The 53777-nt window shown below is 39.9% G+C and overlaps 5 protein-coding genes across 8 annotated transcripts; all 5 read right to left on the bottom strand.

The window, feature by feature from the left end:
- Positions 1-12625: 12625 nt before the first annotated feature.
- On the bottom strand, positions 12626-15306 carry LOC131024191 (uncharacterized). Its single transcript, XM_057953704.1, has 3 exons — positions 14215-15306; positions 13255-13483; positions 12626-13154 (listed from the first exon to the last, which is right to left on the bottom strand). Exons 1-3 carry the CDS (start codon positions 15102-15104, stop codon positions 12990-12992), a joined length of 1284 nt encoding a protein of 427 aa, XP_057809687.1. The 5' UTR covers positions 15105-15306; the 3' UTR covers positions 12626-12989.
- Positions 15307-18848: 3542 nt separating this feature from the next.
- On the bottom strand, positions 18849-21658 carry LOC131024202 (uncharacterized). Its single transcript, XM_057953712.1, has 2 exons — positions 21249-21658; positions 18849-20182 (listed from the first exon to the last, which is right to left on the bottom strand). Exons 1-2 carry the CDS (start codon positions 21492-21494, stop codon positions 19028-19030), a joined length of 1401 nt encoding a protein of 466 aa, XP_057809695.1. The 5' UTR covers positions 21495-21658; the 3' UTR covers positions 18849-19027.
- A 438-nt stretch (positions 21659-22096) lies between these two features.
- Positions 22097-27980, bottom strand: LOC131024211 (DIS3-like exonuclease 2). The gene is made up of 7 exons (XM_057953724.1): positions 27545-27980; positions 26718-27133; positions 26576-26629; positions 26394-26462; positions 23449-25677; positions 22963-23034; positions 22097-22846 (listed from the first exon to the last, which is right to left on the bottom strand). Exons 1-7 carry the CDS (start codon positions 27669-27671, stop codon positions 22493-22495), a joined length of 3321 nt encoding a protein of 1106 aa, XP_057809707.1. The 5' UTR covers positions 27672-27980; the 3' UTR covers positions 22097-22492.
- Positions 27981-33289: 5309 nt separating this feature from the next.
- On the bottom strand, positions 33290-33775 carry LOC131007778 (uncharacterized protein At4g04775). Its single transcript, XM_057934698.1, has one exon. It carries the CDS (start codon positions 33773-33775, stop codon positions 33290-33292), a length of 486 nt encoding a protein of 161 aa, XP_057790681.1.
- Positions 33776-34222: 447 nt separating this feature from the next.
- On the bottom strand, positions 34223-38355 carry LOC131024221 (uncharacterized). Of its 4 annotated transcripts, XM_057953747.1 has the most exons (7): positions 38155-38310; positions 37973-38080; positions 37131-37444; positions 36142-36237; positions 34882-34941; positions 34589-34790; positions 34223-34468 (listed from the first exon to the last, which is right to left on the bottom strand). In XM_057953747.1, the coding sequence occupies exons 2-6, from the start codon at positions 38073-38075 to the stop codon at positions 34596-34598; spliced, it is 768 nt and encodes a 255-aa protein (XP_057809730.1). In that variant the 5' UTR covers positions 38076-38080; positions 38155-38310; the 3' UTR covers positions 34223-34468; positions 34589-34595. The 4 variants fall into 4 exon arrangements, with proteins under 4 accessions (XP_057809730.1, XP_057809738.1, XP_057809716.1 ...); XM_057953755.1 differs by having other exon boundaries at positions 34223-34790; positions 38155-38355; XM_057953733.1 differs by having other exon boundaries at positions 34223-34790; positions 37973-38085; positions 38155-38323.
- Positions 38356-53777: the final 15422 nt, after the last annotated feature.

A 53777-nucleotide genomic window follows, 5' to 3' on the forward strand; every position in this document is an offset into this window, starting at 1 on the left:
GTAATTGAATCAATAGGTTAAATGCATGTAGTTAATTAGTAAAAGTACATCCTTAGGGCCAGAGTCTTTTATTATTTGAATTTCCTAAGTGTTTTTATTTGTTATTCGCGTTTTAGTAAATCAATCTTTATTTTCGTTTGCCTGTCTACTATTTTAGTTTGTTTAGGAGATAGCTAGAGTGATTTCGATTTTTCAGTCCCTGTGGATACGATACTCGGTTACTTTTTACTTGCTACAATTGCCTGTGTTAGTTGCAGTATTTGTTGCTAAGAAATTAGTGATCAACTTTTTGGCGCCGTTGCCGGGGACTGTGTAGAATTTACTTTAATATTCCTGATAGGACTTAGGCATTATTTCAGGCTTTTCTTTTCTTTAATTTTTTTTTCATGGCTCCTGATGTTTGACTGATGTGTCCCTTAGAGTATAGGCGTATAGTGGAAGATCTGGAAAGACTGCTCGAAGAATCGGACAGGCGTGCACAACATCAGTCTTATTCAAAGCTGCAGGATGCCGAGGAGAAAGATGAGGAGATTGAGAAAATAGCAGCTGATGAGCCCCCTACTCCTAAGGAGGATTTTAGCATCCCTCATATTTCTGCTGCTATAGAGCATGTTTCTATTCCTGCTCCTCCCAGGCCCGAGTACAAGCTTGCTGCTCCAATCCCCCGCTGCTTGGCCAAGCCAAATTCAGATGAAAAGATAGTCAAGTTCTTGGAGATATCTTTGAAGCATAATGATCTCGATTGCTTTATCGTTGCTTGTGTGATTGCTTGGCTTACCTTTTTGGAGGTGTTATGGGATTTAGACGTTTATATTCTTTTGATGCCTCTATTTGTTTTCCACCGTGTGGGGATAGGATGAGTCATGAGGTATCGTCGAGCTCTAGACGTTAAATTAAGCACTTGTTGGGAGGTAACCCAACCGTTTTCTTTGTTTTATTTTCTTTCTTTTAGTTTCTTTGTTTTCTTCGTTTTGGGGTTTTAGTGCTGTGTTGAGCTTGGAAGATGTTGAACTCGCGCCTTGTCCATACTACCACCATGGAGCATGTTTTTCTGTGAGTAGTGACACACATATCATCATCCCTCCAAACTTATTTTTGAACTTATGTTCTGTAATAAGTTTGGGGGAGGGGGGTGAGAGTAGATATGTGTATCACTTTTATTACTTTTGTTGGCTTTATTGCTTTTTCCTGCTTGATTGGTGGTGTGTGATTGTTAGCTCCATTAGATTTCTGGTAAGATGACAATGATGATTTATGTGAAAAAAAATTGGAATTTGTTTTTCTTTGATGATTTGAGCATAATTGGAACTAATTTGCATAATTCTAAAGTAATTTTAACCTTGACTTTTGGACGTTGAATAAACCTGTGAGATTTTGAGCCATAATTGTTTATCATACACAGTTTATTCTTTATTGTGAGTTTTGTCATGCATGTGGTGATCTTCTAGAACTTGCCATGGTTTCTGTGTTGAGGTCGCTGTTGTGCCCAGGATTAGGAGATGATTTTAGGCCATCTTTTGTTAGCCACATTTTTTTTCCCAAACACTGTCCTTGAAAATTTTATCATTTGTTATCCACTTTGAGCATTTTTAGCTTTTATTCTTTAGCCGGATGATAGGGGGTGATGTAGTATATGGGGATCTCTGTGTGGTGAATATCATAGTGGGTTGTGAAAAAGAAGGGATGATATTGTGCTACTATTTACTCTTATAAGCTCTAGAAAGTTGTGAAAAGAGAAAAAAAAATTGTTGAAAAAAAAAGAAGAAAAAAAAGAAAAAGAAAAAGAAAAAAGTGTGAAGTCGAGTGTATATTGAGAAATTTGTTAGAAAATCGACTTTGTGTTTGTTGGAAATAAATGGAGAGTATAAAAGAGTATTTAGTTCTGTTTTGTGATGATTAAAACCCTTGAGTTGTGTTGATTATGGTGATATAGTTGGGTGGAAGATGGAATTTATTCCATGCTTGATTAGTGAAGTCATAAGGTTGGTGTTCTTGATTTATTTGAGTCACTTAGCCTATATTTCCCTACCTTAACCAATGTCCCTACATTATAACCCAAAGAAAAGACCTTTTTGATCTTAGTCCTGGCACACTTTTAGCGATGGAGATTGTAGACGATTGGCAAGCCTATGGCAAGTGATCTACATTGTATTGAATTCGATGAGAGCATACACGTCCTATATATTCCATCAAATTGAGAGTTGAGTGATACACATGCCTTGTGAGATTCAATTGTTTGGAATGTCAAGGTTGATTTTGCTATAGATTGTGTTTATTGGTGAATTTTATGCTTAATTATTGAGGATTTGAGAATTCCATTATCATTCTTTATCTTTCGAAGGCATCGATGAGCTAGATTTCCTACCCATTCGTGTTATTGATTGTCTTCTTCTCATTATTCGAGGACGAACAATGGCTTAAGTTTGGGGGAGTTGATAACACTCATTTTTCCATGGTTTTTAGTGTTCATATAATGTCATTTTTATAAGGAATTGAGTGTTGGATGATTGTTTTGTGCTTTTATTGCTTTATCTTGTGAACTATGTTACTTGCTCGAACTTTGATGGATTTTACAGGATTTTCGAGATGGAATTTGGAAATATTTTCAGAAATCGAAGTTGTAGTTCGTCTCGAGAGGAGTTCGTGAGCACAAACGGATCGTAAATCGGAGTTCGGACGAGAAAGTTATGGCCAAAACAAGAAAGCCGCGCGCAGCAGTAAATAGTGTTGACGGAAATTTCCGAATTTTCGGGAATTTTCGGGTTTTTTTATATTTTCTCAGTATTTTCGAGTTCTACACTGTATTTATCTCCTGTGCCTATATATAGGTCCTTTCCCTGACCTATTAGACACATCTTTTCACATCTTTTTACCTCTTTTCATATTTTTCAGTTTTAGACTTAGGATTTTAATGCTTTGATAGATTAGATTTCTTTTCCTGCAAGATTCAAGATTCAAGCTGTTCATCCAGAATTTCTTCCGGGTTTTATCTATTTTATTTATTTCAATTGCTTTCTTTTATTTATGCTTTTATTTTATTTTATGATGTCCAGCTAGTTCTTTCATCTGAACCTAGGGTTTGTACATAACTGATTAATTATGTGTGTATGATTTATTGATATCAATTTGCCTTCCAACTTGTGATTCATGATTCCTGGTGCTTAATTTCTTGTGATTTATTTGGCCAATAATTTACATGTCTAGCTGTTCAGTTTGAGTCTTGAATGCGATAATTGTTCAGCCGATTCAGGAATGCATGTTATAGAAGTAGCCTTGACACTTGAATGAGATAGGTGAAACTATAGGGAGCTATTCTTTGTGTACGCTTGGGAGTTAATTTATTGCTTGGAGTCTTGAATGTGAAGGGGGTAAATTAATCTACTTTCATAGGTGTTCGTTAGAGAAGCTTGTGAATAGTTTTGTGATCTCTCATCAGGGTTTGATTAAATTGGTAATTGAATCAATAGGTTAAATGCATGTAGTTAATTAGTAAAAGTACATCCTTAGGGTCAGAGTCTTTTATTATTTGAATTTCCTAAGTGTTTTTATTTGTTATTTGCGTTTTAGTAAATCAATCTTTTTTTTCGTTTGCCTGTCTACTATTTTAGTTTGTTTAGGAGATAGCTAGAGTGATTTCGATTTTTCAGTCCCTGTGGATACAATACTCGGTTACTTTTTACTTGCTACAATTACATGTGTTAGTTGCAGTATTTGTTGCTAAGAAATTAGTGATCAAGGCGGAAGACAAGTAATTTTATTACTCAATGCCTTTTTGTACAATGTCCCTAAGCCATCGAGAAAATGTGTGAGTCCACATCATTGGATGCTCAACATTGCGCGCAAATTACGCAAGACTATGGGCGGCATTATTAGTCGAACGATACATATGATAAACTCCTGTAAGAATACTATCTCGAGCTGTCGCAAGAATGTCACGAATATCTTGAGGTAAGAAGTCAGCTTCCTTGGATGGATTCGCCATCACCCATGCCACTAACATGGAATCCGTATAAATGCTGATAGGTTGAAGCTTACGTTCCACGCTCAAGACAATCCCATCCACCACCGCCATGACCTCTGCTACCATCGTATTTGACGTGGGCCGCGTTCGCTTAGCCAGTGCCACACAGATGTCGCCGCGCTCATCCCATGCACTTACTCCAACGCCAAAAGTACGTGTAACTTCATCATATAATATATCCACGTCCACCCGATACTCCCCTCATTTCGACCTCTTCCAATTCTTATCCCCAAACTCCAAGCCCATAATACTATTCAATGAGAAGGTAGGTTTGGCTTGTTGGAAACTCTCCCACAGCAGCATGCACGTGTACTTAGTCACTACATTATAATTTCTCACTTCATCATGCTTGCTTCTACCGGAACATGACGCCCACGTAAGTTCAGGCTTGTGGGAATAATATTTAGAAATGCCCGCCAGAGGAAGACATGTGCCTTCGGCGGAATAGACAAATTCCACACAAGTTTGCTCCACCATTTCATATCACGGGAGCTAGTAGATTGGTGTTGCTCATAGAAACCAATAGCCAACAAATATGCTGACTTGATCGAGAAATGAATAGGGTCGAACCTCCATCCAATCTCATCTACAGTACCGTGTTCAACAATAAGTGTTATGAGGACCCTATCTCGATCATGAGGCCAAAGAAGCCGATCAAGACCCTCTCGATCCCATTGACCATCGGCTGTAATAAGCTCCATCACCCTTGGGGTTGTACCCCTGCTGGAATCCTTTCCCAAAAGTCAGCCCCCATGCAAGTTCTTGACCCAAGAATCCTCAAACACCCTAATATGTTATCCATTCCCCACCTTCCAGTATTTACCTTTCTCGATCAGCTCCCGACTCCAGGCTAGAGAGCGCCAAATATAAGAAGCTCTCGGCTTCACCAGAGCTTGCATAATATCCATATTGTGATAATACCGGGCCTGAAAAACACGAGTCACAAGTGACGCGGGGTTCTTGATCATACGCCACACTTGCTTAGCAAGGAAGGCTTGATTAAGTTTTTTCAAGCTCCAAAACCCCATTCTACCCTATTCCTTCGGTCGGCACAAATCGCTTCCAATGGATTTTGCGCTTATCAACCTTGTCTCCCCACCAAAACCCCGCACATAGCTTGTATATATCATCACAAATCGAGTCCGGCAATTTAAAGCATTACATAGCATGCATACGTAGGGATAGATTGGATTGCCGCTTTAATCAATACTTCTTTCTCACCTCCTGAGAACTCCCTCTGCCCCCAACTCAACAGCTTCTTCTGTGCCTTCTTCACCAAATAACCAAACTGGAACCTCTTTTGGCGAAGTAAGAACGCAGGTAAACCCAAGTAGCGTTGTATACCTTCGCTTGTTTTTACTCCGAGTACCCCTAGCACCGCTTCCTAGCAATCTCTCTGTGTATTGGGGCTAACACTAACCAACGATTTTTCAAAGTTAATACGTTGTCCCGACGTCAGCTCGTAGGCGTGCAAAATATCTTTGATAGCCATAGCCTCATCTTGTTTCGCCTTAAAGAATACCAACGAATCATCCGCGAAAAAAGAGGTGGGTAATCTCTAGCTCCCGGGGAATAATGGGAACCCCATGAAGCTGCCTCATCCTCAGAGCTTGGTGAAATAATGATGATAGGCCCTGCGCACAAAAAACAAATAGAAAAGGTAACAGAGGGTCACCTTGGTGGAGACCCCGATTCGGTCTCAACTCCCCATAGACACTCCTGTTCAGCAAGAAATTAAAGGATATTGAGCGAACACATTTCATAATTAAGCGGCGCAATCTGTTCGGAAAACCAAGCCTCTGAAGAACAGCATCCAAATAATCCCATTCAACCCGATCATAGGCCTTGCTCATGTCGAGCTTAAGCGCCACAGTCCCCTCGTGCCCTTATCTCTTATTCCGAATCCAGTGCTGGCACTCGAAACTAATGAGAATATTATCAGTAATTTGTCTCCCCTTAATAAAAAGCACTTTGGTTCTGATCCACCAATCGACCCAATACATTGCGCAATCTGTTCATGACTGCCTTAGAGATGGTCTTGTAGCCCGTGTTACACATGCTGATGGGCCTAAGATCAGCAACCCCTTTAGGATTATCCTTCTTCGGGATAAGGCTAATAAGAGTTTGGTTCCACAGTTGGAAGTCCATATCTCCATTAAGCACCTGAAGCACTTCACGGGTGATGAAAGGCCCCATAGTCGGCCAAAACCGTTGGAAGAATCGAGCGTTGAACTCGTCTGGTCCTAGGGCTTTGGACATGTGCATGTCAAAAACAACACGTTTAACTTCATCAGCTTCAAAAGGCCTGTTCAGAAAATCCACATCTTCACTCGAGAGCCTCTCTTCAATAGTATCAACAACCCTCGCTATGTCATCACGTAAGGGCTTGCTCGAAGTAAAAAGATTATCAAAGTAGCTGTGAATCACTCTTGCTTTGTCATGTTCCTCTTCATGCCATATTCCCTGATCATCTATAAGTTTTTTAATAGTATATTTCTTCCGACGTTTAGACGCTTGGGTATGGAATGCCCATGTATTTCTATCCCCATTCGCCATCCAGTTAACACAAGCCCTCTACTTCTAGTGGCAGGCTTTCGCCTCAACCGCCTGCTCAATCTGTCGTGACGGCTCCAGAATTTCCGCATCAGAATTTTTGGATCCCACAACCTTCAAAAGTATATTCCTTTCCTCACGAAGCTACTTCACTTTTTTAGCCAAACTATCAATTTTTTTACCAGACTACTTTTTAAGGAACACCTCACATCTACGTAGCTTCGACGACAGGTTAGTTTCGAATTGGAGTGATGACCACTCGCATATAAAATCTGGAACGAACTCACGCTCCATGAACCACTTATCCTCGCAATGAAATCGGCCTTTGCCTTTACACGCAATCTGCATCTCCTCAACACCAAAGCTACAAAGAACATGCCTGTGATTCGACCCAAAAAAGTCAAGAACCTTAGTCTCGGTTCTTGGGTAGGCGAGTTTCCAATCTTTATTCGCAACAAAACGGTCCAAACGTTCAAATATAATGCTCTTCTTTCGCTTATTACACTATATGAATTCTTTGTTGGGGGGCTCGAACTCATCCAACCTGCTGTAAATAAGTGCATCACGAAACGCTTGTATTTATCTTGGGGGTCTACCACGGCCTTCTAGCTTTTCCGACTCAGCCACAATCTCATTATAGTTACCCGCCACTAGCCATGGTACACTCTCCATAGTCACATTATCACTCAGACATTTGAGAAATGTCTAAGAGAAATGCCTCTGTTCAGTTATTGGGTTCCCGTAGAACCCAGTAAAGTGGAACTAGGATCCATCGCCAGTTACCACTCCGTCAATATGGCACATGGAGAAGGATAGTATTTGTACCACCACCGGTTGCCTCCACAGTAAGATCAACCCTCCGCTCTTTCCTCTCGCATCCACAACAAGCATTCCGTCAAAACCAAGAATCGCTTTCCAGTACGTGCATTTAGCATTAACAAACCTTGTCTCGCACAGAAAAATAAGGCTCGAGGAAGATGCGATGATAAGACACCGGAGCTCATGGGATGCGTAGGGGCTTCCCATCCCCCGCGCATTCCAAACGGGGCAATTCATTGAGCTCGGCGGGGCTGCTCCGCAGCCTCCACCATTAGAATCTTGGTATTGCTCTCATCACCTTCGAGACGTGGAACCTTTTAACTCGGAACCTCCTCCACCGTCTCAAGAATAAGGTCCCCTTTCATTTTCTTACTCGAAACCACAACACCAACTGCACCCGTCGTCTTCTCTTGTTCTCCAATCGAACTCCCTCGTTTACCCCCTACCACTTCCTATTCCCTCCATATTTGGGCAGATGCCCCTTCCTCCCCGACCTCCCATCCCAGCAGAGATGGGATTCTTCTCCCGAGCCCTTCTTTTCCATCCACTCCCTTGCTTCTTCAAAACTCTCTCGTTTCCCCACTAACCCCTCCGACAACCACTTCCTTCCCCTTAACTCCCATACTCTCTTGTCTACCATTACCCTTCTCTTGTATAACCCCTCTTTCTCTACCCTTTGTCCAGCTCTCTCTCCTCTCCACTTGACACCCCTAATTCTCTTATTGGGATCCCAGTAGTGACACCTTCTTTCCCTCCCTTCAAACTACTATTAAAGGTAGTAGTCTCCTTCGTGGCCATTGGACTTGAGCTATCCTTACCAGCGAGGCCAGTAGGACATGCGGAGTTGACAATGTGCGTGATAGTCTCCCTCTCCTTAGTCTGCTTGATCCCACCTACAATACGGCCTGGAGTAATTCTAGATGATCCACCACTCTCCTCCTGGACCAGTGTCGAATAAGAAGAATCTCCCGTGGAATGAGCATATATATGGGGGGAGTAGTTCTTCTTCTGGGTTGAAAATCTTTTGGGGCCATAAGCCACAGGCCATACTTAAGCTCTTTATCTCCTTCACTTGGCACTTCACATAAACGCATAAGATGTTCTATTTTTTCACACCGAAAATAAAAATTCGGTAACTTCTCATACAATATAAGTATTATTGCTCCCTCCATCTTGCCATCCAGGAGCAAATCTCACACATCTCTTAAGAAGACAATTAATATTCCATCGAACCCTAACGCGAACGAAGTGACCCATGCAAAAACCTCTGACTCCCATGTCAATTTCGATGACGGTCCCAATCTGCTCGCCTATCTTTCTCACCACATCAGGATGCATACAAGTCAAGGGTGAGCTATGGCACTGGATCCAGCCAGTAAATTCATCGAAGATGATCTCAGAAGGGTTTTGAAAACCCTTAATTTCAGCAAACAATAGTAGGTTTTGAAAGAAATGGCATGGTCCATCATGTAGTGCGTGTTTTTTATCCATTGTTGACGTAAAGTGAGCAATAAATAGATTTGGCCACATCACTTCTACGTCAACGCGTTGATGCGTTTGAAGAATGATTGGGAGTTGTGAAAGCAATAACTCCCGATTAATTTGTTTACAAGCAAAAGCCTTGCCCGCCAAGCAAAGCTTCATGTTGCGGCGTAGATTGTCAGTTAGCGACACGGCAAGCGCCACCGTCGAGTCATCTGCCTCCTCAGTTAACTTCATCTGGTCCACCAAGCGCTGTATTTCATCGGGATCCATGGTCGAAACCCAACAAAACAGACTTCTCTCCCTTTGGAACAAGGGAAAACTCTCGCTCAAAGAGGCGAAAAACTCTTTTCTCATAATCCTAAATTGAAAACCCTAGTGGCGGCTGGAAAAATTGATAAATTTTTATGGTTGAATTATTTTATTTTTATTTTTTTGAGTTGCCATTTTATATGAGAATTTATTAGCTAGATTCTTAGTATGCCAACCTAAATATTAACATAATTATAACATGAAGAATAAATATTCCACGTCATGGATAAGATAGGAAGCGCTTGAACTATCAGAAAATGATAAGGAAAGAATTAATGTGCAGCAGCAATCCATTGCATTAATAATGTCCTCTCAAATTGAAGGATTTGGATTTATTTAAATCTGTAAATGTCAATGAATTGCGTAGATAATGATACAATATTAATCCCAAAAAAATGTGTTTATTATTACGCTGAAAACGACACTTCCTTAAATTATTAGAGATGAATCATTAACATGAAAATTTTCGAATATAATAAAGGGAACTGAATTATTCTTTCGCTTTATATAATTATTTCAGTCAGATATGTAGTGTAGCCACATAATTTGACTATTTCTATGATAGCGATTTGATTATTAATTTTCGATGCGTTGATTCATGTATAATTACTTTAAGACAAAGTTGAAGCTATTGTTTTTGGATGTGTTGACGCAGTTGAAAAACTTCAGTTTTTCGAGAGTTCAAATTCTAATAAGGCAATTCAGAAAATAATAATCAAATTAAAGCCCTCAATTAATTTTAATTTCAAACTCGTGCACATAAATAACTAACAAAAATTACTATTAATTGAAAAGTTGAGATGTTATTGAAATACTTGATATGAATTTAATTTATAATAATAAAGTTCAAAATTTAAATTTTAAATTATAATTATCTCTAAATAAAAGAATTACTATCATAAAAAGATCGAGTTAACCTCTAAAGTAAATCGAGCACATTCAAGAAATTATTAAAGAGAGGGAAAAAAATGTCCTCAGACATGGAACCAGATCAGGGATCAAGAAATGCATCAAACTTCAATAAATTTAAAATAATACTATATGAGAAAGGCAGCTAGGGTAATGTGATTTTTCAGAATTTGAACCCCCAACGGGTAACCAAAGGTAGCACTATTCTTTTATTTTAATCCTATGATTTCATTAATTTCAGAACCAGATATATTTAATAGTGCCGAAATGGAGGGAACGTGCTACACGACATTGCACTCAATCATCCAGACCCTAAATATAATAATACACGATATTAATATATATTAAATTTGATTGAATAATTTTTTTATATTAGAGATTAGATAATTTGTTGTTTTACAAGGTTTAAATGTTTCAAGGATAAAAATGACAAGTTCAAGTACAATTGCATGTACATCAGATGTCATTAAAATATAATTTTCTTAATCTATTTTACAATTTGAATTATACTTATAAAAGCAAAAGGTATCCAATTTTCAATTTTTTTGCAATTAATTTTTCTCAATTTTTTGGAGATCCCAAATTTCAAAATTTCCATCATTTGAGACTTCAATGAGCTCCACGAGAGGATATCATGATACATGAGATAACGTTTAATACTTGCTGGCGATTGTAAACTTTTTTTTGTAATAATTTAATAATTTCTGTTAAATATATTGTACATTGAAATTTATTATCGTTGAAAGTAATGAACGCTAACTCACGTCAAAATGTTCCTCCCCTCAAGTTCATTTGTCAACAATCAAAGGAACATTTTTTTTTTTTTTTTTTTTTTTTGTGGTTGAACAACCAAAATTTGATAGTTTTAAAACTTTGGAGATTTGTACGAGGAGGGTAGATACTTGTTTGTTAGGGTTTCAAAGAGAAGTGAAATTTATAAATGAAGTCAAATTTTGTGACCTGAATGATAATAAGGTCTAAAAGAGACCATTTTGACCGAAAGGTTATATTCAAACTAACAACATATATTTATCTATTTTTGAATTAAGTAATAAAGGATTGAGATTGGTAATGATCCTCAGCCACCATTCCTTACAAAAACAAGAAAAGCCGCTATGCTACATCTCAAAGACTATGGAAATTATGTAGGTAGGCTCTCAATTTGCAATATCAATTCGGACAATACATAATACTATAAGAGAGTAATCTAACAAAATTATATTGTCACCTCGTCATAAAAAGAATGGTGCAATTAATGGATATATACAACGAATTTTTTCCTCTAAAAGGACTTCGGTTTAGTGTTGAAAAAAATAGGATGTCTTTTGCTCAAATAGAATTGTGGCGATATTATTGAAATAATTTTAAAATCGTATCTGCGAATTGAAATGTAACTGTACACAATTTAATTTAGAGAAATTAAAAAGGAAAAAACAGTCAAAAGAAGAGTAATGACTACTCAATAAGAAAAAGATTTGTAAACAATAATAATCCAATGGATAAACTTTATTTGCATGTGGGGAGTGGTTGAGTAAATTTGAAAGAAAATAAAAAAGAAAGAAAAGAATTGCAAGAGATTTGAATGAGGGGTGGTGAGTAAAGCAAAGAAGAATCTAAACAGGCTTTGATTTCAAAAATTGGAAAGAGGCAAAAGTAGTTGCCTTTTTCCTACTAAAATATTACACAAAAACACAGATTGCGGATCAAGCATGCATCAAACTACAAAAAGTTACACATTTTTCACCAAAATACCCCACTCTACCACTTCTATACCATGTGCCTCTCTCTCTCTCTATATATATATATACAAAAATCACAATATATATATCATGTGTGTGTCTATTTGATCAAGTTGATGTAATGAGTAGCGAGTTCATGAATGATATGTCATTGATTTGAGTTTTGATTTAGACAAGTGCTTTAATTGTTTAGTTTAATGGTGATGCCACATTAAATTATGGGTTTTTTTTGTTGGGTTCATCATGTTTTTCTTTTTATTAGAAGAATTATGATGAGTTAGAGTGAGATAATGTTTTTTACGAATTATTATAAAAAAAAAAAGACTAGAACTAGAAAGCATGGGATCATGTGTTTTGATCAAACGTAAAAGCTTTTTGACAAAAAACCATGTTGCAGTTACGTGAGAAATATCGATCAATCGAATCCGACAAAGAACTTGCTTGGTTAGAATCTTCCAATTTGGATGAAAGACAAATCTATATCAAGAAGTTCGCAAAGGATAAGACCAAATAACTTGGCCAGAATTTTAATAATTTCTTCTATTACAAGACTTTATAAATTTCCCAAAGAAAAAAAAACCTTTGTTTGTAGGTCTCGATTTCCCCATATCTTTGTGTTCTCAAATAAAAAACTTCAATATCTGTGAATTTGTTTCTTGCAAGAAATGGATAACATGGTTTATTATGCAAGATTCTGACAAATAGATTTGATTTAAATCTTTGCTGGTTTTCGAAGCATGAAGAAAACCAGGAAACAAGAACTGACATTAAAGATAAGATACTCATCCAATAATAATAATAATAGTAGAAATTATAATAATAAGAAGAAATGATGCTGTAAGAGACAAACTTGGTCATGAATTTTGGTCTCAAACACAACAAATCATGGAGCTTCATCCTTTGAATTTGACCCCACTAAAAAGATGAGAGGATTGGAGCAAAAAAAAAAAAAAGATTTGATCTTTCATGAAAAATGATTCATCTTTTTCTTTTCTTTTCTCCATAGAAGGATGTATACATGGATTTGTATGTACAGATTAGTATATGGGTCGAGTGAGTAACTCAGACCTCCCTCCGACTTGATCGGGGTGGCGATTCCCGTCCCTTTTATACAAAAGCCACGGTAAATAAATTTATATTTACCGCGGCCCATTTCAGCTGTTAGTGTTGCAAAACTTCCGATGGATCCTATTCTGAACTGCTTTCACAGCAGCAACTCTCGCAGCCGTGGCCGCCTTGTTTGCGGCAGCCACGGCCCTCTCCACCTTCTCGTCCACGCACCGGAGGTGGATTGCGTTTTCTGCTGTCTTTCTCGCAGCCTGCATTCGTACGACAAGAGGGTAAAAACATTAACATTATATACCATCAAACAAGCTCAAAAGCAAATGTAAACCCTAAATCCCGATTCTTGATATATACCTGAACGGCACGGAGGACTGCATCCGTTAGAGGTGGGAGGGGCGTCGTTAGGTTGCCACAATCCCACTCACCGGACCTGTTCAATCCGCTTCTGAACGTGTACATTCCGTAGCCTTGCTTGCGCCCCTCGTGCCACGACCCCTCGTAGCAGTGGCCGTTGGCGAAGTGGTACGCCCCGAAGCCATGGATTTTGTCCCCAAAATACTCCCCACCATATCTATCTCCATTCCTATCATTTATCAAAACCATGAGCTTGTTTTAGATTCAATCAAGCTTCAACCAAAGTGACGGTTTGGTTGATTTCTGGTGGAAATTTCCCTCAACTAATTGACTGGTAAAGACAGAGACATCAAATCTGTATAACTTGTGCAATTATTCAACATCCATTAGTCACAAGCTAGAATCTAATTATTGCATCTGCCAACCATAATTTGCAACACAAATTTTAGGAGTAAAATTCAAAATCTAGATTACCTACTTCCCAATAAATCATCCAAAATCCAACTAATTCTGTACAATTGGAATCATGAGACCAAAACTTGCAATTTTCATAATACTACTATTATACAAGAATTTGCTGAACAACAGATGCAAATGATTTTATAAGGTAAACACACACACACACACACACATATGCAGAACTATTCTTTTTCCATTTTGGGAAACAACAGATAATTTATCTCTTTTAATCCTGTCTCATTCAAGCAACACAAAACCATCAAATTCCCACGCATTAAAGCCTGCAAACAAATTCAAGAACTGAGAATAATAACAAGTGATAATAAAAATAAAATCTTTAACACAGACACATCAAACACAGCCATTCCTTTTTCCATTTTGGGAAACAACATATCATTATCTCATCTAATCCTGTCCCATTCAAGCAATGCAAAAGCATCAAATCCTGCAAACAAATTCAAGAACTGAAAAAAAAAACACAATAAAAATCAAAACTTGAACCTGAAATGGTAACATCCAAGGCCATGTTTGACACCATATTTGAACTCCCCAATGTAACAGCTCCCATCTGCGCAAGTCTGCACTCCAACGCCATGGCTCTGCCCGTTATACCATTCCCCCGCATACGAATCCCCCGTGTAAAACTTGTACACGCCATATCCATGGCGTAGGCCTTGCTTATACTGCCCTTTATACTTACTCCCTCTTGCCCAGCTCTCAATCCCATACCCTTCATACCTCCCATCAATCCAATCCCCTTCATATCTACCATTCACAACGAAGCTATACACTCCACTTCCATTGCATTTCCCATTGTGAAACTCGCCCTCGTAGATATCTCCATTTGTGTAAAACTCCACACCTTCTCTCACAACATTTTCTTGATTCAATTCCAGTTCCAATTCTTCCAATTCCTCCGGATTGGGGTCACCGATGAACCACTGCACCGGTTTTGTTTGATTCTTGGAGTAAAAACAGCAAGGGTTCAAATTTAATCTTCTGCCGCAGTCATCACACAGCTGCTTGCAAAAGACGACGCTTTTCCCGATTAAAGCCTTGTTTTTCGACACGAGGAAAAGCAGGACCGCGACGAAGATTAAGGCGAGGAGAAGACTCTCCGAGGTGGAGGCGCCGTCCCAGTTGAGGAGGGCGTAGGCGGAGAGGAGGAGAAAGGCGAGAATTGAAGCGGCGAAGCGCGGGGAAATAGGTCGAACAGGTGGTGGGCATGGCTTTCTGTGAGGCTTCTGCTCCTCGAGGTCTGAATTTTCCTGATCGGATGCGATCTCGCTCACCGAGGAGAGGCTTTGAATCGAGGAGCGGACGGTGGGGGATGACCGGAGCAACGAGGAGTTGGTCCTAGTGAGCTTTTGCTGGCTTTTCTGATTTTCCATTATTTCACGCCAACCTCCGCCGTTGGATTCGTATCTCTCCGAACATGGACTCCGGCGCCGGTATCATCTCCGGCGAGAGCGGGGAGTTTAGCGTAGAAGAGAGAAGTGTGTGGGTGGCGTGGGTGAGAGAGGAAGAGTGTGTCTGAAATTTGAGAGAGAGAGAGAGAGAGAAGGGAGCAGAGTTTCAGCTGTGGAAATGATCAGACTGGACCGGGTTTAATGTAGGAGGAGGAATATGGTGGGGGCCACCTACATTTGATCATGACCGTTCATGGAAGATCTACGGTTGATATTGGTTCTAGATTCTACGCCGTTGGATTGGAAGGGATCAGCGATTTTACCTTTGTGTGTATCTTGTTTTCCCGCCGGCACGTGGCGGTGAGAAACCAGATATTTTTACCGAATACTTAATTCATTTATTTTTACCTTTTTCATGATTTTTTTTCCTGTTCTTTTTTTATTCTTCTTCTTTAAATTTGTGGCTGCGATCTACTAAGACCTTTGTGAGACATAAGTTGTAGAAAGGAAATATTTGTGAATTTTGAATCTACGGAACGATAATAGAGTTTACGTATTAGTGTCACAATTTGAAATTTGAATCAAACAAAACTTGTGTGATTTTTTTTTCTTTTTGGAGCGGTATGTGCACTTATAATAACAATTGAATGTACCTAAAAAAGCAATTATTATTATATGTGAACCAAATATAATAAGTGTTCTTTTTTTTTAGAAGGATCCAAATTGAATGGTTACCTTATTTTATAAAGTTAACATGTTATAATGCATTTAATGTGCAACATACATACATATTTATAAATGATGATAAAATGCAACGCCGTGAAGTATATACTACTTTATACAATTGAGAAAAAATAATTAATAGCATATAATGTAAAGTACATTATATTAGAAATAAAATGATTTTATATAAATGAAAATAATACTCTATATATCTCATTAGTCATTACGAGTGTCTTGTTATTTTTTTTGTGCACATTTATTTTAAAAAAATTAATTGGATTATTAAATAGTGTGGTATAAAATTAAAAGAAGATATGGATCCCAAATATTACCACTTTTGAATCTAGTTTTTTTCATAAAAAGAAATACGACATTTAAAGTGGAACAAATTAAAAAAACATGACATTTTTTTGATAAATTACATAAGTAAATAAATAAATTTAAAGACCGCGCAACGGAGGACTCGAACCCAGAATCTCAGGTCTTGGACATTAATTTTTTACCGCTACATCAACACCAAAAAAGAATAAAAAAAAAACATGACAGTTGAAATGAGATAGAGTGAGTATATTTTATCCTTTTGTAATTGATGAACAATGAATTACTTATGTATTCTTTTCTCAAGTATAATAAAATTATGATACTTTTTTTTTCCTATACATTAAATATAACTACCATAATTAAATTACACATCGAAGTTTATAAGTGCTCATAGTTGGTAATAAAGCGTTTACCAACTATGGTAAATTCATTTGGGAGGAAACACTATTTTAATGACAATTACTCCTTTAGATGGCTCATTGGTAGTAATTATCTAATATATAATCAAATAATTAATTCGTGTGTGCGTGCGAAATCAAGAAAGATTGCATTCAAAATTTCTCACAAAAAAGAGTCTTTAGGTATAACAGTCTGACTCTAAATTTGAAGGCTATCCCCACAAACCAACGCGAGTCTTTTCTAGCGTATTTTGTCTTCACTCGCACGCTCCCTGAGAAACTTTCGAGGGGGTCATCCATCTTGTAATTGCTCCAAGCCAAGCACGCTTAACCTTGGAGTTTATTCTATGTGGGCACCAGAAAAAAAGATATTAAATCCTTTAAGCTCTCCTTGAATATGTCGTCTCATTCCAACATATTCTCGAAATCCCTCTCGTTCCAATGTGTTTCGGTTCAACCCTACGCCCTCCGCTTGGAAGTCTTAATCAAAGCCGCTCTTTGTCCGTGCCTCTTTTGCACCGACGATCACTCCGCACTTCGTCCCAGGGCGTCACAGGCCCACCAGCTTTTGCTTGGTTCGACCCTGAACCAACACCGTATTGGGAGGGGTTCGGCTCTGATACCACCTGTAACAGCCCGACTCCAGACTTGACGGCTGTCCCCACAAACCAACATGAGTCTTTTCTAGCTTGTTTTGTCATCACTCGCACGCTCCCTGATAAACTTCCCAAAGGATCACCCATCCTGGAATTGCTCTAAGCCAAACATTCTTAACCTTGAAGTTTCTTCCATGTGGCAACCAAAAAAGAAGATGCTTCTTGTTGGTATGAGTAATCCAATTAAATTCTTTAAGCCCTCATTGAATATGTCGTCCCATTCCAACATATTCTCGGAATCCCCCTCGTTCAGTGTGTTCTGGTTCATCCCTACACCCCTCCGCTTGGAAGTCTTAATCGGAGCCACTCTTTGTCCGTGCCTCTTTTGCACTGGCGATCACTCCGTAGTTCGCCCTCGGGCGTCACATTGAGTGCTTCAGTTTTGCCATTTGAGCTAGGGTTCATTGACTCATTGGTAGTAATTATAAGGGTTAATTGCATGTATACATTAATTTTGGTCAAAATATATTTTTAACGTGTACTTAGAAAAGTTCAATAAATTAAATACACAAACTTTATTATTTGTTCAATTTTGATTCCGATGAGCCACAGACGATATCTAGACGCCACGTAGATGTCATGTAGATGTCATGTTATTTTTGATGAGCCACATATACACCATGTCATTTTTTAACTTGGAAAAAATGAAATCGGAGTCAAAATTGAACAATTAATAAAGTTCGTGTAGTTTATTGAACTTTTCTAAGTACGTGTCAAAAATGAATTTTGGCCAAATTGGTGTATTTATATGCAATTATTTCTACTTATAAAATGTGTTCTTTTTTGTTACAAATTTATTTTAAAAAATGAAGGATAAGAAAAAATGAGAAAATATAAAGTTTATTTTACTGTATAATTTATATATTTGGAGGGATGTAACAAAAAGAAAATAAATGCATAATTTTAATGAACGAATGAAGTATAAAATTGTATTTTACTCAATTGAATCATGGTTTCTTCTTATTTTTGTAGATGTAATTGAATCGATGCCAACAAAATACCGTTGTGCTCAAGCTTGGTCAGTGTACTATCGTGCAGAGTCTCAAATTTTATTATAAATTATTTAGAAGATCACGAGCTTATGTAATCCCCAACGAACTTTCTAAATTTCTATTTATGTTTAGAATATTAGTTTTAAAAAAATAGATTATATTATTGAAAATAGCATAATATATTCACTATTTTCTTATAGCAAATACAATTGTTTAGAGACTTAATACAATTATTATTAATACAATTATTACTCAGTATAGTATAACTCAAGCTTGGTAAATGAACTGAAAATCAATTTTAATTTTATCGAATCCAAATAATACAATTACTAGGAAGTATAGTATAAGTTGTATAACTCAAGCTTTGTTCATTCAACTAACTAATTAACTTTATTAAATGAACTGAAAATCAATCTTTTCAACTAACTAATTAACTTTATTAAATGAACTGAAAATCAATTTTTATCGAATCCAAGTAGCTCACGAGCGACTCAATTCATTTACAGCACTTGACACACATGAGTGTACAGATTTTAAGAATTATGAATGAGTTTTGAGAAAGAAAAAAATAAATGAGATTAATTCTTAGTTAGAAACAAAATTTCGATATAAATAAAGATTCAATGGACAAACAGCTTCAAAAAATTCAATTTATTCCAGAACTACAATGAAAATTGTGGATGGTTGCCTCCGACAACAATACATTACAAATTCAAATGCCTAATATATATGTCAATAGCTATATCTCCTTACAAATTGATCACAAATTTTGCAAAAATGGAAATAAGATTAATGAAAAACACAAAGCATTATTATCATTTCTTCAAGAGCAGCTTCTCCTTCATCCTCTCCACTGCGCTTCGAAGAGTGACTTCATCTTTGCAGAAGGTAAACCTCACAAGATTCTTCCCCTCCTCCGGATCGAGGTAGAAGACGCTCGTGGGGATGGCGACAACACCGACTTCCTTGATCAGATACTCGCAGAAGGCGACATCATTTTCCAGCCCGAACGGGGTGTGGTCCACCACGACGAAGTAGGTCCCGCTCGACGGGAAGACAGTGAAGCCCACAGCCTTCAGGCCCTCCACCAGGATTCTCTTCTTCACCGCGTAGTCACGCCTGAGCTCCTCGTAGTACGACTCGGGCGCCCGGAGGGCCACCGCCGCAGCGTGCTGCATCGGGGTGGACGTTGCGAACGTGAGGAAGGCGTGCGCCTGCCGCACCCCCCACGTCAGGTGCGGGGGGGCAATTGCCCACCCGATCTTCCACCCGGTCAGTGAGAACGTCTTCCCAAGTGAGTTCAGGGTCACGGTCCACTCGTACATCCCTGGGAGTGAGGCGATGGAGACGTGGTCCATCTCGAAGGCCAGCTTGTCATAAACTTCGTCGGAGAACACCAACACGTCATGCTCCGTGCACAACGAGGAAATGATCTCAAGCTCCTTTGTTGTGAACATTTTACCGGTAGGGTTGTGCGGAGTGTTCATCAGGATGGCGCGGGTGTTCTTCGTGACAGCGGACTTCAGCTCATCAATCGGGACGGAGAAGTCCGGGGGCTTTAGGGTGATGGACTTTATTTTAGCGCCAGCCATGGACAGAGTGGCTTCATATGAGTCGTAGAACGGAGCAAAGACGACGACTTCATCACCGGGGTTTATAAGGCCTAGAATCGTCGCAGCTATTGCTTCCGTGCATCCGGAGGCGACCGTAACTTCCTTCTCTGGATCGACCACGAGCCCGGTGTCGATCCTAAAACGGTCAGCAACGGCTGAGTTCAAGTCGGGGACTCCATATCCACGAGCATACTGATTCTTACCGTCTCGAATGGCCTCAATAGCAGCTTCTTTCACAAACTCCGGACCATCAAAATTGGGGAAGCCCTGTCCAAGATTGATAGCGCCGTGCTTGATTGCGAGGCTGCTCATTTGTGTGAAAATTGTCGTTTTAAACTTCTCCAACCGCTTCGCAATCTGAATAAGTCAAATAATCCAATATGTGTTGAGGACAATCGAGAGCGACACCATGAGATAAATCAAATAATTTCCTAGATGTATTGTACAAATAATGAAGCCTTCAAACACATAAAACCAAAGCAGAAATAAACATTTGTGACATTTCTCTTCTCCAACTCAAAACACAATTAAGCTTTCACCAATCATCATTCACAAGATAACTGTTTTATGTGATTACAATCCATTTAAAGGGTGATCTAGTTGGTGGAAAGGGCGTTAGCGACTGACAAGTTATGAATTTGAATCTTCACTGGAATCTCCTAGCCTGGGTCAAGCCCATCGTATAGAGCTTGCTTAGTGCAACTTACATCTCCCTAAGGATTGTCTGGTTGGTGGAAAAGGGTGTTTACGGCTGAAAGGTCATAAATTTGAATCTCACTAAGGCATTCTAGGTCAAGCCCATCGTATAGTTGCCCAATGCAGCTTCTTACATCCGCTAAGGGTGGTCTAATTGGTGGAAAGGGCGTCTATGGCTGAAATGTCATAAATTTGAACACTAACATACGTTCTAAGTCAAGCCCCGTCACTTAAAGCTAGCCCGTGCATCGTACATCTCTCTTGCACGACGGTTGCAGGTTTCCCTCGTCGCCAAGAAAAACACACACATGCTCACTGAGAATTGAGAATTATGCTCACTAAGAATAACATATTTCTTTGATTGGTCAAGCTCAACAAAATCAAAACATACACAATTTGAGACAAAAACAATACTATCTCTTAATATGTCAGTACAAAACTCATCCTAACTTCATATTCTTTTTCACGTTTTCCTTATTTATAAGAAAAAGAAAAGAAACAATACAATCTGTTGATATATAACTGCAAATCTGGTAAATGTACTTGGAAAAATTAGTTAATTACAAACCAACCGATTCATAAAAGCAACAGAAATTCTCACTTTTCCTCGGATTTTCCAAAGTCGGATTCCAAGATTCAATTCAAACCAAAAACTCCAACAATTTGGGAGATTCCCAATCAACATATAAAAATGCTCAATTCCAAACCAAGAAGGAACGGGAGAGACCTGGAGAGGCCGAGTCGCAGAGTTCGGAGACGACTCGCTCTGAGTTGAAACGTGCTGCTGCTGAGTCGTGGCGGCAGTGGAAATTGAAGTAGCCATGATTGGTGGAATCCTCAAGCTGCAGCGGAAGCTGTGACCTGCAGAAATTCCTAACTTTATGCCTATGTTATTGGAAAATATTTGGGAAAATTTGATGGGTTTAACCATGTGTGGTCTAAACATTTGATGAGAAGAAGTGGAGTGGAGCATGAGCTTGAATGCTGTTCTTTGATTTAGGGATTTGATGAATCAATTTGGGATTTCATTACCAAATTGCCATATAAAGACGAGTCCACGAGCAGACATTTGCCATATTAAAACGTTTATTTATTTTTTTCGATCTGTATTTGTAGTGAATTTGTCCTCCATTAATTGCCACGTCAATTAAAAATTTGGATTTCTTTTTAATACATATCAAAAGATTATAATTTAATTAGCACGTTTTAAGCATTGAGCCTAGTATATACAACTATACTGGAAGAATGAGATTTAATTAGAAATTAACCGTTAACGGGAACATAAACAAGTTCACCGGTAGATATCAAGATTTTTATTTTTTAACTTCGATATATTTAGAAAATTAGTTCTATAATTATTTTATTAACATAATGTCCTTTACATTTTTTAAATATTGAGAAGCTATATCCAATATATACACAAATTTACTAATGATGGGTCCAAGCCAATCCATAAAATTTTAGACAGAATTTATGATAATACACAAACACTCGTATATGTTCATCGCATGACATGACATCCATCAAGTATAGCAAAGCAATGCAATGCATCTACAATCAACGACAAAGTGGACAAGAAAGAAAGTTTATGTTGGTATATTAGTCTAAAAAAAAAGCATTGCAATAAATAGAACATAGAGTTCCCAAAAACCAAGGATTTAGACATCTATGGCTTCAACTCAAAACTTCCGACTTCGATCACATACCAGAATCAGCTGAGTTAATTTGGGACAACCGGTCGAAACAAAAAAGATAAGACCGCCTCCCCCACTGCTCCGGCGACACCCTAGTGGCTCATAACTAAAACAGAGCCACGAGATGAACACCAGATTAGAGGTTAAACCACCCCCTTATATACACCTCCTCGTCGACCACCACCGGCTGCCCTCCTCTCCAGCTGAACCTGGCCTTATATCTGCACTTCTTTCAGGGTGCATGTGGGAATAGGGGGACGAGGCCGTGGTGATGCAGTTAGTGAAAATATGAACTAACGTACATCCTTGCCACGATGTCAAGGGGCCCGTCATCCCCACCAACAGCATGCAAAGCAACAGGAATTGTTGACAGGATATGCAGAGTGAGAGGAAAGAAAACAGGTTCACAATCCATTCTCTCGGTAACGTCTCCAAATGTTTGTGACTCGCCGATCTCTCCCTCAACGGGGTTCACTAACAGAGCAACTTCGTCAACTGTCTTGCTAATTTTTCCAGGACTACTTTTCTTGCTTGAACGTTTATGCGACTGACTGAGCACCAGGGTTGATGTCGTGTCCAGCCACTCTGCTGTTAACCCGTCAACTTCATCGTAGTATATGCGTCGCTCAATCTGACAGAAAGTAGTAGGTGAAGATGAGCAAAGACATTTTACCCAGATCGACAAATATCTCATGCAGCTATCATATCAACTCAAGATCAAGACAAGGAAAAATGCCAAGAACTCACAGCCAGCTTTGTAATGTATATAGACATAAATCTTGGTCCAAGCCCCAAAACTCTGGCTTCGGAAATTAGTATCTGCCAAGAAGCAAGAAGGAGAAGGGTTCAAGCGGTCAAACTCGTACACTAAAATGATCAGGAAAGTAAAAACAGCTTGTGAACTACAACGTATGCTAGACTGCCAATAATTGTTGATATTGTGTGCAGTCAAACGAGTACTCGTTTGACAGCAAACGTACTACAACCTGTCAATCACAAATCACGATCTAACATCAAACATGCCTTATTCAGGATATAATATAATAACTAAAAAGAAAGGGAAAAATCAAAAAGACAAACAAAATTATAAGCAGCAAAACATATAATTTAAAATGGCCCATGTAAGAACCATCCCAAGTTCGTAACATAATTTTGGTTACAAAACTATGTAGACAAATGGGAAGAAAGAAAGTTAAAAAGTCACTCAAGTTCAAAATATGATGGAAGATATACCTGCTTCTTTCTAAGAAGAAGCCACATGTAGAGCTTGTCAGTAGCATCCTTCACGTGTCTGGCAGCCCGCTTTCTCTCATTACAATGAGCAGCCACATCAGAAAGATTTTCAGTCTGTGGAACCCTATATCTTAATGCTCCAGCAGACAAAGCTTGTTGAGCTTCAACTGTTTCTATTTCATCTTTGTCAAAGTGTACACCAGTAAAGCATCTCTCCAACGTTTCCTCCATGGATATGTTTTTCAACATTCTTATCCTATTTAAGTAAACATCTTCAGCTTCTAGAGCTGCAGCCAATGTTCGGTGTACCACAATATCAGGGTATCGCCGCAGAGGAGAAGTGAAGTGTGTGTACAAAGGAACTGCAAGTGCGTAGTGACCATGATCACTACTGTCCTTGAGTTCTCCACTGCAGAAGTACGAAGCCAGCTGCATTGGCCTTGCAGCATAAGACATTAGGATATCAAACAAAACAGTGTCATCCCCAACTTCCCCCCTGATGTGCTCCAACGAGCTATGGAGGCGAGCAGATGAATAAATATCCAATGTTAGACCATGTTTGTTACAGAAAGCCTGGAAGTCTCTAAGTTTCCGCGGATTAGGTTCAGGGTGCCTTCTCAGTAGAGCACAGGATGGATAAGTTCTAGTAATCACTTCCGCAGCTGTCCTATTGGCCAAGTGCATTAACTCTTCGACAAGACTGTTTGAGTCATTGCGCTCAGAAAACACAGTATCATATGGTACGCCTTCTTCGTCAAACAAATAAACAACTTTTGGGCTTTCAAGTGACAAAGCCCCACCTTCAAACCTATTCCTCCTTAAAAGCCTCGCGATCTCGTGAAGACTTTTCACAGATTCGATGACGTTAGACCATTCGAATTGGCCATATAAATTAGGCCAAGGTTTCGCTGTTTGATTACGATCCTGAAAATCAAACAAACCATTGATAATGTCTTGAGCATGCTCATACGAGAGCTTGCAACAAGACCTTATGATGGTGCGGCCAATCCAACGCTCTAGAACTTCACCAGCAGAATTCATGTCCCAAATAATAGAAAAGGCAAGTCTATCCACTCCAGGGTTGAGGGATGCTAAATCATCTGAGAGCATAGGGGGCAGCATTGGCAATTTACGCAGCAATAAGTACACACTGGTAGATCGAATTAGGGCATCAATGTCTAGAGCTGTATCAGGTAGAACAAAATAGGAAACATCAGCTATGTGAACCCCCACCCGAAAATTACCATCGGGCAGCATTTCTACCGATAATGCATCATCAAGCTCAGTAGCAGTTGAAGGATCTATAGTGAAAATGCACAAATTTCTTAAGTCTCTTCTACTTTCTAACTCTTCCTGGGGTATTTCCCAAGGGGTGCGGGGCAGACAAGAAAGTACTTCAGAAGAAAATTCAGAAGCATCAATTGCATTTTCAAACAAAATTGCAGCAATCTGAGCTTCCGCATCACTGCCTCTTCCAAAAACTTGAATAACACGTGCATCCGGGATATAACTTTCTTCAGCCCAATCAACCACTTTTGCAGCCACTAAATCTGACTCAATTGTTAAATCACCAACTTCCAAACGTTTTTTGATGCTTGTTGGCAGGTTTCTGAGGGAGACCATCATTTTGGTGAATCTCGGGTCATTTGGAGTCAATAAAACATATCCCTGATTGAGATCTTGTTGATGTTTATTCTTCCTGGAGTTCTTTTTTTTGCTCTCTCTACTGTAAATCCATTGCTTCACACTCAAGAAACCAACAATATAGTCCCTTCGAATAGACCTTCCAATGATACCAACAACTGAACCAGTTGGTCTTTTTGATGGATATAAACCTGTTAAGGCACACAACTTCTCCAATGAAATCCTTGTGTCATGAGCATCACCAAGACAAGAGTGCATGGAAGAATCAGATGTAGATAGTTGACAGCCACCGACATAGCCATCACCCAACACTTCATTTTTATTGCTATAATGTGAGACTTCACCAGGACAAGACTCACTATCCTGATAGGCACCACCTTTAGCAACAACTACATTGTTTTTGGAAAAGCCATTCTCGGCCTCCACATCTAAATTACATTTTCCACTCAAACAATCTTGAGCATGTCTGCGACCATCATGCAAATTGTTGCCGGATTCAGTATTATTCATAGTTTCATTTGACCCCTTCATTCTCGGCCACAATGATGGTGAATCAATGACAATAGCAACAGTATCTCCATCAATCTACAACACGCTTATGTCAGGAAATTGAAAATACAGCTGAAGTTAAGAAAATCTTAGAGTAATCTAGCAACAACAAGTAACACTTTAGCATGTTTCAATACAAAAGGTACATGCAATAATCAATGCTAACGAAATATAACAAATGCACATCAGAATTGCAGCATAATGACCGCAAAATAAGGAAGAGAACTTCTGTCATAGATAACTTCAATATGATTTTCATGAAATACAGAATCTCAGTCACAAGACCAGCACTAGCCCAGTAAGATTTTTGTGGAGACTACAAGCTTCCTCTTCGCAAAGAGTAGTAATCAGTATAGTTAAGTTCACATCCAAAAGATCTAACAGATTGCACCACCATTCATCAAATAGAGAAGGTAAGGAAGGAGTGTCTGAGGTGCCAAAAGTAAAGATGCCCACAAAACTTACATTTCAAATTATAGACATACAAGTTTCTGTATCGAAAGAGAGACAGGCAGCATCACCATTCATTAAAAAGACTCTACTCTGTTTATAAATAAACTATGAAGCAGAAGAAGAATAACATGTTAATCAAGAAGTAAAATTTACATTCATATAGAACAAGTTACATTTAGAACTTGATTTGTGATGAAATGCAAGTTCTTGACAGAAGATGGAGAAAAGGGCAACGGAAATAAAAGATATACATGCTAGCAGGCAGTATAAAGTGTTGACCAAAATAGGAAAACACTTACAGCTCTGTTTTGAGCGACCACACTGCTAAGGAGAATATCAGTTTGGACCCCATCGATCTTGCAGTATGCCTAAAAATAAAATTAAAATTAAAAAAATATATATAAAATATCGATGCCTCACATTTCATGATCAACTGCAGAAAGCCACAACTATTAAGAACATAGTAAGTTTTAGGACGAACCTCAAGTCTATTATGAGCATTGACACGAAACACAGCCCTCAATAATTCTCCGTTCTGCATAAAGAGAAGTAACACCATTATGACAAAGAAGAGACAATGATGCTGTTCTAAAAAAAACTGATATGCATTGCACTTAAGAAACCTCTAGCGCTCTATTCATAGCATCCGTAGACCAATGAGGAGGAAAATATGTTCGGCGCGCCAGAGAATCAATCGGTCGTGCAATCAATACAGGTCCAACAGGCTCTTCACTAGAAGCAGGCCCAGGTACTGAACTTAGAGATAATGGTCGTGCAATCAACACAGGTCCAACAGGCTCTTCACTAGAAGCAGACCCAGGTACTGAACTTAGAGATAATGGTTCCTCACAATCTTGAGGAACTGATTGCTGATTCAGCAGGTTCCCGTCCGTAACTAGTTCCTCTACATGTTTTGAGGACATTAATCCGATGCCTACATTACTTTCTTTTGGCAGTTGATGATGCTCATGTGACATCATATGCTGCGATGAAGCGTTACCAATCTGTGAGCTAGACGCATCCAGGACAGTTTCGCTTACTGTGTAAAATCGAGGAGTATCATAAACATCAAAAGTCTGTCCAGAAAAGAGAAAACAGTAGACTACCTTTCTCAAATCAACCAAACAAATTAAAGGGGCATACAAATATGCATACCAAAGCAATATGAACATAACACAAAGTACTAAATAACAATGCACAGTGGCTTCCTATATAACTGTTTCATACAATTTCACACCCTACAGATAAAATTTGCAAGAGCTGATATCTGAGCATCAACTAAGTGGCTCTAAACCGAATATTCCCAGCTAATTTTCTTGTTAAATCCCAGAAAAAATAAAATCTTCAAAATTTAGCAACGAACATTTCATATAGACTGCACTATTTCTACTGAACAAAAAGCAGTTAAACAACCACACACAAATAGAACAAATTATTAAACCCAGATTACCTGACGTAGTTTGCTTCGACTTTTTCGCTCGACGCTTCTTCTTCTTGCTATCTTTCAAATCACTCTCAACAAAAATTCCTTCGGTGTGAGTAGAAACCGCACTTGATTCCACAATCAAACTCCCCATAATTCCCGATCAAACAAAATAATAAATGAAAACCAACTAATACTAGACTAATTCTAGGAAAGAAACTGCGCAGAGGGAATTTTCCGCTTTAATAAAAAAATCAGCGGATGAACCCTAGCGAAAGGCAGAATTGTATTGGAAAAAGGTTAAGGAAAATAATGAGGGTTAGGTATCAGTAACGTATATACTCACTCGTATTGATTTGAAAAGCCAGGGTAGAGGGGATAGATATATGTTTGTTGTATGTAAAAATTGTAGAGAGAGAAATGAAGGTGGGTGACGTGAGAGAGAGAGAGAGGTGATGATTGGTCGGTGAAGCAAGGCGCCGACTTTTCTTCTGCTTTTAGGATCCTCTTCTCTTCCTTTCTTCTTCTTTTTTCCTTTTTTTTTTTTCCTTTTTGTCATTGAGTTTATTTTTCTTTTCAATAACATAACTTAAATTAAATTGCGATAAAAAAAAATTGACAAATTAAATTGCAATATTAATTAGCTCCTCGATTGACCTTTTTTCTCCTATTGATCAAAGTTGATTTGAGTCTAAGCTTTATTGCTCAATCGGATTTTAAATCAACAACAAATTTTGAATGACTCAAAAAAAAAAAATTTGAAAAAGAATTTTTGGGAAAAGCTTGTTGGAAAAGATAGCACTTAGAGCCTCTATCTCTAAAAAAAATGACTTGTTTTTCACATTTGAGCTTTAGAGCCTCTATCTCTAAATATATACATATCCTATATATTAGGATTCATGTTTATAGCTTATTATTTAAATACAATACCAATACCCATTTGACTTATTTTTCATTACTAGTCATGTCTAATCGACTTTAAAGTATGTTAAGTGTCTTTTTTCAATTTGATTTTTGTCTTCAGATCTGACTCATTTATCCACTTTTTATCTCTAAATTTGAATTCTTTGTTGTAGCTCTTCAGTTCGTATTATATTGCTAAATTGTGAGTATGTAAAGTAAGTTTGAATTTAAAAAGCTTGTGGGTGGAGAGTGATTCAAATAAAAATCTCATTTAACGTTCATTTTTAAAATTATGAATAGATAAAATATTTATCACATAAAAAGTGAAATTATAGTTCCCAAGGGACACCAAGCAATGCGATCTCATGTGTGTGAACAGTGAGGTTCCGGGTTCAAACCTCAGTGCTCCCCCTCCCCAACTTCCCCAAGTAAAAAAAGAAGAAGAAGTGAAATTATAGTGCATTTTAGCATAATTATAATGCATTTATATTAAATGTAGTTAATTTATATGTTAAGTGCAAACTTTTAGCATAATTATAATGGATTTATATTAAATGCAGTTAATTTATAGGTTAAGTGTAAACTTCATAATTTTTTTACGTTTAATAATTTTTTTACCGTAACTCAACCCTTGGCTAAAACAATTGAGGGATCTAAAATTTATTCCTAGATGGCTAGATTTATTCTTTCCGAAAAAAATTCAATAAGCACAACACATAAATTTGTTACTATTATTATTAGTAGTAGTATTATTGAAACTCTGGATCAATGCGTTAGGTTATCTTTATCTAAAACCAGTGCAAGCAATGGGATTTCCATGATAAAATCGGCTAGGAATAATAATAATAATAATAATAATAATAATAATAATAATAATAATAATAATAATAATAATAATAATAATAATAATAATAATAATAATAATAAGGGGTTAATGCCCATAAATCCTGTAACTATTAGGGATCTCGCGTTTTGCATCACGTACAGAATTTCAGCCACATTATATCACAACTAAACACCCGATCGCGTTTTGCATTCGGCGAAGAATTCCGGCGACATAACTTAGCTTACATGTCCAATTTTTTTATGACAGAGCATACTAAAGCCTACATGGCAATGACATGGTAATTTTTTTTTAATAATTGACGATTAATGAAACGACGTCGTTTTGCCTAGTACTAAACGACGTCGTTTCGTTTGGGCGGTAATATTACTCGATAATTAGGGTTAATCCCCAACAGTATTCACTTTTCACCACTGCATTTCACCTTTTTCTTCATCTGGTCCCCCCTTCATTGAATCACCATTGACTTCGACTGTTGCTGGCCCTACAACATCCGCAAATCTTTGTCGCATTCCCTGGATTTGGTGTTTTCAATGGCGCCTCAGTGGTAGGTCATCTCTTAACTTTACTAGAAATGTCAGTGCATGTGGTAGAGTATAGGGTTTTGTGTATGTATAGTTTATTGTGGGTGGTAGGACCTCTTGTCATGTTATTATCATTTTCGAAATGTTGGTTTGTGCACTGTATAATATATTTGTATTGTGCGCCATTAGTTTATTGTTGGTGTCAGTTGTTTATTGCTTTTTCATTTGTTTATTTTGCAGTACAAAATTCGCCATTAATATCAGTTAGGGTGGCAAATTTGTGACAAAACCAAATGGTAGATATTTGTATAGTGGAGGTGGGTTTAATCTTAGGATGCCCCTAGATTCAGATAGGTTTGGCTACTTTGACTTAGAGCATGAGATTAACAGCTTGGGGATACACAAATGGAGTAGAATAACGTATAGAATCCCAGAGACTGATGTGTACATGGACATAAATGGAGATAGGGAAGTGATGGCAATGTTAGATATGTTGCATCATAAATTGAGGGTGTTATTCATTTATGTGGAAGGGTCTTTGACATTAGATCAGCTTACAGAAGCTGATGTGTTGGGCAGGGGAGATGAGGCTGGGGCAGGGGTAGTTGATATTGATGGCGGTGCTGTGGATAATGAGGTTGAGGCAGGGGCAGTGGATAATGAGGCTGAGGCAGGGGATAATGCGGCAAGGGCAGGGGATAATGCGGCAAGGGCAGGGGATAATGTGGACTCTGATGATACTGAATGGATTCCAGAAGCTGAGGGATGTGTGGACTCTGATGTAAGCATAGATAACTTAGATTACATATCAAATGAGGAATTCATCCAATTAAGAGTTAATCTAGCAGATTTAGGGAATTTGTTTGATCTTGCTGATACTGCAGAGGCCATAGAAGACTTTGACACTGGAGTAGACAAGGTTTCTGAATATGAGGGCAGTGATGATGATGTTCAATCATCTGAAACTGATGAGGATGAAGAGGGTGAGAGGCACAGGAAGAAGAGGGTTATCTATGACCCTAAGTGTGTGCATGCTGACCTTCAGATAGTGCTAGGTATGCAATTTGAAGATGATCTTCAATGTAGGAGCGCATTGACCACTATGGCCATAGAAACAGGAAGGTTTATTCACTTTAGAAAGGTTAGTAAAAAGTGTTGCCTAGCTAAGTGTACTCCTCCTTGTCCATGGAGGGTGTTAGGTAGTCTTTGGAGGAAAGAAAAAATCTTTATCATTACAAAATATGATGGTGATCATACATGTAACAGACAAACAAAGAACAAGATGATTTCAAGCAACTGGATTGCACAAAGGTACCTAAATGTGTTTAGGGTAAGGTATGATATGAGCATAAAGGAGTTGAGAGATGATATTTTGGTGAGATTCAAAACCGAGGTGACTAGAGATAGGTTGTATAAAGCTAAGAGGAAGGCTCATGAACTGGTGAGGGGATCTGTGGATGTACACTATGGGAGTATTAGAAGGTATCTTGCTGAGCTTCAAAGAGTAGATGTTGAGGGTAGGTTTCAGTTGATTTTGAAAGAGGGTAATGTGTTCAAAGGGCTGTATATTGGGTTTTCTTCTTTAAGAATGGGGTTCAGGAGGAGCTGTAGGCCAGTTGTGGGGTTAGATGGGTGTTTCCTCAAGACATATTTGGGAGGAATCTTGTTATGTGCCACAGGAAAGGATGGAAACAATCAAATGTTTCCTGTGGCATGGGTTGTAGTTGAAATAGAGAACGAAGCATGTTGGACATGGTTTTTCAAGCTGTTGTGTGAGGATCTTGAAGTTGGAGATGGTGCAGGTTGGAGCTTTATATCTGACCAGCAAAAGGTAAGAAGCTATTATTGGTTTTGAAATTTCAGTTCATTATACATGATATGACACTAATGTTAAGCTTTTTTTATTATAGGGACTTGAGAATGCAGTGCATTCTATTGCACCTCGTGCTGAGCACAGAAATTGTGCGAGGCATGTATATATGAACTGGAAGAAGCTGTACAAAGGGATCACACTGAAGAACTTGTTTTGGAAGGCTGCTAGGTGCACCAATGATGCTGACTTCAAGTTGGCAGTCCAAGATCTTAAGAGTGAAAATCAGGCTGCATTTGATGATTTCATGGCAAGAGACTATAAAAGGTTTTGCAAAGCCTTCATCTCTACACAAGTTTGCAGTGATTCCATTGACAACAATATCAGCGAGACATTCAATGGCTACATCCTTGCAGCAAGAGGTAAGCATAACATTCATATGCTTGAAGATATTAGAACTAGCTTGATGGTTAGGCAGGTGGGAAAATATGATAAATTTCGACAATGTGAAGATAGAATATGTCCTGCCATTAGGAATATTGTTGAAAGAAGGAAGGATGGTGCTAGCCAATGTGTTGTTTATCCTGCTTTAGGAGAGAAGTTTGAGGTGCACCATTTTGCTGACAAATTTGTTGTTAGTCTTAATGATAGAAGTTGCACCTATAGAGTTTGGAATTTGTTTGGTATTCCATGTATTCATGTTTTAGCTGTGGTTCATTACATGAACCTGGATGTATGTGACTATGTCAACGATTACTACTCTTTGGGGAGATACCTACTGGCATATGAAGAAGGTCTGCAGCCCATTAGAAGGCCACAGATGTGGCCTGATGTAGATGGTGAAAAAGTGAAGCCTCCAAGTTTCAGAGAGAGCTGGCAGACCAAAGAAGAAGTGGGTCAGGGCAATGGAAGAGAGGGAAGGCAAGCGGCTCAGCAAGCATGGTGTGGCCATGCATTGTGGGAGATGCAAGCAAGAAGGCCATAATACAAGGAATTGCCAAAATATGACTATGCCATCTGCTGAGCAAACCACTGAGCCACAAAAGGTAAGGGCTGTTACATTCTACTTATTTAATTACAAAACACTATCTTAAATCTACTAAGCACTTTGATTTTCAGAAGCTCCGAGGTAGGCCAAAGAAAGCAAGGGGTGAATCAAGTGGGGTAACAAAGAAATCTACTGCCTCTGTCTCTACCATGTCTGAAGCAAGAAGGGCTGCATTGAGGAGTGGAGTCTACACAGCAGAGAAAGGCACTTATGGCAGTGCAAGAAGACGTGGAGGTGCAAGAAGTGGGGCTACAAATGAGGCAATAAGTGATGTAGTGCAAGATGTGGGAAACACTCAAGAATCAGCCAACACTTAGATGTAGGCTTGAAAAAAATTTGAACTTATTTTGTAATGTTTGGTACAATAGGACCTGGTTGTGGTTTTCAACGATTACAATCTGTTAGTTTTTTTTATGCTAAAACTGCCATTATGTTGGACTAAATTGCAGTACATGAATGCAGTTCATATATGAAGAAAATCGTTTTGTTCATCCACAATATCTTGTTCATTGAAAAATTTGTTCATTCATAAGTACATAGATCATTCATTACATACTACTTGAAATTGAAATGCTTCTAACCTACTACATTTACTAATACTACATGACCCTACTACTTGAAATGCTTAAAACCCACTATTTGTTCATAGATAAATCCACACACCCAACAATAACAAGAACAACAAGAAAATCTTATTCTTCCTGTGCAATTTGGCCATCATCACCTCCATTGCAGCATTCTGCTTCTTGAGCTCTCTAAAGGCTTCAATTTGAAGGGCAAGTTCTTCCTTCAACGCAGAAGCTTCCAACGTCAATGATTCCACTTGTGCCCTCATGCCATTTATGTCAAGAAGCTGACGGGCTCTGTTCCTTTGAACCTGCAAATTGTGGAAACAGCCCTTGTAGTGCGAAGTGAGCTCTGGATCTATCCAGTGCCAAACACCACAATCTTCAATATCACGAATTCGGCAGCAGTAGAACCTCTGAAAAGGGTTCAACTCGGTCTTGGATGTGAAATGCTCCACTGGAAGATCGTGGTCGCACCTCAACTCACCTTGGGGGTTATTGGTGTTTCCGGGTTTACAACGCACCTTGGGGGACGATTGCGAGGAGGCCGATGAATTCTCCATTGATGATTTTCACTGGGGCTCTTCGGAAATGTTTAATAAAACACAAAGGAGCAGCCCTAGTTAAAAAATTAGGGTTCTTATTTTGAATTACAGGAAAACGACGTCGTTTGGTTATTACTAATATCAATTCGACATGAGGCAAAACGATGTCGCTTTAATTATCGGAAATAAATGACACGTAGATATGTCCGGCTGCCAACTCAGCTTGAATTTCGCCGGATAATTAAATAGGGTGCAAAACGCGATCGGGTGTTTAGTTGTGATATACTATGGCTGAAATTCTGTACGTAATGCAAAACGCGAAATCCCTAATAGTTAAAGGATTTATGGGCATTAGCCCCTAATAATAATAATAATAATAATAATAATAAATAAATAAATAAATAAATATCTCTGAAATAATTCTTCAAAAAGATTTCAAGAATTAGAGTATAAAAACAAGAGAAATGAGTCAATCGACTAGGTACATTTTATTATAGATGCTATATTTGATGTAAATATTCAGCAATTATTTTCCGTTACAACTTCGTAATACGACCTATGCTAATAATTCAACGAGCACTCGAGAATGCAAAATAAAGAAACTCGACGCAACTCTACGACCAGAGTCGCCATTGATGAACAGTTTGAGCTTCTGCAAAAACTGGGCAGCTCTCACAAGAAGAAGAAAAGTGGATTTGGCACAAAATCTAACTACAAAATCCAGATTGAAGAAGCACATTATAGAAGCTAATCTGATGTAACAACTAATGTTTGAAATATTTTCTAAGAGAAGTTTCATATAAAAGCAAAAAGACTTATGATATGGAGCACCTGATCTTCAAGCATCCGCTCCTTCCTCGACAAAAGTGTGATCATACGAGGGCTCGAATTCAAAATCACGATCCATGGCTTCCATTGTATCCCCGTATTTGAATTGTTTTGTTCCCATTGTGGTGAAAGGCATCAAGCCAAATGCACGAGCAGTCTTGATCTCACGGGCAACTTTCCTCTGAGCCTTGGCACTGATTCCAGTCTGCTCAACACACAATCAACGACTAAGAAACGAGCAGGTATCATATGTCACTTACCAACAAAGGATCGTTAAGAGTTGTTGAGTTTCTTACCTTACTCCTCTTGTCGATGATGCCAGCCTCAGTGATGAACTTTGCTAGGAATTTGACATTCTGGCCAGAGAAATTAAGCAAGCAATGAGTAACTAAGTTGGAGTCTGTTTTTCTTTTGAAATGTAAACAAGAATATCAGCAAGAAGTATTTCCTTCCCCCATTTATCAGATGCGTGCAAAGTAGCACAATCATAAAGAGTAAAGCCAAATTCGAAGTTGACAAATAGTGAATGGCAATCATCTGCTAGGTTAAAAAAATAGTGAATTAACAGAACTATCCTTTATCAACAGGATTAGCTTTTCTTGGCTTTTCTACAAATACACTTAGGCAGTAGCTAAAAAATGGACTATATCACCTTTAGAGCGGAATACTAGGGCAAATGCTTCGGGTTATTGACAGAGATGAAAGAAGGGTGAGCGATATGCATACTTTGAGAAGTGGTGCCCCGTGGATCTTGTCAGAAGTTATTCCAAATTAAAACCAAAATCATAGTTTCAAAATTTGATAATAAGCTAACAAATGGAAGTAGCACGAAGAAAAACTTTGGAGATTTGAGATTCAGATTCCATAAACAGCATAAAATAAAAATTATATGCAACAAATCTTTGAAATATTTGATATGGCAAAGAACTTTCTTTGCTTGGAAAAAACTAATTTTATGCATTTCAGAAGAATTAAGATAATTTATGAAATACAAAGCGACCAGGTTGCAGAATGAACCTCGTAAATGCCACTGTGGAAAGAACCCCCTTCCACTGCCCAAACAGTTCGTTCTAGTGCCTTGCCCAGAAATGTGCTCCACAAGCACATTCTAGAACATAGAATTCTAGTTCCTATCCGATTGTGGGACTAAGTCAGCAGATAGAAGTTTGCAGAGATTTAAACAAAAATTCTAGTTCCTATCTGATTGTGGGACTAAGTCAGCAAATAGAATTTTGCAGAGCACAACCAGCATCAGATGGAAGACATTATACAGTGTGATAGAATGTGAACAAGGAATATGATCATGGCACTAAGATATAACTGAAAGTAGAGACACTGGCCATCAACGGCAAAGATATCCATGCAAACCCTTACTTTGCCAAAGATTTTCAGTAGCAGCATTAAAGAATTCCAATATTAAGAGTTTTCACCACCTACAGTCATCCCCCTCTACTTCCTTCCCCTACCCAGCATTAAAGGTACTGCTAGACAAATCCACATGCATCTATCCAAAATTTTCATAAGAATAACATTTAACTTTTTAATCATATACACACCCTGAAATCAGCTTCTCGTAATACTTCCTTTGTTGTTGTTACAAACTCCATCCTTTTGCTAGGCTTACGCACTCCAGGCTTTCTCAGATCAAGATCCTGTATATATCAATGCAAGGTGGTTAGAGAATCAGGAAAGAGTTGTAACTCAATATTTCAAGAAGCTGCAGATCAAATTGTTTCAAACGAGGTCAGATGAGTGTTCGAACTAACATAGAGCTCAACACCAAAAACTAAAATACTATTGTACAGATTTATACACAATCATAGCAACAATCATACAATTATACAAAAGAGTAAATCTGGAGAATAAAGTGGTGTTGTTGTATTAAACCTTGTCTACAATATGCAGTCTTCAGGAATCGGGTTGACAATATTACTGTGGTATTTGCCCTCATTTCAAGTAGGGATGTTAGACATATAAGTTAGGGAGCCCTAACTTAACCCGAAACCATGGTCAAGGGTAGAGGGTTGACCCCCTCTTATATACCATTCCACACTTTCCTGTGGAACCGATGTGGGATATCGTAATAATCCATCCCCCATTAAGACCGAATGTCCACGGACGGCTCTCACTCTGGGGAGCCTTCGAGCCCCTGAAGTCGTGTGGCACTCTCCCCAGGTAGCCCTCTCCCATAAACTTCCGGATCCGGCAGGTCAAACCAAATTGTTAGACATATAAGTTAGGGAACCCTAACTTAACCCAAAACCATGGTCAATGGTAAAGGGTTGACCCCCTCTTATATACCATTCCACACTTTCCTGTGGAACCGATGTGGGATATCGTAACAAGGGATTTTATAGAGGCAGCTACTCGAGTGATGTCATAATTATTAGTTGACACAAATACATAGAGTCTAGCAATGGGGTTTCTAGCACAGAAAAAATTACTAAAACATAAACTGATCTTCTCTAGAATATGAAGCAGACAATCAAACACAAGTAAGAACCTTACTAACTAATGCTGCAAAAGCTGTACTTTGTAGTTATACCTTGGTTTCATAAGACATCCCACTCTGGAAATTAACATCAGGCCTGAAAGTATAATCATCTCTAGTCACTTCGAATGGATCAAACTCAAAGTAGGTGGCAGCTTTCTTTAATTTATAGTCCATCCCGTCTGCCAATGAATTCATATTATCACCGAAAACTCCTCCCATCCCATATGCATCATGTGCCGCCTTCTCAAGCTTTCCAAGCTTGCCGTAAAAGGAAGTCATTCTAGAGGAATTCACATCGCCAGAATTGCCTTGCTGAGAATCCCCAAAGAAATCAGACGAGTTGACTCTGTCCCAATCATCACTAACTGATAAAAGCATTAAAGCAGGCATCAACAATGATCAACGGATTGAAATATACCATACACCAACAAATCAATTCAACACCTATAGAAAACTTAAAAATATATGTAACTGAACAAAAATGGTGAAAAAAGAAAATCATCCAAGAGGCACGAGTTTCTGAGGCTCTAATTGGATCTTGAATCATATAAATGAAAATAGTTGACACAAGATTGTACTTAAAATGATGCATTAGCAATCACTAATCCTTAATCAAGATATTCTACACGACATACAATATATTCAGCAACTCGTACTTCAAACAAAATCCGTGTTGCTTTCTTCATTTTGTTTTTATCTTCTTTTTTCTCTCCCTTACTGATTTTCAATCCAAAGTAACAGCAAACATACTGACTGCAGCAAACAACAAATGGTGCATTCACAAACAATCGAACTGCTCTTATTTTCCACATATATCACCAAAATCAGAAATACAACTCAACTTCCACAACCAAAAATCAAATAGACAAAAACGCGTTGGAATTGATATTTACCAGGAGACGCGCTAGCTGAAAATGCTCGAACAACACGAGGGCTCTGAAACTGATGAGACAAAACGGCGTTGGCAGACCACAGGGCGCTTCGGACGAGTTTCATTTTCCCTGCACTTCCTCAAGAAATCAACAATATAAAAGAACTAAAAAATTGTTACTAAAAAATGCATAATTAGTACTACCTGAAATTGATGGACGAAGAAGAGGGGAAATTATTAGGGTTTAAGGATTGAGTGAGAAAGAATTAAAGATTAGCTCTTCAGCTCTCAACAGCAGCTGAAACTGCGAAAATGGATTTAGAACCGACCCGTTGGTCATCGTGATCCGGATGGATACGGGCCACAAATGACCCATTCATAATATTTTCGCTTTAGGGTTGGTCCAAAATGGGCCCTGCCTCGAATTAGCCCAACTTTATAGTATTTTTTTATAAATACTTTTTTTTTTGATCGGGCAAAGTCATGTTAAATGTTAGTAATTAGTTCCCCATACAAATACTTTTATAAATACTACTCCTTTTAAAATATAAATGTGAAAATTCAAGGGGTATTCGCGTATAAATACACGACCTTTCAATATTTTCTTATTTTTTCATGAATTTTATTTTTGAATCTAAATACACGAATTTTGTGCTCGTCTGATTTTTCCCATGAAACCTATTTTTTTCTTAAATTGATGATAACATGTCTGCCGCAGGCCCGCAGCTACCAACGTCCATTCAGTGAATTTAATTATTTTTTTGAGTCATTTGGATGTAAATACACGAAACTTTTAGTAGTATATAGTTTCCCCCCAAATTCCATGATTTTAAAAAAAAAAAATCCACTAAATTCATTTTTTTCACAAGAAATTCATTCTCTCACATATTTCTCACTCAATAATAGAATTTTTTGATCAAAAAATCATATTAAAGCTTTTCAATTTCCCGACACAATATAAATTGAATTAACATTTTAACCGTAACCAATCGCATCACAAATTAGTTGAGAAATATGAAAAAAATGATTGTTGTGGGCAAAAATGAATTTCGTGGGAAAAATAAGTTCGTGGAAAAAATTATAAATGCTGAAAGTTCGTATAGTTACAAGCAAATGACTCTAAAAAATAATTAAGACCGTCGATTTGTCATTGCACGTTGGCAACTTATGGGGAAAAATACGTTTCATGAGAAAAATCAGGTAAGCAAAAAGTTCGTCTATTTAAATTTTTAAAAAAATCATGGGAAAAAAAAACCAAAAAATGCAAAGTTCATATATGTACGTGTAAATAACCTAAAATTTTAAATGTCCACTTTGTTGTTGTATGTGAGAATTTTCCACTTTTATAAAAACTAGTACGCTCGCCTATGCGATGCACAACGAGCATCGAAATTGAATGATATTATTTGTAAAAATGATGTAAAATTGTCAAAAATATCATCATTCATGATTTAGATCAATTCATAATGAAAAATATTTTTTGTTAATTTAAATATTATTTATTTGAAGTAATGTATAATAATATTATTATTATTTTTAAGCAATAGTAACAATATTGTTGTATAAATTCAATGAATCTAATATTAATTATAAGCTATGTTGCAAAGGTACGGGAGTGCGGATGCGGGGGCGATACGATACGAGTACGGGGATACGGGTTTTTAAAAATTATAGGGTGCGATTCGGCAAGGATACATCTAATTATTAAAATTTTATGATATATAATGCTTATAAAATATATAGTGCAATTTAAATTTTCTTAAATTAATTATATGTAATTTACATTTTATTTTACCCAAAAGTTAAGCATTTTCAATTATATAAGTTAATTGGGCAATAATATAACGATTCAAATATTATTAGTCCAATATATAAGTTATAATTGGAAATAAAATTATCAAAATAACCTTGTATAGGTCTTTCGTGTACGAGATGTGTGAATTTCGCCTATGGAATTTGCGAATCTGGTTTGTTTTTATAAATTGTTTTAAAAGATACGCCACGTGGCAAATCGGGTGCGAATCCGACGAGAATCCGAGAGAATCGCACCCTAAAAGAATCCGATTCGCCATACATGCTAATTTTTGAAGAATCCGTGCATCATAGATTATAAGGGTAATTGGTGTATAAATACATGAACTTTACTAACTTTTTGGTATTTAACTTGAACTTTAAAACCTAGTTATAAATACATGAACTTTAAACTTATTCAATTTTTAACACATTTTTATATTTGATGAAATTATTGCTGACATGTCAAAATTAAAATTGAGTTGGCAAAATTAATCATCCAACTGGCATCCGACTAATAAATTTCACTTATGAAGGCAGGCATTAAACATCCCAAATCAAGAATTTGAATATTGAACAAATATAAACCTAAAATTTTAAAACCTAAAATCCTACACGTCAACTTTCCCCTTCCCCCTCCCACACCCCCTCAGACCGTCCCCCCTCCCTCTTCGGCCACGCCACCGCCACCACTTCCCCACCTCCGTTGTCGGCACTTCTCCAGCACGGTGGACCACCCCCCCTTCCCCCACCCCGCCGTCGTCCCCTACCCTCATTGAACATGGTGAATTCGAAAGAGAGAAGAGAGGAAGCGGAGGAGATGAGCGAGAGAGAGGCGGAGGCTACCTTCCCCCATCTGCACACCTCCGCCGGACCCTCACCCTTCCCCTACCTCGGCGCCGCCACTTCCCCCTCCTCCTCCCCAGACCCCCGTCAAGCCTTCCCCCACCCCCGTAGACCTGAAATCAAGGCGGCAAATTTCACGTATTTTCTGGAAAATTGATGAATGAATTTGGTGTTGTCGAATGAGCATCGCCGCGGCAGGCGGAGACCTCGCGGGCGGAGCACGAGGCGGCATAGGAGACAGGGCGGTAGGTGGCGGTTGGTCTGGTTTGTAGCAGCAGAGAGTGAGGCGGCAGAGGCTATGGAGGAAGGAGAAGGGGTTCCTGGCGGAGGTCGTAGAGGAGAAGGGTTCGTGGCGGAGGTTTGCGGCTGGAGAATAGGCCCTATGGAAGGGTGTGACGTCTAGAGGTTCACGGTTGGAGAAGGGCTTGAGCTTCGCCTCGCCGGAGAGGGTCTGTCGGGTAGGGGAGGGTCTGTCGAGGGTGGGGGGGAGGGGGGCGTGGGGTGAGAGAGAGTCTGCCTTCATAAGTGAATTTATTAGTTGGATGCCAATTGGATGACTAATTTTGCCACTCAATTTTAATTTTGACATGTCAGTAATAATTTCATCAAATAGAAAAAATGTGTTAAAAATTGAATAAGTTTAAAGTTTATGTATTTATAACTAAATTTTAAAGTTCATGTTAAATACCAAAAAAGTAGTAAAGTTCATGTATTTATACACCAATTACCCTAATTATAATGAATATTGTATAATAATAATAATAATTATATTATAAAGAAAGTAGAAATATAATAACAAACGCAAATTCAATTTCCAGTATCTATCACGTCAAATAATAATCTTACTCAATTTCCATTTTTCCTGAATAGTAAAACTCAAATATGAATCTGTCGTCCACCATACCACAAGAACAACTGTAGAGATGGGTTTTTGGTAGCGGTTAGAGCAAAAATTCTACTCTATTTTTTATTTTGGTTCTCGATTGGAGATATTATTTCTTTTGATTTGCCTTTTCTTTTGTTCCTCTACTTTGATTTCTGGCTAATCAGAAAAAGAATCGGAAGAATAGGGAGATGGGTTAAACGATTTTGGATTTTCTTTTGCAGAGATGATGGGTTTGGTTTTGAATAATTGAAAGAAAATTGTTGTTGTTTCCCATCAGTTCTTCGATTGAATCGACAGATAATCATCCCCATTGAAGTAATATTTTGAAAACCATTGATGTAATTAGGGTAGAGAAAAGAAAATCGTTCGTATTTTGCACATTAAGAGCAAGAGAAAGTTTGAGACAAAGTGAAGAGAGTCTATTTTGCACATGAGGAGAAAAAGGAAAGTTTTGAGATTAAGCAAAGAGAAATGTAGGAGAGAGAAAATATCACGCTAAAAAGTTATCGTTAAAACTCTGCTTCAATAGTAATATATAGATATTGTGTTTATGTCTAAATTAATTAAATTACTCACGCAATCGCAATTACTTGTAAAGAAAAGTCTTCTTCTTACACTTTTGTACTTTTTCACCAAATCAAATTCATTGTTGTTAATCAATAATCATGAAGATTCTTCTTTTTTGAATTTAATGCCCACAAGGTGATAAATGTACAACTCGTACTCGAAGGTAATCGTATCCGTAGTGGAGAGCCCATACAAGCTCATAAAAGTGGTCCCCACCTCAAAAGAACCTCTTCCTCATAGTGGAGAGCCCATAGAGGCTGTTAAAAAATATGTCGAGTTCTTCAAAAATCTGTCAGTTCCAGTTTTTAATTATATATATATATATAGGGGTGAGCTAAAATAAGAACACTTTTAAGTGTATAAAATATGAACAAAACCTGATCATTAGATCTCGGTTGATCTTGTGGCTTGAAATTTGCCTAATCAGAACATAATTCGTAATAAAAGAACTTCATATTCGTGCATAGAATATAATTCGTACGTAAACAAAAGTATTTTCAATTCGTAATAAGAAAAACGTATGAATTACAAGGGAAACAGTTACGAATTTCGTATCTATATATAATTTGATTTGGGCCATTAATTTACTATGATCTAATGGACATGATTTGTTCCTAGTTTATACACCTAAAAATGTTTTCATGGTAGTCCACCATATATATATATATATATATATATATATATATATATATATATATATAGGGGTGGACTAGAATAAAAACACTCTTAAGTGTATAAAATATAAATGTTTCTTAATGTACGAATTTTATGTAGAACACGTATGAATTTATCTAACAGAGTTACGAATTGCGAAAAATAAATTTTTGTTATCTTTGGGATTCGAACTCAGGACCATGAATTCATCCAACAGGGTTACGAATCAACCGTAGATCTTGATGATCTAAGGCTGAAAATCATTTATATTTTATACACTTAAGAGTGTTTTTATTCTAGCCCTCCCCTATATATATATATATATATATATATATATATATATATATATATTTCCTACTTAATTTTTATTGCGCGGTGCTATGCACGCGCTCCTTTCTCTATCCTCCCGAGTCGGACGTGGAGCTGGGAGCCTGAAGCGCGCCTGTGAGACACCGTATTTGGGTGGGCGGGGGGTCGACCGAGCCCGATGTGCACAGATTGGCAAGCTCCCCACTACGGATGCTCTAAGAGCACTCCCAGCAGATCACCTAAATGTATCACTAACTCTAAATTTAGGCTAAAACAATTGAAAATGAGATAAAAAAATGCATCCAACAGATCCCCTAAATTAGATGGGGCCCACAAAAATTTTTACACCTACCTAAATTCAATCTTAAATTAAACCCACCCTAAATTTATTTTAAGCTTATAATTAGTAGGGCCCACACATAATTATTGTTTTTAGGGTTAAGGTGCAGATAGGCCCCTCAAGTGAAGGCCCTTAGAGCATTTCAGTCCTCTTACTAACTGTGTGTGCAGATTGGCCCTCGAACTCAAAAAAATGGTGCAGATCGCCCCCTCTGACTTAACACCGTTACGGGCCGTTAGTTAGAGGGGGCGATCTGCACCGTTTTTTTGGAGTTCAGGGGCTAATCTGCACCTTTTCCCTTTTTGGAGTTCGGGGGCTAATCTGCACACCGTTCATTAAAAAAAATCACATCTCATCTTCTCCGACCAACTTTTCCGGTGTCAATCGCCGTCAGATGAGGAAAATCACGAAATCAAGTTCCCAAGCCCCAAATCGGGAATTCCAAATCGGCATCATTGTTCCCAAAAATCACATAATCGAAATGGAAACTCGAATTCTCCTCGAACGTCACTGCCCCCAATTGCAGAATCACCCCCAACGAATCGAACTTCGCCTCGTCGTAGGCAGTGATCGTGACCCCAATCGAGATCGAGATCATGTTGGCCATGGTCTCTGATTTGAAGGCGTCCTTCTTCAACAGCACGCCGATAGTGTAGATGGCGACGGGCATCGTCGGCCTTTATCACCGGATTTCGCCGGATTTGAGAGAAAGAGGCGACTCCTTATCGAGAAAAGCTAGGCGACTCCTCATCGAGAAAAGCCAGGCAGCGGGTTCACCGAATATTGCGGCGGCAATTTCCGATGGAATGGGAGAATTAGGGCTCGTCCTTGACGCTAAGCGTGTGCAATCGAGCGAGCTTCGAGGTTTAGGGCCCAAGAGAGAAAGAAAAGGGGCGGCGCCCTCCGCCGGCCTCGCCGGAGCTTGAATCAGCGACAACGACGATCAAATTTTGAGCGAGAGAGATGAATTAATTAAAAAGTTAAAAGGTGCAGATTAGCCCCTGAACTCCGAAAAAACGGTGCAGATCGCCCCCTTGACTAACGGCCCATAACGGTGTTAAGTCAGAGGGGCCGATCTGCACCGTTTTTTTTAGTTCGGGGGCCAATTTGCACACACAGTTAGTAAGGGGACTGAAACACTCTAAGGGCCTCCACTTGAGGGGCCTATCTGCACCTTAACCCTTGTTTTTATGTAGAAAAATAGGAGATCTGGTGTATGATCGAGATCCTAAAATTAAATAGGGAAGCTTTAGGAAGAAATATAGGAGCATGATTTTGGGATTTCTGCTGGGAGTACTCTTAGAGACAACTCACATTTGAATGGGCTACCATCTCACAATTCGCATCTAATTGATTAGATTCAATTAGTTTTCGACGGTAAGTTAAATTTCATTGTAAGACAATCAACTTGTAAATATTTATTTTCATTATGAATTACTTCGACATTTTAATAAATGGCATATATATTATTTTATAATTAAATTAAAATTAATTTTACAATTCTCAATAATCATCTATCTAAAGTGCATAAATTTTGCCATTACTACACCTTTTTCTTACACAATTACAATTGTGCAAGAAAGTATAACAAAAATGTAAGGCTTTTAGCAAATAACAAAGTCAAGTCATCAATATTCAACAATATATTTTTACCACTTATACTTATTAAAAAATGGGCATTTTTGTCTATTAACACTAAATATAAGTATAATATATAATTCTCCCTTCCCCACAAAAGAAAAGATGTTAGTTATTTTGAATATCAACTTTATATAAATTTGAGTGAACTCATAGCCATAAAAGTCCATTTTATTTCGACTATTGTTTAGTAAATCACACTCAATAATAAATAAGCGGGCTAAAACTTTCATGTATTTAAGTTTGATTAATTCTTTTTATTATACTTCATAACAAAACATAACATGTAATCACTTATAAAAAAGATTATAGATGTGAATTCAAAGTATTGTACATTGATCTAGATTTTGAAAATGCTTGATAAAGATAATAACAAAAATACAAATTACTCCCTCCGTCTCACTATAAGTGTAGTGGATAAAATCCGACTGACCAGAAGTCAGCGGAACCCTCGCTAGAGGGACTAGCGAATTCTCTGCTCGGGGTGACTTCCCTGCTCGCCGCGATTCCTCTGCTCGGGGCGACCTCCCTGCTCGCCGCGATTCCTCTGGCGCCTCGCCAGAGGAATCAGCGAAGTCCTCGCCAGAGGGATCAGCGAATTCTCTGCTCGGGGCGACTTTCCTGCTCGCCGCGATTCCTCTGCTCGGGGCGACTTCCCTGCTCGCCGCGATTCCTCTGGCGCCTCGCCAGAGGAATCAGCGAAGTCCTCGCCAGAGAAGTCAGCGGAACCCTCGCTGGAGGGACTAGAATTCTCTGCTCGGGGTGACTTCCCTGCTCGCCGCGATTCCTCTGCTCGGGGCGACCTCCCTGCTCGTTGCGATTCCTCTGGCGCCTCGCCAGAGGAATCAGCGAAGTCCTCGCCAGAGGAATCAGCGATTCCTCTGCTCTGACAGCGGCATGATCTCTCTGCTCGGGCAGAGGCGTGACCCCTCCGTCCTGGCAGCGGCGCCATAGTAAACATCTCAACACGAAAGCAAACAAATAGAATTATACGTTTACGAAAACTTAGTCAAACGTGGGTGACTAGGTCAAACGAAAGTCGCGGAAGATCATTTCCTAAAAATTCGGAGCCGCTAGGGTTTCAAAGAACATTCCAACAAACCTTAGAAGGGCAGCGACTTGGAGAGAAAGAAAGGAACGAGGTCAGGGATACAATCCCCCAAATATCGGAACGACCAGGGTTTAAGGGGACGTGCCAGCAAAACCCTAGCCGTCAGGCCCATACCTATATATACTACTTCATTAACACAATGTAGGGGGACGCCGTCATTTACATTCATACTGATACTTACGATCATTCCCATTCTAAACACATTGTCTAGCACTCTTCTGCCTCCACGCTTCCAGCCTTAGGTTCTCTGGTGATCAGATCAACCGGGACGACCCAACGGCCCTCGCTCATTGCTCAATCATCTCCAACTCCGTCAACCAAATCGATTCGATTCACTATTTCATTTACTTTCAATTGCTTTCAATACGATTTTTATTATTATTGTTTACTGACTTGAGCGTCGGAGGCCCTTCCATCGACACCCCCACCGGTGCTCTTCGGAGGGCTTTAACGTTACTTGTGGTCTCAGGTTGCTAGTGCCCGTCGATCCTGACGTGACTGACGTCACTTCCGTGATTGTTGGATTCATCCCCCACAATTTGGCGCCCACCGTGGGGCCCTAGCAATCAAAAGCTACACCATGAGTGCTCCGAACAACGCCCACGACCCGAAGAACGCCTCAGACCAATTGGGTTCAACCCAATCGGAACTGCTAGCCCAGGTGGAGATGAACGCGAAGCTCAATGCTTTGATAGACCAGATGGCCCAGGAAAAGGAGAGTAGGCTGATGTTGGAGAAGCAAAACCTAGAGTTTCTAGCCCGACTGAACACTCTCACCCAGATCCAAACTCCTCCGACAATTCGAACACACCATCTGGACCGGTTCCGAATCCCCGTCAATTCCATGGTGGACATCGAGGACATCCCTCTCACCCCTCACGGAACTGAGATCATCCCAGACGATCCATCATCTTCGGTAAGAAACACTGGATCTGGGGTAATTCATCATAACACGAGTGTTACTCTTGTGACTGCAGGTGAAACACAAGTCCTAGATCAGACACCTGGGATACCTAAGACAACTGGAACATCCGGGGCGACCGGGATGACCGGGATAGCTGGGACAACCGTAATGGGAACCCCAACCCAGATCAACTCAATGTCAGGAGAGGTGGGTCGATCTCTTCCGACAGGACAAACCGACACTACCCAGGTGCAAATAGTACTACCAGGGCAACTGGAAGGAGATCACGTGCGCAACACCCTGACGTGTCAGTCGGACGGAATCTCAAGGCAAATGACTATAGCTGGTCAAGATAACAATGCGCCCGATCAACCATTCCATATCAACTCAAGCAAACAAGGCACGACCAGTACCCATCCAAACATGGACCCGGCCCTGGCCGTGAGATTGGCCGAAATGGAGGCATTGATCCAGCGAATTCCCGGTGTCCCGGCACCTATCCACAAGAGCTCGGAGAACTGCTATGCCGACTCCCCCTTTGTGGATGAGATTGCCTTGGTGGAGATGCCCATCAAGTTTAATTTCCCGAGCATGCAAATATTCGACGGCACGACGGATCCGACTGACCATATCGCTCAATACAAGCAAAGGATGTTCACTACCGCAATTCCTCGTGAATTGAGGCAGGCTTGCATGTGTAAGGGGTTCGGTTCTAGTCTGACAGGACCGGCCCTCCAGTGGTACACTAACCTTCCAAATTATTCTATCTCAAGTTTTGCTCAACTAACAGATATATTTGTGCAGCAATATGCTAGTAGCAGGAAACTTGAAAAGATATCGGAGGATCTCTACGCCATGGTGCAACAGCGTGGCGAGCCTCTTCGAGACTACATCAGCCGATTCAACAAAGAGAAGGTGCCCATCACCAGTTGCAACACCCAAACGGCGGTCACCGCCTTCCGGAAGGGTCTTTTGCCCGACTCAGACCTCTACAAAGATCTCACCAAATACCCTTGTAGAACAATGGAGGACGTCCTTGCCAAGGCATGGGCACAAATCAAATGGGAGGAAGATCAATACAGCCACCACCGATCTTCACCAAACGGAAACACTAGAAGAGACTCCAGGGTAGATAGAAGGACAAATGATAGGCGGTCTAAGCCTTACCCATCTTCACGACACGAATACAGAAGGAGACAGTATGACCAACCTTACGAGACGCGACCACGTGAAAGGGCCAAGATCCCAAAGTACAACTTATCTATCTCGCCAGCTGAGGCGGTCTTAGCTCTCAAGAATCTAGGCAACAAAGTCAAATGGCCAGAAAGGATGAGGGCCCCAGCTGACCAGAGGGACAGATCCAAATGGTGTGAGTTCCATGCAGATCATGGGCATCGGACAGAGGATTGCATCGCCCTCAGATTAAAAGTGGCCCACCTACTAAATCAAGGCCACCTCACCGATTACCTGACCGAAAAGGGCAAGCTTACCCTACAACAAGGAAGGGATAAGCAAGAGAAACACAGAGACGACAGCCCGCCAGACCCACCACATCATGAGAGAACTGTGAACGTGATATCCGGAGGCTCCGAAGTCAGCGGAATCACCCACTCAGCCGCCAAGAGACACGCCAGACAGGCTAGATCAAGCAAAACAGGGGCTCTGCCTTCTGTCAAAGCTGGACCAACGGATCCAACCCTGACAATCAGCTTTGCAACATCCGAATCAGACAAGCTTCTACACCCTCATCATGATGCTTTAGTTATTTCCATTTATATTGCTAATTGTTTAACAAAGCGCGTGCTAATAGACAATGGTAGCTCTGCCAATATTTTGTTTTTCAGTGCATACAGGGAGATGGGTTTGGACGAGTCCAAACTAATCAAGAAAGCGGCCGTACTCGTTGGCTTCAGTGGCGAGAGTACGACTACTGTAGGGGAGATCGATCTTCCCGTTTACACAGAGGGAGTCAACCTTTCCACTAGGTTTCTCGTGGTTGACGCCCCATCAGCATACAACATCATCCTAGGCCGTCCATGGATCCACGAAATGGAAGCAGTACCATCTACCTATCATCAAGTCATACGATTCCCAACCAAGTGGGGAGTTAAGGAGATCAAGGGAGAGCAGAAGGACTCCAGGGCGTGCTACCAAACCACTATGAAGGCGAAAAACCCATCCTTATAGCAATTACAGCAAGAAGCCCCGCCCCATTCAAAGCACATGGGAGAACAGGAACACCCACATCATACCTCGCGGTGCACTCAAGACATAAGTCAGCACACGGAGCTACAGAGAAGTCGAAGCTGCCAGAGCAGCGAAGTCGACAACGGCCAGAGCAGCGAAGTCGGCGAGCTGCCAGAGCAGAGGAGTCGAAGTTGCCAGAGCAGCGAAATCGACAAAGGACAGAGCAGCGAAGCCGACAACGGCCAGAGCAGCGAAGTCGGCGAGCTGCCAGAGCAGAGGAGTCGAAGCTGCCAGAGCAGCGAAATCAACAAAGGCCAGCGCAGTGAAGTCACCGAGGTGCCAGAGAGAAAGTCTAAATCGATGAGGTGCCAGAGCAGAGAAGTCGAAATCTGCAGAGCAGAGAAGTCAGAGTTTGCAGAGAAGAGAAATCAAACGAAGAGACCACGCAGCCTGATCGAGGAGGAGATGGTGGAGACTGATGAAATTCAAATTAATGCGAGCTTTGCGAGCTTTCCGGACCACAAAGGTCGGATTGGAGCACAACTCGAACCAGAGCTCAGAGAGAAACTTATCAATTTCCTATCTGATTACTACGATTGTTTCGCTTGGTCCCATGAGGACATGACAGGGATTGACCCTAATATTATTGTTCACAGGTTACAGGTCACCCCGGGCTACCCACCGAGGAAACAGAAACGTAGAAAGTTTGCACCGGAGAGAAACCAAGTAGTAAATGATGAAGTCGCGAAGCTTCTCAAGAATGGACTCATTCGAGAGGTCCACTATCCCGAATGGCTCGCAAACGTGGCGGTGGTCAAGAAAAAGAACGACAAATGGCGAGTCTGCATCGACTTCACGGACCTCAATAAGGCATGCCCGAAAGATTCGTTCCCACTTCCACACATCGACATGCTAGTGGACGCAACAACAGGCCATGAATTGATGAGTTTCATGGACGCATACTCGGGATACCATCAAATCCGGATGCACCCTGATGACGAGGAGAAAACGGCCTTCATGACCAGCGTAGCATTATTCTGCTACAAGTATATGCCATTCGGATTGAAGAACGCAGGAGCCACATATCAACGCCTGGTCAATCGGATGTTTGCAAGCTTGCTGGGCCAAACAATGGAAGTCTACATCGACGACATGTTGGTCAAATCTATCCGCGCGAGGGACCACATTGATCATTTGAGGGAGATATTTGAGATTCTGAGAAAATACAATATGAAGCTAAATCCTACTAAATGTTCTTTTGGTGTCAGTGCAGGGAAATTCTTAGGTTATATGGTCACCCAAAGGGGCATAGAGGCCAACCCGGCCCAAATCGACTCCATCATAAAGATCCAATCCCCAACATGCGTCAAGGACGTACAAAAATTAACAGGGAGGATAGCCGCGTTGGGCCGATTCATCTCAAAATCCTCAGAGCGATATCATCCATTCTTCAACACTCTTAGGAAATCAAAAACCTTTGAGTGGACAAAGGAGTGTGAGGAGGCATTACAACAACTCAAGCAATACCTGACCAACCCGCCCCTTCTGGCCAAACCAAAAGACCATGAAGTCCTATTGGTTTATTTGGTCGTGTCCGAGACAGCTGTCAATGCCATGTTGGTCAGGGAAGACGAAGGGAGGCAAGCACCGATATACTATGTGAGCAAGTCCCTCCTAGATGCGGAGACCCGATACAGCCAATTGGAGAAACTAGCTCTCGCATTGGTCCACGCAGTAAGAAAACTTCGACCCTACTTCCAATGTCACCCGATCTCAGTGGTGACCACATACCCCCTCAAAGCCATACTCCACAAGCCGGAACTATCTGGTCGATTGACAAAGTGGGCAGTGGAGTTGAGTGAATACGACATCACATATAAACCACGGACCGCACTTAAATCTCAGGTATTAGCCGATTTTGTTGTCGACTTTGCACCTAACCTTACTATACAAGCCAACAAAGAGTTATGCTGTCTGGTGAAAGAACCAGACCAGAATGGAACTTGGAAACTATATGTCGATGGATCCAGCAACGTACGAGGGAGCGGACTTGGAATCGTCCTTTCATCACCACGAGGAGACAACATCGAGCGGTCAATCCGATGTGATTTCAAAACAACCAACAATGAGGCTGAATACGAAGCCATGATAGCTAGACTCGGATTAGCTAAAGAAATTGGGGTAAAACGCATTAATGTATTTAGTGATTCTCAACTCGTAGTTAACCAGATGCAGGGTACATTTCAAGCCAAAGATGCGAAAATGACGGCTTACCTGGACAAGACGAAAGAACTCCAATTGTGCTTTGAAGAATTTACCATCAAGCAAGTGCCGAGGGTGGAAAATGGCCACGCTGACGCCTTGGCCAACCTAGGGTCAGCAATACAGACTGCACAACCTAAGACCATAACTATCACTTGCCTTCAATATCCAGCAATACAAAGAGATGAGGCCGAGGAACACGTGACTGCAGTATCAGTCGGACAAACATGGATGACCCCAATAATGGAATATCTCGAAAGAGATATGATCCCAGAGGATCGGAACGACGCTCGTCGAATTAAAGCTCAGGCCGCACAGTTCTACATCATCCGAGGTAAACTGTATAAACGTTCATTTACCGGTCCATATTTGAAATGCATTAACCCTGTAGAAGCAAGATACGTCTTGTCCGAATTACACGAAGGAGAATGTGGCAACCACTAGGGAGGCAGAAGCCTCGCTCACTGCGCCTGAACCAACGGTTACTACTGGCCAACAATGAAGGCAGACGCAGCTGATTACGCCAAAAAATGCGATAAGTGCCAACGATTCGCCCAAATATCACATTTGCCCCCGGAACCCCTGACTGCTATCACTTCGCCATGGTCGTTCATGAAATGGGGGATGTACATTGTAGGCAAATTGCCCATGGCGCCTGGACAGAAGGTATACATGTTGGCAGTGACCGATTATTTCAGCAAATGGATAGAAGCAGAGTCTTTCCACCAAATTCGTGACAAAGAAGTCAAGGGGTTCATATGGAAGAACGTGATCTGCCGGTATGGGGTGCCCAAGGAGATCGTCACGGACAACGGGTCCCAATTCATAAGCGCAGACTTTCAAGATTTTTGCAAGTTTTGGAACATCAAGCTAAGCTTCTCAACGCCAAGGTACCCCCAAGCCAACGGGCAAGCGGAATCCTCCAACAAAACCATCATGAACACCTTGAAGAAACGACTAGAGAAGGCCAAGGGAAGGTGGGCAGATGAGTTACCAGGCGTGCTATGGTCCTACCGAACAACTACAAGAACAGCAACAGGGGAAACACCATTCTCCCTCGCCTATGGGATGGAGGCAGTAATCCCAACAGAAAGCGAAGTACCCACCGCCAGACATGAGCTCACGACAGACGACGGGAATCATGAGGCCATGTGCCACGAATGAGATCTCCTCGACGAGAAACAGAACAAAGCAAACATCAGACTAGCTTCCTACCAACAAAGCATCGCCGGACACTACAACAAACATATCCGCACTCGCACATTTAAGCCGGGCGATTGGGTGTTGCGAAAAGTGTTCCAGAACACCAAGGAAACAAGTGCGGGTAAATTAGCCCCGAATTGGGAAGGACCATATCTGATCACCAAAGTGGTTGGACGTGGAGCATACAAGTTACGATCGACAGACGGACGTGAAATCAACAACAGTTGGAACGCCCTACATCTCAAGCAATACCACGCTTGATCCTAAACTCTACAAATTTTACTTTATTTCAATAAGGTCTTCCGAGACCCATGTCATCTACTACAATTACTGACCTTTGCGTGCAGGTCAGAACTACATCCGGGCTTGATCCCTTAAATGGGTATGTAGGCAGCTCTAAGGAGCACAGCCCCCCTCCCTCTCACCCTCCACTCCCCCTCCGCATCTCGCCAGAGAAATGGCCCTCGCCAGAGAAATGGCCCTCATCAGAGAAATGGCCCTCGCCAGAGAAATGGTTTTCGCCAGAAAATTGGCCTTCGCCAGATAAACGACTCTCGACAGAGGAACGGCTCCACGCCCAGGGGGGAAAAACTTTAAATGCAAAAGGCGCAAACCCATTTCACCCCGCATACATTACATTTAGCCTTAAGTTCAACAACTAAGTCTAAATGGGGGGGGATAAAATGTTTTATGACAAAGGCTCACGCCCATCTCGCCCTGAACACCTTCAATTTAGCCTTAAGTTTCAACAACTAAGTCTAAATGGGGGGGATAAAATTTTTTTATGTCAAAGGCTCACACCCATCTCGCCCTGAACACCTTCAATTTAGCCTTAAGTTTCAACAACTAAGTCTAAATGGGGGGAAGAAAACTTCATTTAAAAGACGCAAGCCCGTCCCACCCCAAACGTCCTGAATTTAGACTTAAGTTTCAACAACTAAGTCTAAATGGGGGGAAGAACTTACTTATACAAGGCACAAGCCCGTTTTTCGAACCTCGTGTCCGTCAGCGCAAAGTGCGCCTCTCCCAAATTGAAAATTTTTCGCTTTGCCAGAGAAATCACACTCGCCAGAGAAATGGCTCTTGCCAGAGAAATGGCTTCGCCAGAGAAAGGACTCTCGCCAGAGAA

The sequence above is a fragment of the Salvia miltiorrhiza genome, chromosome 1 (genome assembly GCF_028751815.1).
Source record: "Salvia miltiorrhiza cultivar Shanhuang (shh) chromosome 1, IMPLAD_Smil_shh, whole genome shotgun sequence".
NCBI lineage: Eukaryota > Viridiplantae > Streptophyta > Magnoliopsida > Lamiales > Lamiaceae > Salvia > Salvia miltiorrhiza.

Bases quoted from the DNA above. Each gene is read 5' to 3' on its own strand.
- LOC131024191 (XM_057953704.1), bottom strand. From the start codon at position 15,104: ATGGAAAATCAGAAAAGCCAGCAAAAGCTCACTAGGACCAACTCCTCG. The intron at 13,484-14,214 runs GTTCAAGTTTTG...GATAAATGATAG, and splicing joins CTTGGATGTTACCATTTCAG to GAATGGAGATAGATATGGTG. The intron at 13,155-13,254 runs GTATATATCAAG...GTACGAATGCAG, and splicing joins CAGTCCTCCGTGCCGTTCAG to GCTGCGAGAAAGACAGCAGA.
- LOC131007778 (XM_057934698.1), bottom strand. From the start codon at position 33,775: ATGGAGAATTCATCGGCCTCCTCGCAATCGTCCCCCAAGGTGCGTTGT.
- LOC131024202 (XM_057953712.1), bottom strand. From the start codon at position 21,494: ATGCTCCACTCCACTTCTTCTCATCAAATGTTTAGACCACACATGGTT. The intron at 20,183-21,248 runs GTCTCTCCCGTT...TGACTTATTCAG, and splicing joins CTGCGACTCGGCCTCTCCAG to ATTGCGAAGCGGTTGGAGAA.
- LOC131024221 (XM_057953755.1), bottom strand. From the start codon at position 38,075: ATGAAACTCGTCCGAAGCGCCCTGTGGTCTGCCAACGCCGTTTTGTCT. The intron at 36,238-37,130 runs GTATAACTACAA...TGATATATACAG, and splicing joins GGATGTCTTATGAAACCAAG to GATCTTGATCTGAGAAAGCC. The intron at 34,942-36,141 runs GTGTGTATATGA...TTCTCTGGCCAG, and splicing joins TACGAGAAGCTGATTTCAGG to AATGTCAAATTCCTAGCAAA.
- LOC131024211 (XM_057953724.1), bottom strand. From the start codon at position 27,671: ATGGGGAGTTTGATTGTGGAATCAAGTGCGGTTTCTACTCACACCGAA. The intron at 27,134-27,544 runs GTAATCTGGGTT...GATTTTACACAG, and splicing joins GTCGAAGCAAACTACGTCAG to TAAGCGAAACTGTCCTGGAT. The intron at 26,630-26,717 runs GTTTCTTAAGTG...CTCTTTATGCAG, and splicing joins CTATGAATAGAGCGCTAGAG to AACGGAGAATTATTGAGGGC.